The sequence below is a fragment of the Megalops cyprinoides genome, chromosome 12 (assembly GCF_013368585.1).
Source record: "Megalops cyprinoides isolate fMegCyp1 chromosome 12, fMegCyp1.pri, whole genome shotgun sequence".
Lineage (NCBI taxonomy): Eukaryota > Metazoa > Chordata > Actinopteri > Elopiformes > Megalopidae > Megalops > Megalops cyprinoides.
Genome location: NC_050594.1, coordinates 6,398,570 through 6,459,517, shown reverse-complemented (window position 1 = coordinate 6,459,517; position 60,948 = coordinate 6,398,570). Strand labels below are relative to the sequence as shown.

At 44.6% G+C, this 60,948-nt stretch overlaps 3 protein-coding genes across 4 annotated transcripts; 1 reads left to right on the top strand and 2 right to left on the bottom strand.

Annotated features, from left to right (window-relative positions):
• Positions 1–279: 279 nt before the first annotated feature.
• ankef1b (ankyrin repeat and EF-hand domain containing 1b) lies at positions 280–8,292 on the bottom strand. The gene is made up of 9 exons (XM_036542188.1): positions 7,941–8,292; positions 6,606–6,805; positions 5,993–6,142; positions 5,243–5,366; positions 4,116–4,962; positions 3,675–3,901; positions 2,063–2,223; positions 1,007–1,141; positions 280–402 (listed from the first exon to the last, which is right to left on the bottom strand). Exons 1-9 carry the CDS (start codon positions 8,290–8,292, stop codon positions 280–282), a joined length of 2,319 nt encoding a protein of 772 aa, XP_036398081.1.
• A 1,826-nt stretch (positions 8,293–10,118) lies between these two features.
• khk (ketohexokinase) lies at positions 10,119–23,065 on the top strand. 2 transcript variants are annotated; one of them, XM_036542766.1, is made up of 8 exons: positions 10,119–10,338; positions 12,686–12,802; positions 15,819–15,953; positions 19,231–19,303; positions 19,574–19,720; positions 20,123–20,211; positions 20,660–20,817; positions 22,025–23,065. In XM_036542766.1, the coding sequence occupies exons 1-8, from the start codon at positions 10,247–10,249 to the stop codon at positions 22,120–22,122; spliced, it is 909 nt and encodes a 302-aa protein (XP_036398659.1). In that variant the 5' UTR covers positions 10,119–10,246; the 3' UTR covers positions 22,123–23,065. The 2 variants fall into 2 exon arrangements, with proteins under 2 accessions (XP_036398659.1, XP_036398660.1); XM_036542767.1 differs by lacking the exon at positions 15,819–15,953 and adding an exon at positions 14,112–14,246.
• A 2,146-nt stretch (positions 23,066–25,211) lies between these two features.
• On the bottom strand, positions 25,212–51,590 carry LOC118787238 (EMILIN-1-like). Its single transcript, XM_036542725.1, has 8 exons — positions 50,963–51,590; positions 33,139–33,264; positions 31,824–32,017; positions 29,297–31,420; positions 28,784–28,909; positions 28,521–28,538; positions 28,005–28,139; positions 25,212–27,529 (listed from the first exon to the last, which is right to left on the bottom strand). The coding sequence occupies exons 1-8, from the start codon at positions 51,112–51,114 to the stop codon at positions 27,207–27,209; spliced, it is 3,198 nt and encodes a 1,065-aa protein (XP_036398618.1). The 5' UTR covers positions 51,115–51,590; the 3' UTR covers positions 25,212–27,206.
• Between the last annotated feature and the right edge of the window lie 9,358 nt (positions 51,591–60,948).

The following is a 60,948-nucleotide window of genomic DNA, read 5'->3' as shown; positions in this document are numbered from 1 at the left end:
GCAAGAACCAGAATGGCAGTGTAGAGAAATGGCAAAGTTAATGAGAGAAACACTTGAGTCAGTGGCCGTGAGAGCAGCTTATTTCCAGTCAGTACGTAATAGCAATATCCAGACAAGCTTCCAGCGCTGTCTGCAGCTTGGGCTTTTTAGAGCTTGCCACCTTCATTAAGTCTAAAGACAGACACAAGGTCTTGAATGTGAGTGACAGGTACTGTACTCTGCAGTCTTGACACTGTTATGTTTTGTCTGGTGGTGAGCTGCCCCGCCCGGTCCCCGGCACTACTCGTCCAGGCTGTCCGCAGGCACTGTGACGTCCTCCGTGTCCACGCTGTCAGAGACTCTCACCCTCGGCTCCTCTGTCTTTGGAATGAGAGGACCTCTGGTTGGCTGTGTGCTCCAGATCTATGACACATAGAGAGAGGTTTGAGAGAGGTTTGAGGAGTTGCCTGGGGAGGCAGCGTAGCATAGTGGTAGAGGAGCAGGACTTGTGACCGAAAGGTTGCTGGTTTGATTCCCCCGCTGGGGCACTACTGCTGTGCACCTGGGCAAGGTACTTAACCTGTAATTAACTCAGTAAATATCTAGCTGTATAAACAGGTAATACGTAAAAACTGTAACCTATGTAAGTTGACCAATGTGAGCTCTGGATAAGAGCATTTGTTAAATGACAATAATGTAGCATAGTGGCAAGGGAACATGGTTTGTAACCAAAAGGTTGGTTTGATTTTCTATTGTACCCCTGGGGCAAGGTATTTAACCTGCAATTGCCTCAATAAATAGCCAGCTGTATCAATGGATAACACTGTAATTATAAAATTCCTGCTTGACCCTCATCAAATTTGCTATAACCACTGGTTATGAACTGTAACCTATGTAAGTTAACCTATATAAGTTGCTCTGGATGAGAGCATTTGTTAAATGACAATAATGTAATGTTATGTGATGCACCAGGAACATCAGGACAGCCATGACCAGCCACGCCAACCCCACCGTGAAAGACACATACGTTTTTCGGAACGTAGGTGATGTTGACTTTGCTGGCGGCACCGCTGTTGATCCGAGAGTTTTGGAATACGACGCTGTCCCTCAGAGGTAGCTTCAGTGGGGGCACGGGGGAGGGGGAAGGGGGTTCCTCTGGAACCTGTGGACATCACATGACACACCCTCATTGAGGGGACCAAAGTCTGATTCCTAAAGGGGGCCCCATCGGCCTATCCCCTACACGGTGTCTCGGGATCCTCATCAAATTGCCACGGCAACCCTGGCAAGCTACAGTAATTCAAAACATCTGGATTACTGTGCTGACAAACTGTTGTGAAATGGTTTTGCCATTTGCCACAGCTATACCTCTCCCTGCTCTTTGCCTCACTAAGTTCAACCAAAACACAAGACGCTACACGTAGGAAAACAATAAAGAATGGAGTGAAGAATCACTGCGCGATGCTGATTCATACAGCGGAGCTGCATGCTGAAGTGAGACAGTGAGACATGAGAAGTGAGACGATGTTTCACAATGAATATATGAATAAAATGGTGGCTGTACTAGCAACTGCCACAGCAGCTACCCTTCTTGAGCTGACTACAAATTCATTATGATTATTTATTCAGACCAGCTTGTTCAAGGTGCTGCTGCAGTTTGTTAAAATAATTGATATGAGCTTGTTTTGCTGTAAGCAAACAAGCACAGCAGAGAAGGGCAATGCTAACATCAGATCTAAAAAATTGAGAGGAGAGGAATACACAAACTTGCATTTACTGGAGCTGCTCTAAACTTTTGATTGATTGTTTTTCTGTAGCCACTTGAAGCAATGACCAAATAATGACCCTTTCTGATTGGGTACTGATCATGTTTCATAGTGGAGGGGTTAGCGGTTTGAGATAGGATGCCCTTGCTGCAGGAAAAAGTAAAAAGCATGAACCAATCAGCAACCAACCACAGAGTGCAGGAACAAAGATGTCCAATCAGAACTCCTCATTGGGAACAAATGGCATATTTTGAGATGAAGCTGGCAATAGCATTTTGTTCAGTGGTACACTTAATACAAACAGCAATGTTGTGTACCTCATCTGTGACCTCATCTTCGGTTTTTGATTGTTCCTGGGGGCTGGAAGACTTTTGTCTCTTGATCTCCTTGCTTTCCACTGGGGAATCAATCATCTCTTGGATCAAGTTAATTATCCTCAAGTCCCCGTAAGCTTTGGCAATGTCCATGCAATTTTGCTCTGCAAAGAAACACAGCCTCTCAACATCCCAACTGAACTGCAATACCTCCCACAGTGGGACGAATTCAAGCACTTAACTTTCTATGACATCATGGCATACCAACATACTGACAAAATGGCATTTCCTGTGATCCATGTTCCTCTTTTTTGTATTGAGTCAACAGTAATTGAAATAGATATTTCTGAAAGTATCTTTGCTTATACATGGCATACAGTATGTCACAGCTGACTTGTCGCCGGTGTATATCACTTCAATTTAATGCATGGAAACACTTGTATGAGTGCCTGGGTGACAGAGACTGGGGAAGCTGATGAATTATGCATCTCAGAGCAGCTGCTGCGGCTCAGATAAGGCCAGACATCTGTCTGTGAGGGGGTCCGACTGTTAGTCTGATCCCTCAGGTGTGACGGAGAGACTGTCGGCGATGACATCCTTCAGCGACTCCACGGGCCACCTCCCCCGCGCCGCACCGGGGGCTTTTATTTATAGAGAAATAACGAAATAACGAATCTCAGAGCTCTGGAAGCAGGAGCTGAAAGGAAACCCCATTCTCCGCTGAATTAAGCTATCAACGTAATGAAAAATGGTTTTCTAGAGTGGGACTGAGAGACAGAATACTGGAACTACAGAGGCCCTTTGTAAGCAGTGTGCTTTGCGTTAGCATGCGGCCAGTTAAAAATATAATAATAGTAAAAACAACAACAATAACTATCAGTAATAATAATTATTAGTATTGAAAAAATAACTGCATGATTAAGTGCTGATGTGACACTGCATGACATATCAGTATGTATGAAAGTATACAGTATGCATATTTTCAAAATGTAAGCCAAAAGCCATATTGAATTTGTGTTAACAAATCTTGCCGAAGGCACATTTTAATGTGCACTACATCCAAATAAAAAATGGGAAATAAAAAAAATAAAATGTGTGAGAAGGGTGCGTGTTTACAAACGGTACATCACCAGCCTTTAATTGAGCAGCATTCATTTCCCATTATTCATGGATTTCTTCAGAGCCAGCAAAAGAGCATACACATTCTGCAACCCCAACTGACTGTTTTATGCAAATACCTTGCTTTCACAACATTAAAATTTGCCTCCAGTAAAGATACTTTATATCATGAATATTTATATATAAGATGTAATTATACATGCTATATTTACAATTTTTCCAAAAAAAAAAAAAATTGAAAGCTTTCATGAAGGTACATTACACTTGTAATGCAATTCAGCGAAGAGAGTGCTGAGATACACATGAGGTAATGGTGCTGCTATATATAAACGTTGCTGGTTCAATTCCAGCATTACAGCACTGCTGCTGTACCCTTGGGCAAGGTACTTAACCCAGAATTGCCTCAGTAAATATCCAGCTGTATAAAGGGATAACATGTAAAAATTGTAAGAACGTCTGCTAAATGACAATAATGTAATGTAATGTAATGTAAGACCTTTCTTATTCATCATGCCCATGTCAGCACCGGCGTTGAGGAGGTGCTCCACACAGCCAAGCCGGCAGCTCTCAATGGCTCTCATGAGCGGGGTGGACCCGTTCATGGCGACCGGGTCCAGCTCTGCCCCTGCCCGCACCAGCAGGTCCACAATGTCCGCCTGGCCTGCCTGACAGGCGTGGTGCAGGGGGGTCCAGCTGAACTGGTCACTGGCGTTCACGTCGGCCCTGCGTCCAAACACACAGATCCAGGTGTTGATAGTTTGGAAGGAACAGTCACAAAGCACTGAAATCATTACACCAGAATCAGACCCTTGGTCAAGGGCACAACAGCAGTGCTCCACCATAGGAATCAAATGGGCAACCTCAGAGCTCCAAGACCTGCGTCTTAACCAGTATGCCACACTGCTTGCCTACATTTCCCATAGCACTGTGCACTCACCCCTGGCCAATGAGGAACTTGGCGACCTCGTAGTTTCCGCTAATGCAGGCGGTCATGAGGGGTGTCTTGTAGTAGCGGTCGGTAACGTCCACGGGCACGCGGTGGCTAAAGGCCAGGCTCAGAGACTCCAGGTCCCCCTTCTTCACGCAGTGGTTGATGTTGATGAAGGCCGTCTCGGGCTCGTCCAGGTACCAGGCCGAGTCATCCTCAATGGGGTGCCCAGGTGGCTGGTCGCGGTCGAAGCGGTTGGTGTCCGTGAAGGGGAGGTGCCGTTCGATCATGTAGTGCGGCGGGCCCCCGTCGTCACGGCGATGGATGTGGTCGGGCGGGACCATACAGATGGGTAGGGGCAGGACGAACTTCCCTTTCTTCTTCCCCTTCCCGCCCTTGCCGGCCTTCTTCTTCTTCTTCGGGAGATAGGACGAGGCCACATAGGCCTTCTGCAGGTACTCCAGGCCCTTGAAGAAGTCGTTGACGTTCATCCGGCCCTCACGCTTTTTGTCGTGGGCAGCGAAGATCTTCTCGAGCTGCTCGGGCTCGGCCGGTGCCCCGTTCTCCTCCAGCACGGACAGGAAGGTGTTCTTGGAGATGAGATCCGAGGAGCACTGGCCCTCGTCGTCCTCGTCGGCCTCCATCGCGAAGGCGGCGCGGAGTTTGGCCTCGTGCTCCACGGACCAGTCATGGAGCGTCAGGGCCCAGGGCTGGTTGGGGTTGGCCTCCCCGGCCTCCAGCTTCGACTGCAGAGTCTCCGCCTTCTTCAGCTCCTTCAGCGCCGCCTTGTGGCCGCAGTTTTTGGCGATCTGCCGCGCGACCAGTCCTTCCGCGTTCTTCAGCTTGGGGTTGCAGCCTGGGGTTAAAGCATCAAGCGCAGAGACAGGGGGCATGACAGTGTGCAACAAGCAGGGGTGAACGGCTAGATCAACTGAGAAACTCAGGCCTGCTGTGTAAAGGGAACAAAACGAACATCTGCTTGTTCATGGAATTAGTAGATGTCCCAGCATGAAAAATGACTCAGGCGATCCAACAATCAAGTAAGTGAAAATTCACGAAACAGAGGTCGTGACCTTGCTATGGTTAATCACCCAGCTGGCCAGCTTTCCAGCAAATGTGTGTCAGCACTGGCCTACCTCTCTGGGCAAGAAACCTGCAGCAGTCAGCAAAGCCTCCCGCTGCCGCATAGTGCAGTGGTGTGCTCCCGTCTGCTGAAACTGTGCCCGGATCAGCTGAATACGCAGACAGCAGCTGGAGCACCTGGAAAAAAAAAAGAATCATTAATTGAACATTAATCTTCCCACATTCAAGCTCATTATTAAAATGAGAGAAAATGCCTAATGATCCTCTTAACAAGGGTTAGAGTACTGTTTTATGTATTCAGTCCCCTGGCAGCGGCAGGACTTTATTCATTTGAACCTCTTATCACTGGCAATTAAAAAATAACTTTTATTTTGAACTTTGAAAGCATTTTTCATTAGAAATTCATATGGCCTTTTGATTAATAATTGATTAAACGGGCAAATGCTAAGCAGTAGTGGAACCTTTTTTCTTATATTTAAAAAGTAGGACAATGAGTCATGAGAGAATGTGGCTTTATGACCCTCAAAATTGGTGGGGCTACCATGTGATATCAACAGTTGACTGAATTGAACCATAGAGAAGGATCATAGTGGTTGATGAAGTCATGTCATTGGTTCATATACGTAAATAGATGACAGCATGTGGTAGCTGTACCCATTGCAGAGTTCATTAAGCATCAGACTGCTATCACCAGGAGCAACCTCCTCCGCCTCTAAATTGGCAACCACAGTCATGTGACGAAGTCAACAGGAAGCGTCCGGTTTCCAGTGCCATTAGCGTGCCGCAAATCCACGCAGCCCCACCTCCAGGAAGCCCCCCTCTGCGGCGAAATGGGTGGCGTGGCACTTGTTGTGGTCGAGATCGTTGACTTTGCCGTAATCCTGGAGGATCTCCCGCACCACGTTCAGGGCCCCTACCCTGGCCGCCTCCATCAGGGCTGTATGGCCTGTCTCCTGAGGCGGACACAAGACAGCTTCTGTGTAAGGCCAGCACTGATAGAAGATTGTGACTCATACCTGTATCGTCTGATTAAAAAAAGATTGGTTTTCAACTTTTTTTTTTTAACTACATATATATAATAACTACATGGATGACTCAAAGTTGCGCTATGACTCAAACTTGTCTCTTTTGTGCTGGACAGCTCATCAATGTCTGTTTGGGGATTGCAATTTTTTCAGAAATGCTATATACCGACTGCCATAAATGTTGTAAAACAGGTTTCATATTCATGCTGTATCTTTTCAATATATATCTTAGTATGGTAACTAACTATTCTGTGGCACTGAATGTTGTGGTTTTAGTCCATAGTGAGCTAAAAAGAATAGTTTCCTCGTCTGTAGACAGGAAGTGAAAGCTCAGTCCGAATCAGAGCGTGCCCTGTAAGTGCAGTGTGCGGGAGAGGGGGAGGAAGGTGACCTCGTCCACGTTGTCGGGGTCGGCCCCTTTCTCCAGGAGGTGAAGGCACATGGTCTCACAGTCATCCGCCTGCTCGCAGGCCTGAACCAGCACGGGCTTCCCTGTGAAGGACGCGTTGTTGGCGTCCGCCCCGTTCCTCAGCGCCACCTCCTGGCAGCGCAGGTGTGCTTCCGTGGGTTGGATGCAGTAGAACAGAACCCCTGCAGGACAAATAGCCTATGAGACATTGCGTTACATTACATTCATTTATCAGACGCTCTTATCCAGAATGACTTCCAGCCAGGGTCGGTGCTACAGGGATGCTTAGGGGTGCATTGCACCCCCAAACGGACCTCAATGCACCCCCAGATGTCTGCTTATATCCTGATGTCTACATAGTATTTATTATGTTTTTTAAGATATGACATTTTATGCCACTTCAGAATGTGAATATCTATCAATCTATGGCTCTGTTTAAGCAGACAGCAGATTATATTGTTCATAGTTGGACAAATGCTCTGTGTTTTGTCCAAATAAAGGTGTGCTGGGGGGAAAAAAAACATGCAAGCTTCCTGGTTATAACTTTTCAGTCTCCTTTTCTGGGGGTGCAGGGTGGGGTGGGGGAGTTGTCTCTTGTCAGAAATGTTGACGTTATCAACAGATACATATTTAGAACTGTCAGTGTGCATGTGAGCAGCCAAGCAGCCAAGCCAGCCAGAGGTCACAGATAAAGGAGCCACAAACGCTGCTGTAATGTCCCCAGATTCGGCAAAGGCTGGTGAGCACTGCAGAAGGTTTTTGACCTACAAGGTGAGGGAGACCGCATAGGTCCAAGTGTTGATTTTTTTCAACATGTAATAAAGGCTTATGTGGACAATGTTAGAGTGTACTTCTAGCAGTCCTTCATCAGTATACAGTACGAGTCAAAACTGTGGACACACCTGATTAAGATAATGGGAAACATGCATTAAAAGACATTCTAAAAACTTATGCTTAAAAGTTTGAAATGTGTTACTTAGTCAAATATAAATAGTAAAGTTGATGCCTTTGTATGAATTTCTTTCCAAAAAAATTTTTTGGCTACTGGCTACTTTTTGGCTATTTTGGCTAGAACCTAAAATATAAGATAGTTTTCAGCACTTTTTGGTCAATGCATGATTCCATTTGGGTTATTTCATAGTTGTGATGTCTTTACTATTATTCTAAAATGTGGGAAACAGTAAAAATAAAGAACAAAAATTGTGCCTCAGCTTTTTACTGGTACTGTACATCGTTTGGATAACTTCTGTTGACCACACAGACCACGCAAAGTTAAAATCATCAACGAGCACATGGTCCCGTGAACTCTGGCCGCACCTCTGCCCTCCGCGTCCACCACCTTCATGTCCGCGCCCTTGCTGGCCAGGAGCTCGACAATGTCGTAGAGACCGAGCTGGGTGGCCAGCATCACCGGGGTTCGCCCTGTCTTGTCCTGCGAGTCGGGGAAGGCGCCCACGGAGAGGAGGAACCGGACCATGTCGCCGTCGTTCGCCATCGACGCCTGGTGCAGGGCAGTGAGTCCCTCCTTGGGCTCGGAGAGGTTGATCAGGTTGGGGACGCCCAGGCGGACCATCTTCTCGATCTGCGGCTTGTCGCGCTCGCGGACGTACTGCAGGAGTTTGTACACCTGCATCGACTCCAGGCGCCCCTCCGCCACCGCGCTCCCCATCCTTTACCTGCAGGGAAAACTTGGTCATGAGGTCTCTATAATGTCACTGTCGCATTTCTTTCTCCTCTTTCCCAGACATACGCGAGTGATTGTCGTTCAGTTGGAGCCAAAATGCACCTCATTCCTACAGTAGCTAAATCTGAGAAGTAATGACTCGGGAAATGCAAAAAACAGCAGTATTTTGTTGTTGTGAATAAAAGTTTAACACACATTATGTAGCTGTAGCTGTCTAGCTAGCAATAATCTATAATGTTCACTAGGGTGGCGAAAACTGTGGTAATGTGAAAGTTTACCTTGGCTCACTTTCTCAGAGAAACTCGGTTTATTTACAAATAGGCTAACAGTTAGCTACTCTGCTATTTGAAATGATAACTTTACGAACAATGTTATGCATTCAGAAACAATATATGGATATGTCCTTACCTAAGTTAGCTAAATGAATTCGTAGCAGCTAAAATCCCATGCACATGTAAATTCCTGAAATTTAGGTAACGCGAATATTTGCATTTTGATTTTACACTGATTGCTGTAGAGGCGAATAACAACTAATGACTTAGCTCAAACTCTTTTAATTCACAACATTAGGCTACTAATTTTTTGACCTGTGTGAAATCAACCGTCATGTCAGGGAACAGGGATGGCTGAAGTAATACATTTTAAAATATTTTTAAAAAACAGCTGTTATAATAATTCCATTCCCTTGGCAACGGCTCAGATCACTGGAAGAGCGTCTGTAGCAACGCCTGGCTATGATCGCTTCCTTAATTAAAAGTCTTTTACGTAATTTCCCCTGATGTCAAAAGTATTTATTCTAGCAACGTTACACCGATAACTGCGTTTTCAAAACTAACCATTAACCATAGCTGTTGCTATGGTAGATCGATGTAGGTGTCGGCAATAGTCATCCCACGGGTATTAATCACTGCTCCTTTCTTTTCTTTTTTTTCATTTTCCAGGTAAAGCATCGCCTTGGCAAACTCTGACTTACAGTACAATGAATATCAGTCAATAATGGAACGTGCTTCCGTGAGAGATTTGGTAGCAGGTTATAGCCAACCCGACAGTAATTTCAAACCACAGCAAATCTCTGGACACCTTCTTACAGTGCAGTCGTCTGATGTTTATTTAACTAGCTTTAATGTTATCAGAGCGGTTCCATCTTCGGTTGTATGTGTAATACGTTAGGTCAGGCGAGGTCTGTTGTTTCAGCTCAGTTTCGACTTAAATAATCAATGCAATTGTCTTTATTATTATTGCCGTATTGTCGATTTTTTTCTCGAAACCATGTTCCTTTGTTCCACTGTTGTGATGTAATATTAGCTATGTTTAACTGTTCAATGTAGGCCTACAGAGTATTGAACATATGCAACCTCACGAGTATTTAACTTCATGTAGCACCTCAGTTTTCCAAACTTGAAATAACAATTTGTAAACCTTTGTTGAGTTGGTAATTGATCAAAAATCTCTCAGATAGGCTCTCAACAACGGTGTTTTTAGTAGACAATGGCACAGTTTATAATTTCAATGTCAAGACCAGAATCTTGGTATTTAGAGAAATTTTGCGTGAAACACAGAGCTCACACTTTGAATGAAGTTGTTTGTTGAAAGATTAGCAAAGCCATTAATTTAGATACTAAGTAAAATGGATAAATCTTTGCATCATTCCTACCATTCATAAGAATTTATTTATCTGTTCTCACCTTGCGCCCTCATCATTAGAAGTGGCTTAGTATAACAGGTCCGTATCTTCGGACTCTTTCGGAAAACTTCGAAATATGTTCGTAGCGCGGCCATATTGAATTACGTCTCCAGCGGCTAGTCGGCTATCGATATGTCACCCATAGACGCGAGCACGCATGGACCCCACGGACTCTGAGTCCAAAGACTAAAAGGCATGGCTTGGTTAACTTGCCATGCAAAGTACAAATAACACTAGTCATAATACGAAGGCAACATGGAGGACAAAAAGATCTTGTGCATCGGATTAGTATGCCTGGACATCATAAATGTTGTGGACAAATACCCGGAAGAGGACACTGACAGCAGGTTGGTCAGATAGCCCGTTGTGAGAATCAACTAGAAATGCACAAACTCAGCAGCAGCTATGATTCCGGAGACGCAATTCTCGCAGATACGCCCGGTCTTGGAAGGTTAGCCTAGGTTACGAGCCATATGGTGATGACAGCTCTGGATATCAACCTATAAAGAGAATAGTGGTGTAATTTTAGAGTCTATCACGAATTGCAGTTGCAGTACACTATTCATGCATAAACCATTGAAGATATGAACGGCTATCTAGTTGTTTTGGCATGCCATCAGAGCAATAAGCGTTGTTGGCAAAGCTCAAAGAACGGTACGTGTCATTTTTTTTCTATGAGCCTCAATGAAGCTAACGTACCAATTTAAAAAGAGACTTTGCAAGGAACTCACACACCAACTATACGATGATGCACTTAGTTACCTAAGGCTCAGTAATTGCTCTATCGTTTTCAATGTAATTATTTTTCTTTTAACTCAATCCAGTGTACATTTCTTGTGCTCTGTTAACATTAAGGAAAACTGTTCCAAAACTGGGTTGATGCTTTACACTATTATAATTTCTTAGAAGCTGTTGTTGCACATTAATTCATTTACGTGATTTATACTTAAGGTGTGAATGGATGCCGCTTTACTATATATACTATATAGGTACACAAAAATGAGTTTGTGATGAAGCACCATGAGCTAAACTCTCACATGAGTTTGTTGTAGTCATTGATAAAGGTGTGATTGATAACTCATACATTTCATGTCAACTAATATAACCGTAATGTAGAGGATTACCATATTAACACATTGTTCATAATTTAACGTTAAGTGGGATCTTACAAATGCTCATCACATTGATTTACCTGTAACACATCAGACCTGTTTTATATTTAAGGAAACCCCCAAAGCTTTACATATATGATAACATATCATGTGTTATGATAGGATCACTCAGACATTTGAGTATTGATAAGTTGGTTTGATTTGCACACACATCAGATATGACAAAAAAGTTGACAGTTCACAGTCTCAAAATCTGTGTTACAGTGTTCTGTGTGATATATAGTGTTGTGATGAACCAGTGTGTAAGACTGTGGTGTATCACAGCAATATGCATGTTGCGTATCAGACCTGCAAAAGTGAGAGTTTTGTGGCAGCAGTCAGGTGTGGTGTAGCAGTAAGGCATGAGGCTTGTAACCCAAAGGTTCCTGGTTGAATTCCCAGGTAGGCCACTGTTATTGTGCGCTCGGGCAAAGCACTTAACCTAAAATGCCTAAGTAAATACCCAGCTGTATAAATGGATTGTATGCAAGCCTAATGTAAATTGCTCCGGAATGAAAGCATCTCAGGATGCAGTACGTTTGTACTATGTAAATGATGTTAGCATACTCACATATTCTCTTCACCATTTATTATTTTCCATGTCTCCTACTTTTTAAAATAGAATTCTGGCTTCGGACATTTTTGAGCAGATTTATTTGAATAGTCAGAATAGAAATCGAAAACCTGCTTATGACCACTGATGTGAGTCAGTGTCTTTTGAAATCGATTGAAAAGCTAGATTGATGAAACAAACCAGTGTAACCTAAGATGACTCATATATCCTTTCAATGGAGCATTGCTTGCTGAAGGAGTAAGGTGTTTTTTTTTGTCATGCACAGAACACACATCAGTACACTCACAAAAAGATTATGTGATGTCGCAAATTCTTGATATCGTAAGTAAACAGAGGGCTATCTGTGGAAGAAGCAGCTTTTTTCCCCACACAGTTTTTACCAGCTTGTTCAGTCATGGAGAGCTCTGGCTGGTGGTATGGCCATTTTACCTTGAATGTAGGGAAGAGGGCTGTACGTTTACTGCAGAGAGTTCTAATGTTCAATCGTGTATCTACTTGACACATATAAAACATAAGGAATTGTAATTTTTGACTGAAGTTCTCATTCAAAACTCCAAATTCAAAATTTTGGCCTTTTGATTTCCCCATTTAGCTGAATGTATAGCCTATAAGTAGGCTATACTAATAATTCTGAATTTAGGAAATAACTGATAATTCTCTCAAAAAATAATCCCTAAAACCTCAGCTGTAATGGCCTGAAAATTTGGGAAGATGTATTCCTAGCTGTTTGTAAAATGTGCTGTGATTTGAGTCTCTAATGTAAGTGATAATTTGGATATTCCTCTGTGTGTGTGTGTGTGTCTGTGTGTGCGTGCGCTCATATGTGTGCGTGTGTGTTTATGTGTGTGTGTGTGTGTGTGTGTGTGCGTGTGTGTTTATGCGTGTGTGTGTGTGTGTGTGTGTGTGTGTGTGTGTGTGTGTGTGCACGCGCACATGTGCACTTGTGTGTGTGTATGTGTGCACACTCAGGTGTTTGTCCCAGAGGTGGCAGCGTGGTGGAAACGCTTCGAACTCCTGCACTGTCCTCTCACTTCTTGGGGCACCCTGTGCATTCATGGGCTCCCTCGCGCCAGGACCAGTGGCAGAGTAAGTATAGTTCTGTACAATGACCACATCCTGTCGCTGTGTTGTTAGTCGACTCTGACTATCAATCCGCGTTGGGGCGCTATTGGCTGTGCTCCACCAGGGTAGGGTCAGGTCACAGTGTGTAGATTTTCTCATAAGAATGTTCATCAGCGCCCTCTAGTGACTTGCTAAGTGTTGGAGGAAGACACAGATCCTCCAGCACCTAGCAAATAGCTGTTTGCTCTGCAGTGCACTCTGGGACTTGTAGTTGCAATAACAGCTTTTGGTCGCACTACAGTGCTCGTGTGTGAAGGGAGCTGCAGTGATATGAGCCCAATGCACAACTGGCGATTCCAAAGCTGGAGTTAAAATGATTATTATACATATTTTGTGGCCTGACTGGCTGCAAATTAGCTCGTGGTGTACTATTTCATGCTTACCGGTTTCATTCTGTGTCTTGTAATCTGTTTACGAGTTAAAGCTTGAGCATTAATGGGGAATGTTTAACTTTTTTTGTTGCGCTTAGTGTAACAATTCATGCCTGAAATTTGTTCCAATCCCAGAAGAAGAGTAGGAATTTAGAGCACTCATTAAGACTCTTTCCTTTGCAGCACAAAGCTGAATGACCACGCCCACTGTATGCACTGTAACTTTTCATAACAGATGGCACTTGTTTTGTCCCCCCCACACACTTTCTTATGTCTCTGCCTGTTTCCCTCTGAATGAATTAAGCCCAGATGGTACTGCAGTTCCCTGTGCAGCACTGCAGTGTTGATAAATGAGCCACATTACAGCAGCCACGGCCTTCTCTTTCTCCATGTCTCTCAGGATTAAGCCCGTCTCCCCGAGGACCCCTGAACCATGAGGCCTCTTTGATTATCAGTTTGCCTCTTGGTCTTCCTCTCTCCCTCTTTTACTCTCATTCTTTCTCTCTTTGTCTTCTCCTCACTCTCACTCCATCTCTCCCCCTCCTTCTTGTACTTTCACTCTACTTCTCTCTCTCCTTCCTTCTCTCACTCTCACTCCATCTCTCTCTCTCTCTCCCTCGCTCTCTTTCTCTCTCTCTCTCCCTCTTTCTCTCTCTCTGTCTCTCCCTCTCTCTCTCTCCCTCTCCCCTCCCTCTCTCTTTCTCTCTCTCCCTCCCTCTCTCACTCTCACTCTCTCTCTCCCTCCCTCCCTCTTTCTCTCCCTCTCCCTCCATCCCCCTCTTTCTCACTCTCTCTCCCTCTCTCACTCTCGCTCTATCCCTCCCTCGCTCCCTTTCTCTCTCCCTCATCCTCCTCTCTCTCTTTCTTTTCTCCCTTCATCTGTGTGGGTATTTCCATCGCAGTTTCGTCCTAGCCGACTTTCACAGGTACGAGATCGACGTCTCTCACCTGGTGGAGCACGCGGAGTGCTCCTTCCCAGCCTCTGTGGTCATCAGCAACGTGACGACCGGCAGCCGCACCATCCTGCACATGAACAGGTCTGTGTGGCTGTGGAAGAGCCCAGCTCTCAGGCCCTGGTTTAGCCGAATCCATTTTGCTTATATCGCGGGGTCATCACAACGTCCTTTCTCTGGTGGTGCGTCTGACTGAGAACATATGCAGAGCAACCTGGAAGAAAAAATTAGACCTCCGTTTATGACACACTAAACCCATTTCCTTTGCCTCATAAAAAAAAAAACAAACCATTAAAATATCAAGTGGAAAGCAAGGCATTATCGCCTTTTTTGAAATGATTATCAGATTTATACCTGCTCAGAATTTACCTCTGAACCAAAAAATGGTCTTCTTATTCTGTCCCACTGCAAAAATATCATATCATATTTTTGGAGGGGTCTGGGGTTCTTCCAAGCGACTCAGCTGGCATGGCATTTTGCTTTGAGCTTGAAGCTGGCTGTGTCATACCAAGTGTGCTTTTTCTCATTACCCGTTTGCGCTATTTAAAAATGAAAACGATACACAAAATACACTGGCGTAATGTTCCTTAGTGTTGCTTTGTAGCAAATGGTGCGCAACTTTTAAAAATAGATACAATGCATAAAACATATTGCCTTATCAGTCTGTGTTGTGTAGCGTTTTAGGGTTGCTTTGCTTTAGGTACACAGTGAGTTGCAGTTAGAAGCTGCTGCTTATTGACTTGTGTAAACAGCTAAATAGATAGTGCTGGAACATTTTTCTTTTCATGCAGCCTTTATTTCTGGCAGGGAGCTATAAAAGTCATTAAGATTCTGGGAGTATTCCAATTTTCTTAATGTCCCTAAATTTGTGTGTACGGTACAATTGGGATATTATACCGGTTATGGTTTTTTAATTGTACATCATAAACCTAACGTTACAAATAAACTTTACTGACTACTGCGCAAACGTGGTACAGTATAGAAGCATTGACGGTATTATAGAACCAGGGTAGGCCATGTTATGTACTGTATGTTAGAGCACAGTTTCAAGGAATGCATGAATAAGAACACTTACATGGCTGACTCTTGCAATATACACAGTTGCCTAGCTCTCATTTCTGAATTCAAGGCTGTATTAATATGCAAAACTGAAATATTGCAAATGAAAAGGGTTCTAAATTTGATTCAGATTTGTATTATAGTTTACAGACCTTCCACACAGAACGCACACACCACCGTTCCCTCACCCCACCCCAGGAAAAACCCCACCCACACAGGCCAGAGCTCCCCTCCTTATTCCTCCCCGGGGATCAGACCTCTCTGCATGTGTCGGCAGTTCTTAAAGCTGTATACTTCTGCACATATACTTCACATGTCTACCTCAAGTGTCTGGGTTTTACTGGGGAAATTGCGGCTGGTTCATTCAGGGCTTTAACCTTCAGGTAAGCTTTCTATCCCTTACCTCGGTCAGGTGAAGCACGTCCGTACTAACTGCCTGGCGTTCCTCTCTCCTTTCGGACAGGTGTGTTTACCAAAGACTGAACTAACTTTCCTTCCTTCCTCCCGACCGGACCAGCATTGTGGCACAGCTATGCACAGGCGCGTTTTTAATAGGCCAGCGGGGGTGTGTTCTGTGTGTGTGTCCCCCCGTGTTAGCTTCATCGTGGGGGATTTCGCGCGGCGAGGGGTGGACATTTCGGCCGTGGCGTGGCAGAGGGAGGGGGAGACCCCGTGCGCCTGCTGCGTGGTCTGTCCCGCCAGCGGCTCTCGCACAGTCGTTCTCTCCGACACGTAAGATGTGTGATCCCGTGGATCCTGCCAAGTGCGGCTTCAGCTCGGGTTGAATTTGCCACTGCAGAGACAGACAAACTCCAGGGGACGAAAGTACAGGATCCTTCGTTTTTCCGTGGTCGGGTCCATGAAATTACGTGCAGCTGGATTGCATCGATGTCTCTCAGGCTGCGTCATTAAGTGACTGTACCATAGATATTCTACATGTTGTCCAGATAGTCAGCTCTGTGTGCTTCACACTGAAAGGTCAGGCTCCGCCATAGATTAAGCTATATGATGTCTGATTTGCTGCCTTGTTATGAAGGGGGCATGGTCTAAAACAGTACATCCATAGCTAATATAGCAACATGGACAGTGCTAGTAGAACCACCTCTTACCAACCAGAACCTCCTAGAGAAGGAAGCACAGAGGACTGAGGTAATGTAGGAGCCGGATATCTGGTCATAATATAGAGTATCTGTGCCAGTTTAGTGCAGGTGATCTGAGGCTGTATTCCACTTCCTAAAAGCTGCCTGCTCGTCAGCTTGGAGTATAGCGGTATTGTCACTGAACTGAGATCGGGTCACGGCATGCATTGTGCATTTAATCTTCAGTGCACAGATTTAGATGGAAGTTAATGGGGTGAGTTAATGAAGTCATATAGGGCAGTTTGACTTGACTCTGGCAGGCTGTACATTTAGCCTGGTCTCTGCAGTGGCATTTGAGCTAATTCAGAATACATTTTGCATGTAATTATAATAACGACTGCTTCTATTAATTCATCATAATTAAAATGTGCGCATCACTGCATGTTTAATTTTCACCATCTAATCAGTTACCACAATGATAGGAGGAGAATTTTAGTGTGAACAGGCAAAAAATATGGTCATAACAAAGTCCATCTGCAGAATATTTTTATTGTTTTTGGTAGAATATTGTGTAATCTTTAAAGAAACTAAAGAGTCTTATTCCTTAATTTATGAGGTGGGGGTAAAGAAAAAAACTGAAGTAGACATTTCCTGTCTGCTGGAATGAAAACATGCTCGAGGCAGCAGTTACTCAGGTATTGACCTGGGATCAGTTTTGCCGTTTAGCTTATAATGCATAAGGTTAGAACTGTGGCTGGAGAAACTGGTCCTAGCACTCACGGGCAGCCTCTGCCTGGAGCTGAGAACACAAGACTTGAAATGGGACTGTCATTACTAACATTCCTCATTATTATTAAAAAATAGATATGGTTTGGTACGTCCAGTAATTTGACCTCTGGGAAAAGTAAGTGTGGTCTTATGATAGTTGGTGGTAAGTTTGTTATCTCAAACAGGAGAATACAGAAATGGGGATCCTGCTGTTAGAGTACCAGTTTAGTTATGTCTTTTAATGAAGATGGAAAATGTAAATATTGTACTTTGATTTAGTGGGGACTGTAAGCTTATTCGTAGTATTGAACATGAACATGCATGTTGACACATTGGAATCTGTTGTCTTGAGCTGTAATTTGATTGATTATCATTGATAATCATCTTGAAATAAATGGCTGCATGAAAAGAGAAAATTTAGTAATTCCGCTCAATTTAAATTGAATCTAGCTGACTTTTTCTGAAGAAATTATATGAATAAGATGATGACATACTGAACGGTCACATTCAATCTGACACCGTCCTTAAACGTGGAAAATCCCAACCCAACCCTGATCGACAGGACACCCTAGAAAGAAATGCTCATGGGTATTGGCCAAGACTTCAGAGACTGCTGCCTTTTGGTGCAGTGTAGCTGTGCCACGCTTTTGAAATAGCTCCACCTAGTGGCTGATTGAAAGCCGTGGCCAAACACAGATGGGAGAGAGCTGATTTCACATAGCTTGTCTTCAGGGAGGCAGGTACAGGGTGTTCAGGTAAATGGGAAACCCGTTACCACACCACAGCGCAGCTCATGCGAAATGCTCGTGTAATGAATTTCACAGAACAACGCGAGTGTGTTTTAGCCACACGCACTGCCCACCGTCCTGTGCTGATGGACTAGTAGCTGAGTCATTATGCCATTCCATTAACTTGAACAACTATTATAGCTGTAGATGAGTGCATTCCCACGGCATTCCATTTTTCATGAACACATTTGAAGTGTATAGCGTTTAAACCCTGGGGACACATGAAATTATTATTTTTTTTAAATGGGTGGATCCGTTCTTTTCTAAAAGACACCTTGAAGTTAATGTTTGCCCATCCATTATGTGCTCATTATGTGCCTGAGTCCATCTCTTTGTTTTTAATAGGCTGGGTAATACTGAACGGTGTTAGCATCAGTCAGAATTATGGCCTCTTGGCAACTTTTTAGCATCAGGGAGAACTCAAAGTGCAGAGCCAGTATCTTTTATAAGCATATAACAAATGCTCCTAGGTGGCTCAGTCTGCACGGGACTCATCTTGACCGCAGGTTGAAACCAGTGGCCTGCCGAAATCTGCCGAAAGTGATCTTGAACCCATAGCCGTGGAGCAGATTGGCTTTGTTATACCAGGGATAGAGGTGGGTAGGTTGGCCAGGGTTTCTTCATCTCACTACCTTCAGGCATACTGTGATCCAACAGGCAACTGTGAGCAGCAATTTTCTAATCGATGGCCATCTCACTGCGGTGCACCGCATGACTAGCGGTGCGAAAAATAGCCACTGGCTGCGTGGGAGTGTGTCGGAGAATTGCATTCCTCTCTGCTCAGCGTACGAGCGCAGAGGTTGGCATGATGAAACAAACCTAAATGCAGCTGCAGATTCCAGAACAGGGCAACACGAAGGTGAAAAAGGCATTTTAAAAAAGTAAAGGAAACCGTAAAGAGACAGTGAGCGCACGAATATCAGAAGAACCCTATAAGTGCTGTTATCTGAGAGTCAAGAAAAGTGGTTACACAGCAGAATGTGGGGGCCCCAGGTTGACTAGCAGCCTGATTGATTGTCCTATAAGAGACAAATATGCCAAAACAGCTGAGACACCCTGCCCATTAGTCATGAGATACGACACGTGAGGAAACGCAGGCGAGAATACAGGCGCACACCCCCCGAGTGAGCAATGCTTTTACGTGCCCTGTTCTTTAAATATGTAACAAAATTAATCTTGTGCTATTTAATCATTTAAAAATTGAAATTAATTCAATCTGCATGCACTGCAATCTGGCAAAATGTGGGGGACAGTCACTGGGAAAACATGAGTAAATGGACCTAAGAATATTAGAATATCTAACTGGATGAATATTCAGCTTTTGATTTCCTCGGCGTGTCTGCCCTGTTTAATTGCTGTTTGTCGTCCAATCAGAAACCTGCCCGACGTTTCCGTAGAGGACTTCTCCAAGGTGGACCTGAGTCAGTATAAGTGGATCCACTGGGAGGTGAGCCCAGAATGTTGCAGATCATGGGGTGTGACAGGGTGAAGTAGTGGTCAGGGCGCTGGTCTGAACCGTCTGGTTATAGGTTTGATTGCCTGATAGGATGGAGAGGTAGTGATTAAACTATCACATATAGGTTAAAGATATCGCCTAAAGAAATACACTCTGTAACATAAAATGATGGGGAAATGAATGATTTAATGTCATGAGGTGCATTGCTGACTGACGTGATGGGTTGATCATGCATGGTGGATGGTGTTGGTTGAATGGCAGGGTCGGAATGCGGAAGAGCAGGTGAAGATGATCCAGCAGGTGGAGCTGTACAACAGCAAGCAGCCGGAACAGAACAGGATCACCATCTCTGTGGAGATCGAGAAGACCAGAGAGCCTCTATACCAGCTGTTTCCTCATGGTGACGTGGTATGAGCCGCAAGCTTCCTCCTTTCCGCTACTCTGCATTATCGGCATGATCGGAGGGAGGGGATTACAGCATAGTGTACTATAGTGGTTAAGGAGCAGGACTTGTAACCAAAAGGTTGCCAGTTCAATTCCCCACTGGGGCACTGCTACTGTAACCTTAGTCAAGGTAACCCACTATTGCTTCAGTAATTATCTGTAAAAAAAAAAAACTGTAACTGATGTAAGTTGCTCTGGGTAGTGTGAGTGTCTGCTAAATGCCAACGCTCAACCAAACGATCAACCCAAACAAGAAGAAAAGTCAGGGCAGCAGGACTGAGAGCAGCTTGAGGAAGTTCAGTTTTCAATGGCTGTGTGTTCCGAAGGCCTCGAGAGTTCCCTCACTCTGTGTGTGTCTCTCCACAGGTGTTCGTCAGCAAGGACGTGGCCAGGCACTTTGGGTTCCACTCGGCTGCGGATGCACTAAGAGGCCTTTACAGCAAGGTGAAGAAGGGGTGAGTGGACAACACACGGCCGAAAATGTCGAAATTTCCCAAAATAGTAATGTGAAGAATCAGACTAAATGTGTGTGTGAGATACCCACATTTTCAATTTGAGTGATGAATACCCTCACCAGTGTGGTCTTGTTGAATGATAAATGGCCAGATGACTAGCCTGATTTCATAACAGAACTAAACAAGAAGAGTAATACCTCAAACGGGAACAATGAGTGCTGATTCGCGCAAATGCCCACTAGGTGTCACCAGTGTACCACAGGTCTCAGAGTTAGCCCTCTCCCATTCGAACGTGAACATGTAAATTAGTCTGCTAGGTTGCTAAATGTATTATTTTTGATTCTTTTATGCACGTGTCCTGTTGTTTTGCAGTTCAGTGCTGACATGTAATGAGCCCAGCTGCATGTGTTCAAGGTGTCATGTGACCAGTGAGTGGCTTGTCTTTCAGGGCGGTGCTGATTTGTGCGTGGGCAGAGAAGGGGGCAGATGCCATGGGTCCCGACGGGGTGGTCGTCCACTCGGACGCCTTTCCCCCCGAGTCACTGGTGGACACGCTCGGCGCGGGTGACACCTTCAATGCGGCGGTCATCCTTTCCCTGTCCAACGGTAAGATGACCACCATCTCCAGTCCTCTCACTCATCTCTCGTCTCTCTGGTTACACGCAAGGTTCCATTGTGTTCCAGCTGTGAGCTTTCGCAAAAGGAAGCTTTTTAACACTACTCACAATTTAAACCAGTGCCAAATTCTTTGGCAAAAAGTGGCAAAAAGGAATAATTCCCGAGTAGACAACCGAAACTTCAGTCTGTCTATGCAGTCTCAGTTGTGTCAACATTTTATTATAATGCCACGGGTAACATCGCCAAGTTTTTTTATGATTTCCATATATATTTTTTGCATGAATAAAATATATGGTCTTAGTCCCTGAGGTCGTAGTGAATGATCCTGGGTCATAAAATCAGATTCATTCCTCCACTGTAAACTCCTGCTAAATTCAGGTCACAAAAGTGCATCTATCTCTGCTTCTGCTTCGACTGACTGAGCTACCCCCGAAGGCTTAGTCACCGGAAAGGCGTTGGTGTTAGCATCCTGGTTTTTCTGTCTCGTTTCTAACTTTCCATTTGGGTAAGCCACAATAAAGGCGTGTTAAACCATAGCTCTTTCTTCCCATGAACAAGAGTTCCCTGAACTCTGGATAAGTAATCCCCGTTTCTACACAGTAATAATTTTCATGCACATTTGAGGAGAATTTTTCCTAGGTTTGGTTCCCTTGTTTTTTGGTCTCTACATAGGTACAAATATGCTCCATGGCTTCAAATGTTTGCACAGATGTGTCATCAGAGGCTGCACTTCCATTATCAGTAACTGCACATAAAGACACGTTAACGTGCGTGCGCATAGTCTTCAGCTCTTCAGCTCTCCCACCTCTGTTGGCGAGCAGAATTTAGGACTAGGGAATTGACTCTGTCAGAGTTTATTGCGAACCACACCTGTTTCCTTTCAGCTTGTTTTTGCACATTGACTATTGAGAGTGAAGTCTGGTACCTCAAGGAGAAACAAAATAAATATTCAGGTGATTTCTTAAAAAAAACAACATTTTTTGCACCTGCTGTTCCTTGTAAATATGTACAGGTCAGCCTGCTAACATTGTTTTTTGGCCTTGCAACACGTGGAACTCTTATTCAGCATGGACAATTGTGGTCCAGTGGCAGTGCGGGGGTTATGTAATTTACATTTTTGCAAACATGAAATATGAGGTAGTGTGTATCCATCTGAACATGGAGCGTCTTTGGTCCTTCTTCCCTGTCAAAACAGGAAAAAGCCTGCAGGAGGCGCTGACTTTCGGCTGCCAGGTCGCTGGGAGGAAGTGTGGTGTCCATGGATACGACGACATCGTGCCTCTGAATAAGTGAAGGCCACACGCTAATGAGCAAAGTCAGTCACACTGGAAACATTCCCTCTAACAACACACACTTGTAGCGTACAAAAGCCGGCTGAAATGAAATGACTCAAATGAGACACTGGCCATAGACATCACATTAGTGCCAAATCGCATGGACGAGGGCTTGGGTCATTTCACAGGGATACGTTTGCTCTGTGGATGTGTAAGAAAAAGGAACGATGGGGTTTCATCTTCATGGTAGTGATACAGTGCTGCTAAACTGAAGTGATTTGTAAAATAAACTGACAGTCTGTAATCCTGCACTCAATGGTGTTTGTGTTGGGGTACTGAGAACAAGCATAGTCCGGAGCTGCTGTATCAGTGTTGCGTGGCAAATTGAAGTCGTCAGAGCTTCATACTACTCAGTTAATTCTACTTCACTGCTGCCTCACCATTTGACTGACATGTTTTACCACCAAAAGATTAGCCACTGACACAGGGTAAGATTAGATTAACTAACAGCGATTAACAATCATACTCATCAGTAGAAGAGATGTCAGGTTGAAGGGGACACATTCTAACCTAACACAAGGCTAATTATGATAACCGATTCCTTATATCTGCTCACCTGGCACGTTATAGTTCTGGTTGAAATCCAGGCCTGTGGTTTAACAGCTGCAGTAGCTCTTCAGTGAGGATTCACCCATGTGGTAGTCATCGCTCTTTATGGCAAGTAGATATATTTGATAGTTTGCTCAGCGGTTGACAGTTTCCGCGTTATCGCCGCACTCAGGCTTTCAGCTGGTGTTTGGTTAAGGCCCAGCCAGGGCACCCACCCTTGCTCCTACACAGATGTGCTCATGCTGTTACTCACTGTTATTGAATGGAATGTGTGCAAAGACAGAGATAAACAGGATATCTGTCACTCTCCCTCCCTGCCCTGAGCCAGGCGCAGCTGGCTGGCCACCCCGACCCCGGCAGCGCTGAAAAAAAAAATCCTGATTTTTTCATCAGAAACGGAAAGCTGGGACTCTCCGCTCCCGTTCTGGAGGGCTGTGATCTCACGGGTTTCCCCGGCTCCATTTTAAACAGTAACGCTCAGAAGCGGGGATGGAAGCTAAGCAGGTTCTATCCAGTGTTCTGCGGAATTGTGGAATTGTTCTGTTCCAGCCAGGTTTTGTTCTGGCTGGAATAGAACAGAACAGAAAACACCAAAATTCTACTGCCCTTCAGAACCATGGCTAAATAACAACATCATAAAGGCCAACCGAAAGGCATCAAGTGAGGTTGTATTACAAAGTCAAACCCTGGTTTGGTTGGCCAAACAGTATTGGTACCATTACAGTGCAGCACAAACCTGCCTGGGATTGGTTGAGCTGGTGTTTGCTTACCGTATTAAATCTAGGGTTAATCTTTGAACACTTGGAACAGAAGCACATGATAAATAAACAGCTCTGAGAAAACTACTGATACAGCTTTTCAATGTCAGGTACAGCTTTTCCACAGGGAACCGTGAACTGGATCCAAATTCCCTATGCACAAGGGCACATATCAGGACATGCCACCCCTTTCAATACAGTACTCTCCTGTTATATCCATCAAAAACTTCAAATTCTGTGTGAGATACACTGAGCCTGTTGTGTGCTTTAAATACTAAGGTATGAAATCTGTACGTGTTGCGCTAAGGTTTTCTATTAAATAATTAAGGAATTAATGTGGGTAAAAATGTTTTTTTTTTTTCGGTGATACTCTATGACCTTCCCCCTTTAGTCTTTTGAGAGGAACCTAGTGTTTACATGCCCCAGAGCATGTTTTGCTCAGACAGCCCCGGTGGAACAGCTGCTAGGGAGCACTCTGTTTCTGTTACAATCTCAGCCATCAAATATAACATCACTTAAGGTCTTTCCAGCCCAGCAGCCGTAACTCTTCCAGCTCTACGACTAGCTGGAATGACTGCAGAGACCCAGACCTGTTTAACAGATAAGGAAAGCCAAACTTGTGGGCCTTTAGGAAAAAAAAAAAACATGGAAAAAGAGTGTGTGTGTGTGTGTGTGTGTGTGTGTTCCCTGGAGCTGGACAGATCTGAAAAGGTGGGCAGTTCACTTCCCAGTGTGTTGTCTAGACGCCGCAATCTCTAAATGTCAAACAGCGGTCGCACAGAGAAGTTGGAATAAAGAGAGTGGCACCTCTGAAATTAAATCTTCAGTCACTATTGATGTTGCTCCAGAAATGTCAGTTTTTTTTCCATGCATTCACTCATGGGACGGTGTCTAAAATGACTTTCTTGGCTCACGACCCAGAAAAAATGCCATCGTTTTACAGGCTTCTGACCTCTCTTTCAACCCTATAGTGTATCTGCACACATATAACAGATATGCTAACACGCTCGATTAATTTGTTTAGCATACTCTTCCATTTTAACCACTGCCTTCACATTATAGTCTTGCGAATGCTCCAGAAATGATTATATTTAATGTGCGTTTGTGCATTTTGCAGACTTTGTACCTCAGGATGATGTGCTGAACATAAGAAAATACAGGCAGAATATAATTGCCAATGGGAAAGCACAACATAGTCAGCAAAATAATCTACCATTACAAGCTGTAGTGTTTGGAGGATGCATTTTTCATCTAAAAAGGTAACAGAGCTGTCTGCAGTTTCACATACAAATCCCTGCAGAGAAGTGTAAGCAATCTAATGTGAATCATAAAAACAAACTACCACCTATAAGGTAACAAACTGCCATCTGTAAGGTAAGTCAAGTGATGAAACAGTCCTATATGTGTTTTCAGGAGGAGTCCAGGCAACAGATTTTGAGCTAATCCCAGGTAGGAGGTGAAGGGGTGAGTGTTAGAAGGTGGTGATAGGTCACTAATGGGGTCACTGTCCTGATCAGGTTGGTAATTGTACAGATGAATGATAAAAGATGGAGTCTGCAAATGGTGAGGAAGTAGAAATACCAGACTACCGAATGGCGATAGATGTGTGAGTTGTCGAATATCTCTAGGCCTTCGCGTGTAAATAAATGAGAATATTTGCACCTGATGGAGGGGTAAAGATTGAAAAAGAACCGTCCACAAGAAACAAGCCTCGTTTTTTGTGTGGAAACAAACCCACCAACGCTGTTGATAGCATCACTGCTAGTGTGGGAAACACAATGACATCATTTCCCTGTGGGCAATTTCTCTGTGCCCGTTAACGCCTGCCAAGAATAACTTTACTTTGAGGTTGAGTTTAATCCCACCGGCTCCCCTTGCATTAATCTTATGGGAGATCAAATGACAGGCCACACTGTGTACAAGGAGCTGTGTAAAAATTAAATATCTTTATTTGAACCACACTTGTAGCGACACTCATTCGAGATAACTTTGGTAAACTGTGAGGCATTGTAGAAAAGGAAACTATACAAAAAAATTTACAGCCACTTTGGATTGCATGCTGAACGGGAACACGTTGAGTATGTTTTTATTTTCTTCATTTGCCATTAAAAGCCTGAGCTCTTTCTCAAAGCATGTGTTACATGTGAGCTACAGGACACAGGACTTAAATTAACAGACAGACACGCCGGTTTCGTCAGAAGCGACCAAAGGAAAACCAAATGCAAACATGGTTTAAGTGAAATACAATAAAGGGTTAACACATGACATCAGTGTCAAGTGCTGGTGAAATCCAAGATGGATGCGGTCAGTAGCTTTAAATATTTGTTAGTTTGGCACACGTTAGCATGTGCATACTGCTATGTTTTGTGTTTTTCAGATATTTTTAATTCGTTATCTTGTGAAAAACAAGGCAAAGGTTTGATATGGGCTATAAACGGGCCCCTTCTCAAACACAGCATGTTCTTTGGCATGTGTTTACACTCGTGGCCTAGGCCAACACAAACCAATACATCAAAATGTGTGGTTTTCTCATTTGCAGTCTTTCCCCGGCTGTTTACATAAATATTTTTGCAGGGAGAAACACCCCGGTTTGGGTCCCCCGATGTCACCAAGGGTCACCCTGTCCTAGCACAAGACTTTGGCACATGCATTTTTTTTTGGAGGCCATTTGATTTTCCTCCTCTTTTTGTTGTAAAGAGGATGTGCAAAAAAAAGGCCTTAACTGTATTCTCTGGGGGGGGAGAGTTGGGGTGGGGGGTGGGTTTTGTTGTTTTCTGTAAAAACTTTAAGCCACTCTTCCATTAATGATGGCAATTTGTCCTTTTTAATAAAGTGAAAAGGCTATGTTTACAATAAGCTCCCTTTCTTGTAATCTTTGGCTGTCCTTCAAGAAACCGTGCGCCGCTGGGCCCTTATCACAACATAACCAAACTGCACATCCTCCGCTGCTGGGTTTTTCTTGTCTGTTTTTTCCGAGTTGTTATACTGTTAAAACGCTCTGTATGAAAGTTTAATTGAAATCTACTGCGCTTTCCACCAATGAACTGACATTGGAAAAATCTCCCTCAGAAGTAACAGTAGGCTTGGCCCTTACAGGCCATTTACATGGATTATGGTGCAATAGCTGCATAGTGTTCCTCTGTATGGCTGAACTCTATCGCATTCAGAGTTGAAAAGTCACAAGGCAAACATACAGAGACCAAGAGGTGCACAGATATACCATTGTTTTGTGAATAATTTTTTAAATTAACCTCAGCGACAAATCTGAAGAAGTCCTGGCCCCTGGCCATGAGTTGAGAGTCGCGTGTCTTCCACTTTCCTTGGGTAAAAAAATGCAGCAAGATTCAAAAAGTCAACAAGGCCTCAAAGGTCAGCTAAGGTGCACAAACCAATATCCATAACTCCTTTCTGTAGTGAACCATAACAATGGAAGGTGAATAAAAAAAAACTGCAGTAACGTCTGTTAGAATGTTCATCCGACGGAGAGGCACGTTACAACATCACAGGCGAAGTCTTTGCTCCATATAATGTCATATCCTGTCTTCAAGAAGTCCATCAAGTCTTTCAACAGTGTCAAGGTGGGAAAAAAATGAAACCAAATCTGTTCTGCTCCGTCGTCTTCCTTTTTTGTAGTCAAAGTGGATGTGTTTTTTCTTTTCTTGTCAGTTCTTTTTAATGTCCACAGCCTGTGAAGCCTTCCTTCCTGTTCTCAGGAGCCCAACCTCATGCACACCCTCTACATGTCCTCGTACAGCAGCATCCCGCTAAAGATGGTCAGCGGCTCCACGGAGTGGGCCAGCTTGCCCATGACCAGGTCGACGCAGATGGTGTCCCCCACCTGCAGGGGGAGTATGATGTTGAAGACGGCCAGAGAGCCGGGTGTAGGCTTGGCCTCCGCCATCGGCTTGTTCTCCAAGCCCTCTGGTTGGTAGCCAGCCGAGTCCGCCCGGGCCATGCCATAGTTGGACTTGGACAGCACCGCCTCAATCTTCTCGTTCTTGCGGCCCGTCAGGATGGCGCTGAAGAAGTACCGCCCATCCAGCGGGGCGGTGAAAATCCCTGAGCGGAGCAGAGGAGCAGCAATGCATGATGGTCATCCCGCACAGCAAGAGTAACAGTTTGCTGCAGTTGCTAGGCAACCGTGCGAGTGCAGCAGAAATTCCGCAAGGCAAAGATTTAAAAGTCAGCAGATTTTCATCTAGGATAAGTAAGTATGAGGTAACAAATATTATTTTATTGTTAGTTTTCTTTGCAGATTAATTTACAATGTGCACTTTCATGATAACTTGTAACACAATGGAAAAAAAAAAATCTTGCCAACATTGCCCCACCTGGAATTAAACCCACCAAACTTTAAATCTAGTTTCCAAAGTGCTATATCATTAACTACTACTATGCTATACGCCTACCACTCGATCAGAGTGAAAACAAAGCAAAAGTAAGGCATCATACTCAAACAACTGAAAAAGCCTTCAGTATCATAGCTTCAGTATCAAACCGGTGACTTCTTATACGGCATGTGGAGACTACTTACCATTTTGGGGATTATAGAAGTCTCCCTCATTGACGAAGACCTTGTTGAAGACGATGGTTCCTGGGTTGGTCTGGGGATACGTGAGGGCGGCCGAGAAGGACAGGCGAGGCACGTGGGCGTCAGCTCCAGGCATTCCTGAGCAGGCCATGAAAGAGGAAGAGGCACCTTTGTCTTAGCTTAAACCGCCCTTAGCAGAACGATGAAACTAAACGACACCCTACTATGATCACACCACCACCGTCTTAATGACTAAAGAAAACACTTTGTTATATCCAAATGGAACTCTCGTTACCTTACCACTGACTACAGCCTCATACTCTCACACCAGACTAACACCAACTCATGCCTTCAGTGACCCCCTGCTGATCCCTGTTCTCTCTGACCCTGTGTTGACCCCACGTTAACCTCCACCACTGATCCTTATGCTGATTTGACATTTATGACCCTTGTCCACACACTGCTAATACAGCATGGAGCAGCTGTTAAGGGGAAATATATTAGAAAATGAAAACTTACCTTTTTCACCCTTAAGTCCTAAAAGAAAAGACAAAAAAGACAACGTTTAATGTTTTGATAATATGTTTAAACCTAATGAACTATAAACCCACCTTATTTCCTGAAGAACTCCATTCAAGCTAAGTGGTGTTGTGTTACCTTTGTTTTCCACTGCGAGTATATACACATGTTCTGAAACAAGGTCTGACAGACATAACTTAGCCAGCATGCTACAGTCACAATTATTCATGGCCTGTAAAAGACTGTTTTTTTAATTCTTTTACCTGGGGGTCCCCTTGATCCATCTGCTCCTGGATTACCTGGAGGCCCTTCTCTGCCTGGTGGGCCCATTGGCCCTGGAGGCCCTAAATACCCTCTCTCTCCCGGCAGGCCCTGGGGACCAGGGGGCCCTATAGAAGAACATAAGAACAATTAAAGTCCATTAAGGACACAGTGTTTCTGACATAACATAGAATCTTCCTCATCAACATGACTTTCTCCTGAGCTAAGAACAGGTATTAGTTTATATTCCTGAGTTGTATACTGTTCATTTACAGCAGAGTTACCCAAACCTCTCCTGGAGGGCCCCCTGCCCTACATGTTTCAGATCTCTCCCTGCTCCAACACAGCTGATTCAAATGATCAACTCGTTATGAACTCCTGAAGCTGCTTAATAACAAACTGATCATTTGAATCAGCTGTGTTGGAGCAGGGAGAGATCTGAAACATGCAGGGCAGGGGGCCCTCAAGGAGAGGGTTGAGAAACACTGATTTACAGAATGCATGTGTATACTGACCAGCAAAGTCCTGGTTGGAGAAGCGCTGAAACTCATTCAGGATGTGGAGCACAGAGGAGTTGAGGGTCTTGATCTTGCCGTGAATGTTGTCCATCTGTGTGCCCTGGATGTTCTCGATGACTCCGCTGTGCGAGGTGACGGTGGCGTTGAGCCCATTGACGCAGTTCCAGAGACCCGACACGTGTTTGTTCAGGCCCTCCTTGATCTTCTGGAGGCTGTCGGAGACCGAGTCCAGCCGGCCGCAGACGCCCTCCATCTTGGCGAGCCTCTTCTCGAGGCCGTCCCCGGACCTCTTGCAGTCGCCCACCTCCACCATGAAGTTGTTGCCGAAGCGGCGGATCTCACGGTCCACATGCTCCAGGCGCCGCCGGCTGTCCTCCACGTGCTCGCCCACCTCCTCCTGGATCTTGTCGATCTCGGAGAACATCTTGTCCTTGGTGTTGCTGAGGTCGGCGATGACGCTGTCGTGCTTCTGCACCATGTGCTCCAGCTCCTTCAAGGTGTCATTGATGGAGCTGAAGGTGAGGATGACTCCGGAGAGCTCTCCCTGGATCGACTTCAGCATCCCATCCGACGCTGTGCCGACGACGCTGTGGCCATCCAGGGGCTTCTGAGCGTCGAGGTCACCCGCCCCGCCGGGCCGGTCCAAGTCCATCTTGCAGCTCGCGCTGCACTTCTCCACCTCCTCCTTCAGCCTCCCCACCTCCTCCTGCAGATTGGAGCACACCTGCGAGCACGCGGTCCCGTCTGAGCTAACTTTGTCGCGCATTTTGTTGATTTCCGCCTGCATCCTGTCCAGGTTGTTGCTGGTGCTGTTCCTCAGCGTGCTCAGCTCGTCCTCCAGCGAGCTGCAGATGTCACAGTCGTTCACTTGCCTGCCCAAGTCCTCGATCTCGGAAACAATGCGATTGAAGTGCTCGCCGTTCTCCCCGGTCAGGGACTTGATTTTGCGCATGTCGTGGCCGAGATCCACCAGTTTGTCCATCAAAGAGTCGCCGGACATGGACAGGCCCTTCAGTCGGGTGTCGAATCTCCGGATCTCGTCCTCGTTAGCGATGACCCTCCACTCCAGGGTCTTCACTGCGTCATCAGCGCTGTCCCCTCTCCCAGGAGCGCGTTCAGACCCGCATGACTCCTTGCAGGCGGCCTCTGTCGCCATCAGCTTGCGGTCGATGTGGGACGTTGCATTCTCCAGACGGGCCAGCCGTTTTCCGTGGTCAGCAACGGTGTCTTTGAGAATGGCCGTGTCCTCCTCCAGATTGGTTATTTGGTAACGCTGGTTGTTGAAACGATCCACGACCTCTTTGCGCAGGTCGCCGAGCTCCGTGTGAAAGTAGTCCTTGACGTCGCTCTCTACGTACCCACAGTTCTCCTCCGCCCTCCGCACCGTTTCGTTCACCCGCCTCTCTAGCTCCCTTAGGTTTCTGTCAAACCTGTCCTCCGTCACCACCCTGCCGCCTCCGGCCCCGCCCACCCCAAGTAGCCCGTTATCCAGACGGTCTCGCAGGGTGTTGTAACCCTCAGACGCCACGCTGGCCTTCCTCTCGGTGTCGCTGAGCCGCCGGCTGAGCTCGTTAACCGAGGCACAGCAGCTCTGAGCCCGCTCTATGTCCCTGCGCAGGACGTCCAGCACGGCACGGTGCCGCTGGTCCATGGCGTTGATCAGCTTCTCCAGGGCGCGGATCCTCTCGCGGTCCTCCCGCTGCTGCCGCCGCAGGTCCTCTACACCTGACTGGCAGGAGGAGCAGGACAGGCTCACCCTGTGCTCCAGTTCCCTAAGGATGTCCTCCTTCATGGCATTCAGCCGGCCACTGTCCATGCCCCCGGCACCATCCACGTTGTTACCGCCGCCACCGTTGCCATTGACCAGGTGGTTGTTGATGCTGACTAGCGTCCTGTCGTGCGCCCGCGTGCGGTTGTCCAGCTGGTCCAGCTTGGTCTGGATGCTGTGAATGGTCTCCTTCATCTCCGGCTGGGCGGCGTCTGCAGGCGTCCGGCTGCCGAACCCTGGCTTACGCATCTCTTCCTGGAACTTCCGCAGGGTGGACTGAAGGTCATGGAGGTCTTTGGTCAGGCTCTGCATCTTGTCCTCCAGCTGCTTCACCTTGTCGCTGTCACCTCTCCCTGGAGGATATTGCATCGTTATTAAATGTGTAAAGGAAGACATTTATGAACATAATGCCATGACTATTGTTCTAAAAACAATAAGATATACCTGTAAAGCCTACTTAAACCGTGATTACATTCTTTTATTAAATGTGAAAAGAAAGGCTTTTCAAATTGGTTACATATTAAACACTGTGTGCTCCTGAGAACAGTCTAGCAACGCACAGTAATCAACAACAGTTCATTCCAAGAGGGATCTTTTGTCCCGTTTTAGCAATTCCGAGCAAACTTTTTCCAACGAAGGTTTTCCCAATTCCTGGTAAACATTTTGATCCAAGTAGGAATTTTGCCCTCCTCAACTATCTGTAGCTTTTAAACCTCAGTTGTAGTATTAGTTACATAATGATGCTGATCAACTGACCATTTCCTCCACCACGTTCTGTGCCTCCACCAGAGGGATTAGGCCTGGGTCTGGCGGTGGAGATTTGGGTGACGGACCCCCCGCTTGGCCCCTCATTGCAGTCGTCTCCACTGTAGCCATGACAACACTTCCACTCCATCTCCGTCACCATCTTGTAGGCCACCTTGTACTTCGGCCTCATGTAGGTCCGATACCTACGACAAAGGCAAACAAGGGAAGCAGCTGAGCGGGAACCGGGACGAGAACTGATCTAACTGCACTGCAGCTCATTTCCCGCTCATGGTTTGCCCGTTTTGCTTTTTTTTAACCGAGCCCTTCAAGAAAACACGAGGAAACGTTCAATGATTTTTGAGTCATACAAAGTACTCTCTCCTGCGAACCTCAGTAATAGGAATTTTTACTTTCCTAGGTTTTACGTTTCACTTGTGGTCATCGAGTCACCGATGTGGCATGAGGGCATGAAAACAAGTCTTAAGGAGCAGCTAAGTTTCTTTTCCTAGGGGCAGTTCATGACAATTCAAGTTGAGTCCCCATGGTACAGCATACCAGAAAATCAAACCAATTAACGGCACTTCTGAAGCCCATGGTAAGTGATATTAATTCACCAGTTCCTTCATATGAAAGAACCTTTACACACAATTTTGAACATGGCTGCCTGCAGCACCACTTTTTTATTTGTAATCACACAAAACTGAGGTGCAATTGTGCAAACAAAACTGCTGCAATTAAAGATATGAGGAAAAAGTGCCACAGCTTGAAAAATGTTGCACTCTGCCAAGAAATTCCAGGCAAAAAACCTCAGATCGTTTCAAGCCCAAATCTCCGGTCATATCTCCCAATCTATCCCTCCCAAGACTTAATGTCCACTAAACACACTGTGTGTTGCAATGGGGCGTCCGCGCCAAACACCAAATTAGCTCCCGAGGCGCTGTTAAGCTATCAGCATACCAGCGCGCTTGATACAGGAGTCCTCCGGGCCAGACTCGGGCTGTGTTTTGTTTCAGAGAGTTTCCTTTCTTTTTCTAGAGGAGAAAAGTAAACGTTGCACAATTCATTCAGTGCGCATGGAGAAGCCGTGTACCCTCTGACGCGGTGACGGAAACGGGGACCACATCTGCTGTCCAGCTGTGTTACAGTGCAACTCCTTCAGTCAAGACCAGACAAACACGCTGGTCCAAAGACTTCAGACAGCACTTCACGGCTTCAAACGCCCTGGTCACATCTGTGTTGGGCCTGACATATTCATTCATAGACTGGCACGCTCAGACAACGTGACTTCTTTACGCATGCGCACAGGCGGACGCATTCTACTCACGTCACTACACGGGGGCACTGTATCTGCCCCCAGGAGCAAGGCTGGTAGTCGGGCTTCACGTAGGTCTCTACCCCATCCTCCACCACGCAGCTCACAGTCCGTGTCACCACGTACGCACACCAGTTTCTACAGAAAGGGGGGACAGAGTTCACAGGTCAGCATGTTCACGCACTGGTCACATACACACATATAAGAACATATGATGACGAGAACAGGCCATTCGGCCCAACTAAGCTCGCCATTTCTAATTAAAGAGTATCCAAGTCTAGACGTGAACACAGCAAGGGTCTCTGCCTCAACTACATGACCTGGCAACCTATTCCATGTATTGATAACTCTTTGTGTAAAATAATATTTCCTTATATCAGTGCGGAACTTACTCTTAACTAGTTTCCATTTATGTCCTCTTGTTTTACAGACTGAACTCACCCTAAAGAATCTATTATAGTTAACCTTATTGATTCCTTTTAAAAATTTAAATACATCAATTAAATCACCCCTAAGCCTCCTCTCACTTAGTCTAAATAGGTTAAGTAACTTGAGTCTTTCCTCATAGCTTTTATATTTTTTATACACAGGGTGATCATAAAGTCCCAGTCTGTTTGGTTACACATTCTTTCAAAGTTACATTCAAGTGTTAATACTCTAATACTAACACTTATTTCATGTTACTCAAGAGGCACAAAAATGGTTTGAGTTCACTCTAAGACACTTGAAATTAATATCACATGTTTTCATAGGAATAGAGTGGGACGTATAACCACCCTGTATGTATGTACACTATGTATAATTGTTTATATGTATATGTGTATATTTATGTATGATGTATGCGTATGCATATAGAGTGTCCTTCACATTTATTCATACTCCTGATTGAATTGAGACAAACATGAAACATGAAACATGAAAAAGCATGACATAACAAAACATGTACAGTACACATTATACACAAAATGTAGCACTGTGTAGAGAGCAAAACCATAGTATTGACAAATAAAAAGGAATTTCATTGCCTCAGACACATTCCCACCTTCAATCTTTTAGATAAAACCCAGCAAAACCAAATCTGAACAAACATTCTGCTTTTGGAAGTTCAGTGGAAGCTTCTGGAACTATGAAAAGGCATCCAAAGGCTTCCGGACTTTGAGGGGGTTATTCACACTATCAGGAGATGTTTTAGAGATCTGGAGGTGCAGAAGAATCTGGCTGATAAAGTTTGCCACCCTAAGCTTTATTTTCTGTATAAGCAGGTAGAATGAAAGTATGCCATTTCTGATTCACTGCTGTGCACTTCAGTCCTTTAACTGGTGCAAGACCAAAGCGAAGGTGGACTCATTATTCCAAACCAAAAGAAAATCACAGAGACTTTATGATTTGGGAAGTCTTCTTATGTTCAGGTGAGACAAAAACAAAAACCGGGCCCATTGAAATTCACAGAGTCAGAGTCGTTGAGCAACAGACTTGCCTGATATTCATCTGTCATTTAGCAACCATAGCCTCCTGAATACATTTCTGCTGTCAGCCTGTCTTTTTCTCCCATCTCCTTCCCTGTGTTCTGTTAATATTCTCTGACATATAGAAACAGACATCACCGAATCGCCTCTGTTTGACAGAAGAGAATCTTATGTTTCACACCAGGCTGGTTTTAGCCCATTGACAAGATCAACAAATGGATGGTAGCACACGTGGGTGTCATCTGGTCTGATGTGGCCATGGTCTTTCCACATTTGCACCATGGACGTCATGTTATTTAAAAGTTTCATATCCACACAGTCATTTACATGCCATGCTTTATGAACATGAATGCATTTTTTCAAAGTTCTGCATGGGTTTCCAAAGAAGGGCTTGGTGTCTCTGTGTAACAGAACTCCCTTTGGAAAATGTTCAAGTTCAGTGACTTTACCCCTTCGGAATGAGCCCTGGCAGTAAACATAGTGGTTCACCTCCCCATAAAGCTTCTCCACGTGTTTCTCTTGTGCACATTTCAGAAATGATGGCACTTTCAACGCTTGTAACCAAGCACTGTGACATGTAAGGCCCTGCTGGTTGCCACCCTCACATCTCCATGTTGTACGCGGTTCAGTTTGTCCCAATGTGTGACCCTTAGTTGTGGTGGCCTGTAAGGGGGGGCCGTCTTTTATCCAGCTCGAACAGGGTTTGTTCCAAACTCTGCTACCGCTTAATAAAAGACACAAGACTGAACATGGAATTGATTGTATGAGGGTTGGTATGGCAGTAAACCCACTGTGATAATTCAGTCAAGGTGTCCTGCTTCCCACTGTAAAGCTTGCTAAGAATATGGATGCAGGAAACTAATGAAACTCAGACAAGGCAGAAATGCTAAGCCCTCATGTACAGCCTGGAACATGATTTAATGAGTCCTGAGGCTCTGATATAAAATATTTATACATATATTTATACATTTTTTATATATCTTGGAGCAGGAATTACCATGGGATCTCTCAGATCATATCTCACTTGCATACTATCACTTTATCCACAGTAAGAGGTGGGTGTGGGTGACAGACCTCTCTCTGGCGCGGCTTTGCCGTTAGCTTAGCGCTTCATACCGAGGGGCGCGTGCTGCGTGTGGACCGTGCTGAGTCAGAGGGGAGAGTGCGGAGCGATCCGGCCGCAGGCCGCACTGACGGCATCCTCGCACCGCACCGGATCCCGCGGGAGCTGCAGCGCCTGGGCCCCGCTTTGTTCTCCCTCTTATTGGGCATTACATCAGTCCTGAGACGATGATTATTTCCACATTGCACTCTGGGAATGCACCAGGACACTGTGGGGGAGCTCTGTGGAGGCATTGTGCTGCGTTTAGGGTCATTCGCTGAGAAAACACCCTTACACACTGCACTCTGCAGTGTAGATGTAATACTGATATGGGGCGCCTGAGTAGCACAGTGATTCAGGGGCTTGCCTACAGTGCAAGCAGACCTCTATGGCCCAGGTTTGATTCCAACCATGTTATCAGTTAACAATAACAAGGGAACTGAAAATTAATGTTTCAGTTTAGTTAAAAACACTGACACTACAGATCACACCGGACGGATGTGATTATTATGAGTAGAGTGCACTCTACAACTTGCATAGGTTATATCCATTTTTAAAGCCGGGTATTTACTGAATCAGTTCTGCTCAAGTGTCTTGCTTTAGGGTACAACAGCCGTGCATCACCTGTAAATGACCTGACCTTTGGGTTACGACACCTGACCCACGCTCAACACCTCATTCATTCAGAGGACCCATAAATCAAACTGATTGAGGTAGAGCGCATAAGCATAGGGGTGCATTTGTGTTACCACAAAATGTCCTCTGGCCCTTCACTCCTGGCCCTCCGATGATCCCCAGCTTCATCTACACGCTTCCACATTTTGTGCCCACCAGCTGGGGCTGCCCTAATTCTGACAGACACAGCACCCACAGACAAAACCGGCAGCTCTCGGTTCATCTAGCCCTTCCTCACCTATATGCACCTTTTCCCAGATGCTGTACGTCTCAGCAGTTTTAACTTCGCCACAGTGAGCAGCCAATGGGAGGAAGGGATTGCATTTGTGGGGCACAAGGCTCATGCGGGTAGACAGCCAATCAACAGGTTTTCGTCTCCGTGCTCCGGGATTTTTGGTCTCTTCCCTTTTTATTGAGGTTGGGAGCAAGACTGTACAAGGACTCAGAGCCAGGAGTGGGTTACTTGCATTCCTGAAACATTTGTCACACAGGATTCACACCTCACAGATGCTTTCCGGTTAGGTCAGTGTGTGCTTTCTTCTCATCTTCTAATCCTCAATGTGATTCAGCCCAGTAGATTGAAAAATAAGAGAAAGAAAGAAACAGAGAGGAGAGGAAAAGACTATTTTTATATTTTGTTTTATTCTATCATTCTTATCTTAAAGTCTATTTAAAATCAGTTTTTGTTGCACATGCTAGTTTTTGTATTGTATTTATGCAGTACTTCTTATTCCATAAGAGAAAGAGGTGGGTTGAGCTTATATGTTCATGTCCAATCCTTTGAATCCTTCAGGAGAGAATGAGAGAAAGGGTGCACTTTCCTCGGACAAAGCCCAGCTTACATGCTCATCTCTCTCATTTCCCAGAGTTCGGGACTTTCATTCACTTACAAATGTGCCATTTTTTTTGTGTGCCAGATTTCTTTCATGAGGTCCTCTCCCTCTGCAGTTCAGAGCCCTGTTCTTTTCACAATCATATTCCACAGATTCCACCCACAAGCACGGCTCTGTAATTAGCGTAATTTCTTACTGCCTGAAGTGACGGGGTCTGGTGAAAGGGGCAGCGAGAGGGACGCGTTTTGCCATGTGTAAATGACACGGTCTACAGCGGCGTGATTCACAGGCCCGGCTTTGCGTGACACAAGCCAAGGCGGCGGTAACGAACAATTACCCAGAGCATGAAAACCGCTTTCACACTCAGACAGGAGCTATCAAGAGGCCGTCTGAAGCAAATCGAGCGGACAGGGCTCTCTTGGTCCTGTTTCTTGGCTTTCATTTTCCATTTGTGTTCACAGGAAGTCAGCTTTGGCTGCCAGGAAGTGCTGGGGACACATAAATGGGATTTGGTAAGCCAGCCATACATTAGGTAGATGACGCTGCTTCTTTAGGTCTGCTCTTGCCTTCAGTTAGCTATATCTCACAATATGTCTTTTGCAAAAGAAAAACAAGTCATTCAGCACATCATCAGTACGCTACAGTTAGGAGTTCATCATTGGCAATGTGGTCAGCTATACACAGCAATTCAGTTAATGCTAGTAAATTACTTTTGAATAGCTGTCTGTACCATCCCAGTTTATCTCATACTTCTAACTTGCTTTAACAGACTATCTCATTGGTATAAAGATAAAAAAATGCATACAGTATTCACACAGAGGCCATGTAATTAATTCCAACAGTAAGGCATAAGGAATACAGCCTGCTTTAAAGGCTTAAATTATTACCTGGGGGGGGAGGTTTATAAAATCTGCCCATGCAAAGGCTCAGTCATCGTAAAGAAGAGAAAAAGACTACTGTATTTTATTGAACACACTCCAAGTAAGTGATCACATTGACGCAATAGGACCATAGCCATAATCGTGACTGGAAGTGCTACGGTACAGTCTGCAGAGAAATGCTGTCCGAGAACACAGGCTGTCTTTCTCCATATCCAGTCTCTTTCTCTTTCTCTCTCTCTCACATACACACACACACGCACACACACACACGCACGCACGCACGCACGCACGCACGCACGCACACACACGCACACACTAGAGCACAAAACAGAGCATAGTGCTGCCATTCTCCGCGTTCCTGCCACTCTTCCTCTCTGATCATTTTTGATGAGAAGCAGCTGATTTAAAGACACAGTAGCCCTTTTGTGTTTTCTTGGAAACAGTCGTTTCCCATCATTTTCTTAATAAAACCCCCTGGCCCAACCCACCCAAACCTTGACGGTAATTACCTCCAATAAATGCACTTTAAATACAGTGTGGTGAGAACCTGGCGTAGGAACTTGGATCTAAGAGTGAGTGTATTTGAGGCACAAGCTCTCCACCTCAGTGTCGAATCAGTCCGAACTGTTTCCTCTGCTGAGTCGGTATGTTTGTGACCTCTGACCTAAGCACTTCCTGTGTCTGACCAAACGACTTCCTGTTCTCGCCCCTATACCAAGCGCGCGTGTGAATCCGCGCACCTCCCAGATGACAGCACCCTCCGGAAACGCAGCATGTTTACCCATGTGCTTATCTCAGCGTACGCGGGGCAAAAGGATCTGACCGCGCTCCGATCCAAACAGCGGCTTCCTGTGGTCCTGCGGCGTTCAAGCACTGACCCAAAACCACACAGTTCCACTGTCTGCTTCACTATGTTGACTTGGCAAAGACAGACAAAGCATGTTGCATCAGACTCGTCAGAATTCTGCGTCAGGCATTTTGCACCAAGCTATTCTGCAATACGGTTTAATGAAAGTAACATCTACCGTATATGTAAAAAGTACGATTCAGCAAGTGACATTTTAAAGCCACTAAATTGCAGTGCAGACATGCAACTCAAAATGAACATGATCTCGGGGATGAGAAACTCAGAAATTCAGTTGTTATCTGGAATATTTCCATATCCTTCAACGGTGCAGACATGCAACTTAATTATTTTCAAAATGAACATAATCTCAGGGATGAGAAACAAATTCAGTTGTTATCTGGAATATTTCCATATCCTTCAAAGACACTATACAAAAACACCAAACAACTGCTGAGCAGCCATTGTGCTGTATATAGGTTTGAAAATGTGTTACATCAATACTTAATTACACCTGATGCTGTCAGCAGGGTTACACCAATGAGTGGTGCAAAAATACAAAAAGGTGACTGTTACCAAAATCCCTTTCAGGTGATACTCTCAATGCTTCCTATCTGCATTATTAAATTAAAACAATCGAAGCAATATCTACCCAAAACCCAAAATATACTATCATAGTTGACATCCCCTCGTACAACAACACTGTGATGACATAATGACAGTTTGAGAAGGTCTGCACTGTGACACACCATCTTAGAATGCAGCGGAACAAGAGGAACAAACCTGCATTGTTAGATATGAGTGCTGTCGGAATGCACCGACATCAGGCAACAGCAAGCCTCACGCCTCCCTCGTATTTACACGACAACAGATATTCACAATTCGTGTCGTTTAGATGATACATTGAGTTCAGTGTTGTGTTTAGTGGAGGAGGAAAGGCTCTGAGAGGCCATTGTTATTTTGGCAGGGTTCCTGTATTGCCAGCGTCATGGGCCATTGTTTTGTTTATGTTTGGAGGAAATGTGATTGTAGCTCCCATTGAAAGCTTGTGATTGTGACTGGAATTTTTGATAATGCTGTTTTTTTTTTTTTTTTTTTTTTTACTAAAACACAGGTGCAAAGGTGCTATAATTTTGTAAGGGTCAGGTAAATGTGAAGCCGGAACAATCAAACCTGCTCTGATAACATTAAAGGCAATAAACAGTAGAGACAATATTCCATAAAGCTAACACATTCTGATGCCTGTTCCCATTGAGTTTTCAAAATGAGTGTCGATATAGGAGTGTGATTTTTAATACTTACGTAAATGTGTAGCTGAAAAAAAATTAATTTCCATTTGACATTCTTCGAGATATCAATTAGCACACAATGCGTGTACCGCGAGTCACATCTGAAATGTGCTGCACAGAACGACAGTGCTGTTGCACAGCTTAGGAATGCGAAGAGTGTCCTCGTGTTCACGCCGACTAACAATAAAATAATAAAACTATCACTGCCTTGGGGCGGAGTCATACAAATTAGATGCCTGCCCTGATGGGCTTGTATTTAAGTATTCTGACACGTGAGGATCTCAGAATCAGCATGGTATCACAGCGGCTAGGAGACTCTAACTGGAAAGTCACGAGTTCCGGTCACCAGTGAGAAACTGCTGTTGTTCCCTGTAAGTGAATTACAGTGCTCAACCTTGCATCACTAAAGTATCCAGCTGTATGTGCACTGTGTGAAAAGTAAGCTCTGTAAGCTGCCCTGGACAAGGGTCCTAATTTAAGACTCTTAAACAATGAAGCTAACAAAGTGTCAATGCACACAGTCAGAGATTTGAGCTTTGAAATGTCACCATACGACATTCTAATACCACAACAACTATGTTTATTAAAAACATAGAGGTTGCGGTCACATTGCGATGAATCACAGAGTCCCTCTGTGAGTGAACTCACTGCTTTGTCCTGCTGTTTCCCCCCATGCTCTCTCTCAATACTTCCTACAGCACTTCATTTCCATTGGTTTCCACCCTAAAACAGTCCCAGCCTTCTCACGTCTTCAGACCCCAGCAGCAGAGAGACTGAAGCATGGCTTACCAGGCATGATGTAAGCCAGGTCAGAGATACTGTATCTCAGCTACTTTGATATCACATCGTGTGTGTAGGTGTGCGAGTGTGTGTCTGTGTGCCACTAACCCGATAATGTGTATGAAATTAAATACCCTTAATAAAATTTTGGTGCAAAAAGTGTTCCGATTAGATTGAACAGAATCACTGAAGACTGATTTTTGTTCCAATCATTTCATTCTCATTCCTGTTTTTATCCTTCTTCTCTTCGTATTTTTTTTATTAGACTGAATAGAATTACTTCATTCTCATCCTCTGCTCAGGGACCCCAACATCTCTGATATTGCCTGCTGGATGTCCAACAATGCAACCCACATCCTTTATATGCCAAAATGAGATTTGGCAGACTTCTTCAAATCTGAAGAGTAATGCCGATGAGCTTACAGGAACAGGGAACAGCCCTCAGGGAGCATTTGAAATAAACATGCGCAACAGTGACCAGATTCTCACGGCATTTAGTCCTATTTTGTCACTCTCTTGCATGACCCTTTTTGCGCATTCAAGCAATTGTGACATCACACAGAACACCAGCCCTGATGACAACACTTGGAACACCAGCGCAATGATGACATCACATGGAACGCCAGCCAGGAGAGCTGACACACTGAAACATGACCCTTTCTGCTTCCAATTGACCTCATGCTTTGAGCAATACTTCAAAATGCATTACTCTTGTTCATCTTATCAGGAGATCAGCGATGACCCAGTTCTATGGAATCACATTAACTGTGATTCCATAGAACCTCCACGGCAGATTTTCTCCTGTTTATTTTATCCTTTCCAGTCAGCCTTGAACATTGGTACTTGACAGCAGATCTAAGGTCGGCATGCTCATCCCCAGCCTTAACCCCAAACATTTAATGCAAGATTTTGATTCTGATCCAGGATCAGTTGTTAGTGGGAAAGAGTATGGATCCCACACCCATACCTCTGCAGTGGTAACAGAGCAGGGCTGATTAATCACCCTGTTTTGTTGTGTAACGGGCAGGGCCTGAGGCTGGTCCCTGCAGGTCCCTATGTGTCCCCAGGGTCTGTGACACAGAGTGATGAATGGGGACAGGGTTGGAATGTTTCCACCCCAGAATTCCAACAACTGAAACCTGAGGGCAACTAACAGTAAGGCCTAAAAAGGTCTCATTCACTGAAGAGGACCATAATAAGCCTACCACAAAGAAACTGGCAGTTGCTGGGCGTATTCTGTGCAACCACACTGGAAAACGTCAAAGACAAAAAGAAACCTTATTTGGTCTTTTCGGTCCATAAATATTTTCCCTCATGTTCTTGGGCCCATAAATTCACAATCAAGTACCAAAAGAGCAAATGCATTTGCATTTTTCTTTGTCAGTTTTGCTCCTCGAGCAGAAAACGTCTGTAGATTTTTTTTATTGTCAAAATGTGAAATATTGGTGATAAGTGCTAATCTCTATGATGTAAGGTAGGTTTTCAGTGCATTCAAGATGCTAAAGATAAATTGTATGTGCTGCATACTGCTGCAATGGGACATTGATACCCGCTCTGAGCCCAGGGCTGCAATTCCAAATGAAGCACTCGCATTCCGTTATCCACACGGACATTACTGAAGTTCCAAACCAAAATCTCAGAGGAGAATCTTCAGACAGTCTCTACGCAATTTACCAAACCTAGACAAGCCAGTCCCATCCTCGGCTATAAAAATCCCGCTAACCACTTCCTTGCCACATCAGCTGTTCACGGCATCCCTCCTCCACCCCATCTCCCCCTTTCTTTTCCCTGTTTATGATGTCTGAATGGGGGGGTCAACGACTGCGACCTATGGCCAGGTGTGCTCCCTTTGTTGGACTCCTGGCCAAATTTACAGCACTGCAATACCAACATCAAAAAAAAGTTTACATTTTGATTTTAATAGAAATTCATATCTACTGAATGCATGTTAGCATGCATTATGAACCACGTTCAGCTGACAATTAAGAAGAATTAGGAAGTTCCTATTCATTAAAAGATAATACATTTCTTTGACCGCCTGGTAAACAGACTAAAATTTCCACTGTAAGCTTCACAGTTGTGACATTAAACAACCAGGATTTGATGTTGCAACAGATCATCCTAAAATAACCTCAGACTAATGTTGACTGTCTCCAGCATGAGGGAACATGAAGGTGGTTATACAGTAAAACACTCTCAGCCTCTCAGTCAGTCTGAAACAGTTTAAACCCATTTGCAAAGCACCCGCTCACAATGCGGACTCCACAGATAGCTCAACTGACCCTGCAGCCATCACCACAGAAATCAGTACAATGACTCAGACATCTCTTTTTGTAAGTGGCAGGGAATCTGCTATGAAAAATCGGTATGAAATGTACGATCAGCTAGAAGGCTTAGAGTTAGCTTTAGCAGGGGCAGCTTGTTGAAGTGTGTTTGCTAATGAGAGTATAGGTTACTGCTGCACCATCTCCCGCTGGCTGTTCCTGTGGCCAGCGGCCAGGACCACAGCGCAATTTTCACTGTCGGCTGCTCCGTTGACAATGAGGCGCATCCAGAAAAAAGCGCTCAGCTCAGCACTGGCAGAGCCGCAAGCCTCCCCGCCCACCTCGTTAGTCTTCGTTGTACCTTAATTTAAGCTCAGGAATGGCCACGCGCCAGGCCGCCACACCGTGGGGAAACGAGGTCTTGTGGGGAGCGGGGAGGGGCATGGGTTTGACAAAAAAGGAACAGGGCCGGTCTGTCCTGCCACAGGCCCGACGGCGTGACCGCAGAGTGACTCCTTGACCCGGTCACCTCGGCCGAGCGCAAACTTAGCGCCGCTGCCGCTAACGGACACCGCTGCTCGACAGTGTAGCCAACCACGACAAACAGTGAAGTCACGTTTTGACATATGAATGTATGACATCAGCATCAGTACCCCAATCTGCATGGAGAAATGAAATGAAAATGACCAGAACTAAGATGTGTGTCAAAGGTGAGCCTATGCTGCAACCCAGGTTGCTGCACAAAGATCTGCACTCTCACATTCTTACATTCACACAAAATTACAATTGGATAACGCTGGACCCAGTGTAGGTGGGACATGGATCAATACAACACAAATGAATGCCTCTGTAAGAGGTGAGAGTGCGTGGGCCATGACTAGGATGCAAACAGTTGCATAATTTCTTGGTTCCAATTAGTATATTCTAGAGAACATTGCCATCTGCTGTCTGCCGTTAATTCTTAATGAGGTATGGACTATATGCTTTAGTCATATCCTAGCCGTATTTGTTTCCTAGACCAATATCAGCACAGATGTTTAAAAAGGACGCACAAGACTGAAAACCTCTGACTGTAACATCAACATACAAAACTCTTGAGACGAATCTTTCATACGCATGTTGAAATCATCCAGTCTTATCTGTTTAACTCCCAGATCTATGATAATGTTTTTAGCTGAAGCTCCCGGCTCTTGCCTTTGTGAAACCGATTACTGCGTTTGAATGGAAAAGGCCTCTACAATGGAAAAGAGTGTGGCAGGTTCCCAAGGCCTTGCCTCCATAAGCATCTGAACCATTTCAACCACAGAGAGGTCTGGGGGAGAGGGCCGAAAGACACGCAGATGTGTTCCTGACGTGAAGACCGAGCCCTGTGTTAACTGCTATTGTCCACATCCAAAACTGTAGCCATTTACATGCCTCAGCTATACTCTTGGCAGGCCTTTCCCATAATTCCTCACGACTTCCTCCACACAGTAAAATGCAGTCGGCTGGATACAGGACTGAACGACTCCACAGAGACGGCTTTATAATAGAGATGTTCATGTATTTTTGTTCTGACCGTTAATCATGAGTAAAAAGCCTTATGTTATGAACAGTGACAGATATCCCTCTTTCAAATTCCCCCCCCCCCCCCCCCCCCCCATTGATCAAGCTCACTCTGTGTTTTGAAAGATTACGCTCCTATTTATAGATGGATCTTTATGCATGCTTGAATAACGTCAACGTTCAGCACGACTGCAATGAATTACTGGTAATGCTTCACTCACAGGGGTTCCAAGAATAACGGTGTTCGCTGAGCAATGTCCTTTCAGCATGCTTACCAAATCAAATTATATGATTAATATTTAACATCTTTTGCAAACCTGTGTACTGAGGGGTAGGCAGAGAGTGGCCAATTCAAAAAGTCTTTTGATGGGCACACGATAGGTTACACACATACGTCTGAAATAATCTGTTGCCAAACATATTTGTAAAGTTACTGTCTGCCCACAGAAGAGGTATTACCCTTTAAGCTATACTTTTATTAAATTCTTTCTTAGTTCATCTCTTCTGATAAAGATAATTGTGTTATAGCATATGATGGAGAGAGATAGCGTTTTTAATTCATTTCATATATTATCAAACCTCATGGTAACTTCTGTTGGTATTAAGACCACTTTATTAAAATGTAGAAGTACACATAAACTCCTATTAAATGAAGTAATTTGAAGCCATTCATAATGTAGCATGCATATGTTCCAAATGAATGTTATTTTACTATTATAAATATTTTTCACAATGAAAATAAACAGACAATGAGATTCAATGCTAAAGGATCATTCATTCCTAAAGTGTAAAAACAGTTATTAAGAAAAAACCCCTAACTTTAACAAAGCAATTCATCTCTCCAGAAAAATCCACCAATTTATTGGTGATCTCTGAAAATCAAAAGGGTTTCTCCTTGGCTAAACGAACCTGTTGAACCCAGGCCCCCAACACTGCCCCTCCCCCCCGTTCCCCTGATAGTGGTCCACACAGGAAGTTCCCCCAAGCACTGAGGGGCTCCTTTGTGAAGGTGAATTTCCTGCCCATGTCAGAGGTGTGGGGTGGTGTTGATCAGGGCGGGTTGGCAGGCGATAATGACCGCAGCTGTGGGTACTTAAAACCCCCTTTGGGCCACTCCCACTTCCACTGGTGACGATGAATGAGCCGTCCCACGAGTGGGGATAGAAACAGCTGGGGTGGACACGGACACTGCAGACATGCAGATAAGTTTTATTGTCTGTTTTTTTTTTTTAAATAATAAGCATCTAAAAACTAAAAGCATCATTTTAGAGTATTAACGATTATTCATCTGTAATAAAGCATTTGACCTGCTAGATATGATAGCTGGCAAAATATAGATAAACTATGAATGGGGTTGCATTTCTGTCTACCGCCCACAGCTTTTGCCTTTGGAAAGCTTAAACCATATTTCTTAAATGAGGGCCACGCAGTGCAAAAAGAATTGCTTTATTCCTTTCAGGATCACAACTGGATAGACTCTAGGGCAAGAGTAACAGGTCCAAAAAAGGCATTTATTCCAACTAAAATAACTTTCTTCAAATGACAGGATAAAATGAACGATTAAAAATGGTTGTGTACACAACTCTAAATAAATAGCGATCAAGTTCACTACTTTTGGCCAGAGAACTAGTCCATTAGCAGTTAGCATTTATCACAAGGGCAACTTGATACATTCAATCACTGTCTGTGCACATCTTTCTTGCGTGCACTCATAACAAGAACACTGGTACAACAGACATTCCTTAAACTTAAAGGTGGACTGTGTCTTTGTAAAAAATGGTGTTGAAACCAGTATTTTTACTGCCCCCTCTGGTCAGACATTGCAACTGCATAGACAACAGTCTTGGCTGATCCAAATCCACCATGCAAATACAAATCTCGGATAATTACCAAATTATTAGTTTTAGGCAGCATTATGGGCATTTTCTATTGGGCACACACAAAAAAGCCCTCAAGCGTGCCACCTGGCTTTGAGACAAGCAGAGAAACTCCTCACAGAGGCCGTAGACCATACAGTAGACAGCTGCCAAAAATATTTGTTTCCAAATTACGTCGCACTTTCAAAAGAGAGTGGTTTAATGGGGTCAGGAACATTCTACTGATGGGATTAAAATGCTGGATTAGGCATTTTAAATCATTTCAAAGACATTTTTCTGCTAAACTGTTACTTAATTTTTGGACTTTCTGTTTATTTGCCTCTGCTTTAAAAGAAAGACACTGAGGGAATTGCTGTGCTTGATTTCATCAAGTGAAGGAACTCAACAAGGCCAACACTAATTTCCCCTTCTTACCCTTCCTGCTGAAACAACATTAAACCCAGTTTACATGGATGGTAATTTAATTCTGGAAGATGTTTCATTCATACCTCTTCCAGAAATCCTTGATGTACACTGCATTATTGAACACAAGGTGTGGGAGCAACACATAAATATACATGCTATGCTTCCAACTTTTTTGCAAAACAGTTTGGGGAAGGCCCTTTTCTGTTCCAACATGTGCCCCAGTGCACAAAGCAAGGACTATAAAGACATGGTTTGATGAGTTGGGTGTGGAAGAACTTGACTGGCCCACACAGAGCCCTGACCTCAACCCCATCGAGCACCTTTGGGATGAACTGGAATGGAGATTGCGAGCCAGGCCTTCTCGTCCAACATCAGTGCCTGACCTCATAAATGCAAACATTTGTTTGATACATACATGTAAGATACGTATAAATGGGAAATCAGCCGTGCTTAAACAGGGCCCCACTCTGTACTGTCTGTGAGAAACAACAGGTCTCACCCACCAGCAGGATACAATCCATTCAGCTCTGAATACAACTGGCAGATACAGCGTGAGGCTGCTCCCTTGTCATCATTACCAGTCTGACAGAAACACAGGCCAGCTATATGCAACCAGTCAGACACTTCAGTGTGTGCGTAACACTCAAAAACCCCACGCCCAGGGGTGTGATAAGGCCAGACGGCCCTGTTCCCTGTACCCTGGGTGTGTGGTTATTCAAAATGACACACACCCTTTGAGTGCCTTACTGCGCTCGGAAAACAAGAAATTATCATTTATTGTTATTTTTTTCAGATATAAATATGCATGCTGATTACTTAAAATACTTGAAATAATACTTTTAAAGAATGTAAACTTTACCGCACCAGAGGAAACAATTCTGTATTTGTTATTGTTTGTGATGCTAAGAGATGATGGGTAGCTTATGTGTTTACTCTGTGTTTTGGTCTCAAATATATAATTTTTTCTGCCATACTGAAATAATGTGCTTGCAAGAAATGTTTACTTTTTTCACCTCGGGGTTATGCTGTATCCCACAACAGAACTCCCAATCAGCCAATCAGAGAAGAGGGATTTCTCAACCCTTTTTATAATTAGGAACAAGATCTCCATGGCTCAGAAGGCATTCCACGGCGAAAACCACTCAAATCCTTCAAGAAGGAGCGTTATAAGAACTCGCTGGTGTTGCAACAGGGTTTGCTTTGATGAGTGCTTGGAATCCTGCCTCGCGAAAAACAAACAGAAAATAATCACACGGCAAAACAAATCCCTCCAGTGTGTGTTTTCCCCAGCCCTCCGGATAATCGACACTATCGAATTTGTTAATATGGCCTCAAACTTACGTAGCCCTATAGAATACGGGATCATCTTATTCTGTTAAGCAAAACCCACCCCTCCTAATGTCTTCACAGAGTAATCAGATTGGAATGACCACTACATCATTTAATTTGTTGCTGTGAATAAAAGACAATTGCCTCCCACGTTCTGCAACAAATCTGAGTCAGAAGAGAGCTGTTATTCTTTGAAGTGAGTCCACAGGCATTTAAACAGGGCTGTGCAATTGGCTCAATCCGAATTTCTGCCCAGCAGTTCCCTCATTAACTTAGATGTTCTTGCACGTGACTATCTACAACACAGAGATCCATATTCCTGGAGTGCAAAAGTAATAAATAAATACACAAAATTATGACATATTTAGATGAGACTTTCTGAGTAATTCAAGAACATGGTCATTTGCATTAATTTAGCCAAATAAAAGGTCCAGTCAAGCACAGTGATTAAGGGTTAGGTATGCAACTTTCCTTTAAAGTGTGTAGTTGATGCCTTTTGTCAATAGGCAAAAGCTGCTGCCTCATTTTGCAGAGAGTGAACAATATCCGGAACAGTGATTATAGACTCCATGAAAGTACAGAAAGAAACTTCTCTCTCTCTCTGTCTCTGTCTCTCTCACACACTCTACTTGCGGAATACTTTTAACATCTGTTAAAACACAAAGAGTTCAAACAGATGACCAAGAGCCTCTGCCAAGACCTAACCGCTTCCAAAATGTGGCTCGATTCTGTGCCTGGCTGGATTCTGCAGGGACGCAATGCGGGACTGTATTACTGATATAATTCATAAACAACACAGGCTGACCCTCAGACAGACATCATCATCAAACCAGGCTCTCTTCAACTCACTACACTAAGCGCTCAGAGAGGCACTGAGTACATTACTGTGGAGTACATTATTCTTTCATTTTCCCTCCTGGGGAGCGAGGTTGCCCCACCCCCTCAACACACACACACACACACACACACAAGTCTCCTGCTGCTACTGCGCACTCACACCACACGTGTGAAACGACACTATCACAAACACTGTCTGACTCAAGTGGACATTCACACAGCTAACTTGCACATTCTGAGATCTTACAATTTGCACAGCCACAGTGTTCATCAGAGCCACTCTTTCTCTCCTAAGAAGCCTTCATTCAGTCAGGCTCCACTTAACAAAGCAGGACAGCACAAAAGATGCAGGCATGGCCAGTGGGTATCTTGGGGGGGGGGGGGGGGGGGGCACGTGGGTGCCACTTCAGAAAAGACAGCTTTTTGAATGAAACTGGGCGGGTCCTGAGACACCAGAGGGTTCCGCGTGCCGACTCTGGTTTTCCGTCACACTGAACACAGAGCACAGAGCCCACGTGCGTTTCTACAGGTGAGCTCAGGTCAGCACTGGCTGACGCTGATTTTTTGTATGTGAACTTTGCATTACTTGTTTGTTCCAAGAGAGCATGTGCGCGGGGTATTATTGCCTGACAACCTGAAACCTTGCAGGAATGTGGGTCTCACGGCTGGCCACAACTGGCCTGAATCAACCCGATGAGAGCCCTGCACTGATGCAGAAGGCAGAAGGACTCACCCCTATCACACATCCATCCTTGGTATCCCTTCTCCTGTTCGCACCCACATATCTACAAAGGGAGGCGTATGAGCAAGTCTCCTGGATTGATCACCCCTGTTAACACCTGTCTTGGCAAATTTTCAGCTCATGAGACCTCTTTCCCAGATATATCTCTACGCCTTTGGCACAAGTGCGTCTGCTCTTCATGTGACTTTCCAGACTGACAAATAATAATGACGATAATAATGACGATAGCAATCGTCGTCTTCATCATCATCGTCATCATCGTATCTCATGGGAAGTCATATTTAAAAAAAATAATAATAACAATAATAGTAGTGAATAGTGTCTGCATTGCTGCGGAGTGAAATACTCCTAAAAATCTGTTCTTTTTAAACAATACACCTGCACCGTAATTTATGGACGGCGACAGGCACACTTCAGACACATCTCGACATAATTGTATACGGCTTTGAATGTCTGTAATTAAATCCGTAATTGTTACTCACCGCCCCCATAGTAGTAAGGCCCAGGAATAAAAAAAAAAGAGGTGTAACCCACACAACCTGAGACCGAGGTTGCGCTCCAACAAATTTGTATGTCTAGATTATGGCCAAAGGGTGAGGGTAGGGTGTCCGACTTTTGATCATTTTACATGAAAAATATCTAATTTGGACTCATTTTCGTCACATCCAGCGTTACGTTGCAACATCTGGACTCTGTAATTGTGCAATGCTGTTGACAATAGTTGCCCGTCTCAGGCAGCTAAAGTCGCGTTTACTCAATGCCCCGCTCCGCTTCGCCTTTTTAACGCGGACGCATTGCTTATTCTTTATTTGTGATCTGTCCATCGGAACAAATATCACGTCTCCTGCAGGACCTGCTTTGACGTTTGCCAAAACGAATCAACAGGTGCCCCCCTTCAGGCGCCCCAAATCGTTATCCTAAAAAAGTGCACAAAAGTAACGAAGCAGAAGGTAAGAAGCGCTATTACCTGTGTCGGCTGGCCGCTCGCGCCCCGTTCTGCGCCTGGAGCTGATTCTGCCCCGCGTAGAGATTATATCGCTGTGGGAAAGACACGCTCAAACCCTCTCCCCACAGCGTCAAAACATACAGCAGCAGAAATGAGATAGTCATTCCTGCCATTCCTGAACGAACTCTCACTAAATTTCAAAAAAAAAAAAAAAAAACGCAGCCAAAAGGGGGCAAAAGGCGTACTTGGACTAAGGCAGATCGTTGTTGAACTCCCCCAAAACTGATGCGCTTCTTTTATTCCGCAAAGTATGCTAGTGAAGGGAGTTGTGAAAAGAGGTGACGCACTCAACCCCCTTCAAGCAGGGGAAGTTCTCATTATCGCTCCATGGTAATATCTGCAGCTGTTCTTCTTTTAATATTTGCACATTTCACAAAAACACGTCTGGTGTGAGCGTATGTGCCCCGTTTTCACTTAAAAGCAGTAAACTCTTGTCATATCTAACGGATGGCTGATGCGTCAGGCGGCATATCCAGGCGAGGTTGATTCAAGACTCCCTCGAGTTCAGTCGCGGAAAAGAAGTTTTCTTAAGTCTGCAGAATTTTCATGAGGGAGATGGTGTTCCTAGTGCGGCGGCACGCATCTGAACTCCCTGTTCTCTCGCTGCGCTGTCCCTTTCCCCCTCTCTTTCTCCCTCCCTCCTCGCGTTCCTCAATCCCTCCCTCCGGTACCCACCCAGCCCCCTTTCAAATGACATCTTTCCAAAAAAATTACACCCTCCACCATTTCGGAGAACATACGCACGTTGTGGAGGTTATCGGGCCGATATGTCCCGAGAAGGAAAACCCCAATTATCTGAGCTGAGGCAAATGGAATTCCGCTCCCAGTAAGCTCAGACCGCGCGAGCGTGTATGTTTATGAGGCTGTCAAACTTTTCTTTGAAAGGGGTCTGGAACAGTAAAGCGTGATTAGCTGGAGTGGTTTTAGAAATCGCCCGCTCTGTTTCTCCATCCTTGGTTTCTAAGCAAACTTTTATTTTCTCATATCCGGGGCATTTTTTTTTTATTTGGCGAGAACCCCGGTTTTATCAGTACCGGACCTTGGAACCAAATTATGTTTCTCCATCTGCTCTTGGTTAAACTTAATGCGTAAGTTTTAGTGACGTTTTGGCTCGTTGACAACACTTTATTTATTTCACAAGACAATTACAGTTACCTTTCGGCACAAAGTTTTTTTTTTTTTCTTTTTAAAAACATACCACCCTTCTTCTTCCTTTTCTTCTTGTTGTTATTATAATTATTACGTAATGGGCTGTGAATTATTAACGTTTGGGTATATCCATCCTGAGTGTTTCTCAGGATTTCTGTCAGAGGATTATTTGGGCCTGGAATAGATTTTATTTTGGGTCTGGGCTAGACCCAACCTATCTGCTCTGCCTAAACCTGCTGGAAGTTTTAAAGACTTTTATGGAACGCAACAATGTACAAGGACATTTAAAGGGCTATGTAACCCTTGGGCTATGTAAATAATAACTAAGGAGACCTAGCAGGCAGGTGTTCTGTAGCGGAAAAAGGGTGAGGTCTACAGGCTCAGATTGAGGACAGTGAGTCGCATGTAGAATTTTTTCTGTCCCTCCGGAGTGTCTGATGTGAAATAGGTTGAGGATTTTCGCTGCTGTGTGACAGCATTCTCCTCCCCCGACTTCCCCCAGTTTTACGTCCTCACCTGACAGGTGTGCAGCAGGGGCTCCGCCCAAGCCTCTGGGGAGGTGCATGTTAAGCACCGGTGTGTCCTCTGGGGTTACAAGACGCCACGGTGGACACATTAAAAAGAGTGACCCACAACTGTGAAAAGTAGCGCTTACAGGAATTTTACCACACACAGCACAGATCCATAGTAGGATATTAAGATATAACTTTTTAATTGTTATTTTTGTGGTGCTTATAGTGATGGAGGTCTACATTGATGTATATTTCTTGAAATTGTATGTTTTAAGCATAATTTGTTACTTAAAGACAAAGTGCCATTGTTGTCCCTCTTAATCTGGCTTTCAACCAACCTTTTCATGAATCAGGCCAAAATAAACATACATTTGAATGGTAGAAAGTGTTTGGCTTTCCTCACTGCTCTTCATTATGTGTTAACCAGCTGCTCCACAGTTTATTAACTGCCGAGCCCTGAAAATTTGAAAATGCACGAAATCAAGGCTGTTCTGTTGACCAGCAGCAGACAGAGATGGCAGAAGCCTACACGCATACCTGGCTTTCTAAATCTCTGATCCATTCGCACTGATGATGATGTCAGATGATTGGCTGACTGTTCCCAGATCATCTCTTACGATGTGGAAACTGCGACAAGGGGTACAATGCAACCATTTTGTTTAAAAGTGGAATGAAAGGTGATATTCAGCTTAACTGCGAAAATAAACGTACTGTATGTCACATTTGGCACCACATGAAAAGGACCCATAATGAAAAAAAAAAATCCCCATCATCCAGGGAGGCATTAGCACTGTAAAACCTCTTCAGACTCTACCTGGACTGACCCAGCACACAATTGCTGCCCCCCCCCCCCGCCCACCAGTGCTGTAAATTGCTGTGCTTTTTAAAAATTGCTGTGCTTTTTAAATTGTGCTTTTAAATTTTGTCTCTTGTTGCCGCCTTAACCCTGACGCTCATTGCGCCGTTTTGAAGTTGTTGAAGTTTGCCGTTCGAAAGTATATCGTACTAGTTGCCCTTTAGGCTGTAATTGTAAAAATCTGATAGTACTGCGTCCTCAAACAGACCTTGCTCTCAGCTGAGAACTGTCTCATTGTGGAACTGTACACATCCTGTCCCCGTACTGTCGCTGTACCTACTGTATGCACTTTTGTAAGTCGCTTTGGATAAAAGCGTCTGCTAAATAAATAAATAAATGTAAATGTAAAACAGAGGGATACTCAAAAAGAGCCATCACAGTAGATCATTTTCACTTTTCCCTTTTAAACACAAATCTCTTGATGTCCAAGTTCCTTTTGGGAACTCAGACGGCACCGGAACTTTCCGTTATAAACCAGAACCTCGTAGGAGAAGGATGGACAGAATGCAGAAATGCAGAATATCGGCATATATGAATCTCAGATATCGGAATATAATATATAATGTTCACATCACAGCGTTTAGCAACCCAAAAGCCTGGCCTGAAGACCTTCACCAGAGACAAGATGAACCATCTTAAACCAGCTGCTGGCTGCATTCTTGCACAGAAGGTCAAAGGTCAAAGGTCGGCGGCAGGGCCGGGCAGTGCGCGTGTGCGGAGGAGGGCGTGAGGGTCTTTTTAAGGATGTCACACCACACCGCATATGTCTTCTGCCCATGAACGTTGCCCTGAGCCGACCTTTCCCCTGCCGTGGACAGGAGTAACATGCAGAATCACTTTCCCTGCCTTCACAGGACACCCCCGAGCGCACGCCTGGGGCTAAGGGAGGCACCCTAGCACCTGACCCACCAATCCTTCAGCCAGCTACTCCTAATTCACAGGAGATGGCTATAGAGAACAGCAGGGGGGTTTATTAGATCTTTCTGGGGGTGGCCCCATCCATGAACTGCACATAGTCCTCAAAGGACCCGGAGCAATGTGTTAATTGTCTCATATGTGCAACTGTTATCAACAGCCGCTCACTTAAACGGAAGAATCACTCACCTGCAATTATGACAACCCACGCAGTTTATTATAATAACTGATTGCATCCGCACAGGATTTAAAATAAATACAATAGGTTTCATAAGGTTTATCCGACGCCATGTCAGCCTCCAGGCCTCTTCAGCCCCGTCTGCCGTGCTTGCTCTGTGTCCTGGGAGCGCATGCTAAAACCGTGCCGGAGTGATTGGACAAGCTTCACACCACATGAAAGACCGGTGGCTTCGGGTTACCGAGACGCCGCCTGACAGATGGCAGCGTTAATGGTGAGAAGCGCTCTGGATTTTGGGGACAGACACGTCGAACACCCTCCTGCTTAATTTAGTGGCGGTAGAGAAGGAGTGAGTGCGTGCGTGTGTGACCGTTTGCGAGGCGCATTTTAAATATGTCTAAAATTGTATTAACGCGTTCCTCGCTTTCTCCCTGTGATTCTGAAGACGACTGTTTAAGATGACAAAGCAGGTGTTAAGGGGCTTGTCACAGACCGGTGAGGTGACTGCCAGGCCTGACTGATTGACGGTCGTTTTGCACCGAAAAGCTGTCCATTCAATTAACAATCATCGTTTTTTTAATTGTATGATTGCACGTAGATGCCCGCATTATGCAAAATAAGTTAACCCACCGAAGCAGTTCTGGGTTTCATCACAGTGCAGCCTTGGGTTGCTCCGAGTATTTTCATGTTGTTTTATACAGATTTAACGAGGCTTCCTGTTCCTGTGTACAGACCCCAAAATACAAAAACAAATCAATTCCACTGTCATCATCAGGCGGCCGCGTTGAACTGCTACCCTTGCAACTGTCGTCAGGGAGATTGGTAAATAAAAAACACTAAAGAAGACGCCATAAAACCCGGAAATCCAGCATGTTCTTATCCCATTAAGAATATTTTTGGTAAGGTCCGCTCGCGCAGACAATGGGAACACTGTAAAGACAACCACGGGCTCTTGCATCTAGCAATTAAGAACGTGGGATATGCGATCACTAAGGCTTCATTTGGCATTGAGAAACTCTCGCGGTAATCATCCATCAGACCTTCCTCCAGCTGCAAGTCAAACGAAGGCTGTGAGAGCTTCACTCTTACAATCGAGCTGAGCGTACGATTCCGATCACTGTCTTTCAGTGCTTAACCCCACGTCCATTTATCCACGGATGAGTCATCGCAACACTTGGTACGTACGGACATGATTTACACCGCGGTGAAGGGACGCTGGCGTTGTGTAATGTTTATACTCCAAAATATATATTTAAAGATGAGTCACAAGGCGGACCATCCGAGTGAGTAAACCGAGGCAAAATGTCCAACCTAGAACAAAAATGACAAATGTCCATTCGCACTCAAAAAATGCACACAGTGGTCCAGCGTCGCTGTGGGAATTGTAGAACAACTGCGGATGAACGCTCCAAGGCCTAAATCAGTGCCAGAGAACTTCCACCGCTGTACCTCTGAGAGCCTAACTACACAAATCAGCTGAACGCGCTCCGTCGGCATCAGGTGGGGGTGCAAGGCCGTAATTTTAGGTCACCGATAACCCCGCGCGCTGCCAGCGTGCATATGCTGCTCTCCGTCCGTTGTTGCTGCTTAACTGGAATTGAGAGACCACCCAGACATTGCAGGTAATGTCACCACTGTTTTGCAACCATTTATTTAAATCTTGTATGTTTTATAGCGTGCAACTGTTACTGCCAAGTATCCAGTGTTTTTGGTTGATTGAATATAGGTAGCGGGGAAGATGAACTGAACCCTGTTTTTTCTGGCTGTTCTGTCGTGGGTGATTCCGTGTTCAAGTGGATCCCACAACACAAATCTAATACTGCAACACTCATGCATTTTCAGTCAGTCTCCTCTCTGATTGGAGAAAACAGACATTGCCACAAAGAAAAGCCATGACAGACCTCCTACACCTTTTCATTAGGGACTTCCTTTAAAAACAGGAGGATTACCCAGAATCCTCTGAAATCCATCTGTGCTTGACCTCTCAGTAAATTAGCTTGTCTGGTAAGACTTTTTTTTCATAATGCAATGCAAAGCAGCAGATTCAAGCCAGACCTGACTTTAAAAAGTCTCAACATGGTCTTACCTTTGCTTCATAAATACTACAGGTTGAGACCGGCAATAAACAAGGGCTGCTTTTATGACTTTGGACCAGAGGGTAGGGCAATGTTTGTGAATTTTGGATGGCTGTAATATTCAGTTTCATATACAAATATAGGCCTATGTAGATACATTGGATTCCAATACATTTCAGACATTTAATTCAATTCTGCTTTCAGCCATGCAGCAGTTTTATTCAGTTAATCTTAAAGCTATATAAGATGACCATAAAATCTATCTTTCAGTAAGAGATGCACTATTGTAAAACTTTCAGTTTGGGAGCGCTAGGCTGTATTTCTATTCAGGGCCATGCACAGACTTTCTTTTTTTGCCCAAATTTAACAAAGAGCATGGCTTATAAATGGACAGTCTGGCTCCCAGCCCCCCAACCCCAAGTGCACATTCCTGTTTCTACTTGTGTAGCTCTAGATAGCTAATGTGGTTGGGTATCTATAGAATCAGGATGCATGAACTGCACATTACACCTCCTGGTGAGATTCCAAATCTGGTTCATTTGTATGACACAGAGAATCCAATGTTGCTACTTCACCTTGAGTCAAAGGCAGCTTTGTCCAGCTGTGTTTCACATTACTTTTTTTTTTTTCATCTTTGGCTTTTGTGTTGCAGACACTTCTGTTTGATTGTGTGCTTGCAGTCCCCCTTACTTTTGGAGTTTTACAAGGCCCTAAACAGTGGCACTATAACTTTAGTGTCCTGCTCAAGGCTACTTCACCAATACCTCTTGAGGGGTTTGACCTGATGACCCTCTGGTCACAGGTCATTGATCTCTTGTCCATAACCAGGAAACTGCATTACTTTGTGTGGTCTTGGCAGCAGTTACAGAATTGAGTATGCTGTTTTGGTCTGCAGTGATATCTTTATTTCTTTACTCTGATAGTGTCATTAGTCGATAACATTTTTGGCACAACTTTTCATCAGAATATATATTACTGATTTTTTAAAAATTTATTAGTCATGAATGGAACTGAATGTTCAGCAAGCCCATCCTGAGGTTCAGTTTAACTGCTGCCCCCTGTGGTGATCAAACTCAAAATTCAATTTCAGTAATTGCACCATAATTTTGTAGCTGGTAATTCTGTACAAATTGCATTTACCCCAGAGTGAACTGATTCAGCAGAAATGTGGAGGTTACTTAAGTGACAGTAATGAGACAGTACTTAGTCATGGGAAGAAATTCCCCCTGTATTCACAGTCAGAAGCTTATGGTTTAGACTTGGGGCTGTATGTTAAAGATAGGTTGCCCAGATTTACACACAATGTGTTGTGTTCTTATTTTCAAGGAACACATTTAAGAAAGAGAGAGTATTTTATTCTCTTCAGCAAAATGTGTCTGTTCATTTCAATGCAAGGGACGCTCACAACACTTTGCAAGACACACACAAAAAAATATTGAACACAATTGAACAAGACCAAACACATACTGCAGTAAAATCGAACATAGGCCTATGCCTGTAATTTTCACAAAGGTGGGGGTATCTGGAAGTATAATGTTGTTGGGAGTATAAAGTCTTTTTAGGTACCACGGCTTGTTTGAACACAATTTTTTTGCAGTTGAAGCCCAGAAAAGAGAAATCACTTGTTTCACTGAGATCATTTGAGGTATTTCAGTCCCTCCAAACATTTTTTTTTTAGTTTGGGATTGGGTGTTTTTACACACGCAAGCCATCATGTTTTGTTTAGATTCTGCAGTAGTTTCAGTGTTATTTTAGACTCCAGTGAGAACCATAAAAGGGTTGTGCCTCCATGGTAGGTTGAGCTATTTCAAGATTTAATTTAGTAGAGTTATTAATACGTTCAGTGCAGCAATTAAGGTATCGTAATGACAAAATGCAAAACTGTAACACAACTTAAAGTCAGTGTAGGGAAAACATGACAAGGGGACCTAATCAGGCCACTACTCCCAATCCAAGACCTAAAATAAAAGGTTATAATCTAACCAGAACGAAAGAGCGTTCCCTGGTGAAGCAGTTCTGCGATTTACAGTTCATGGGAATGGAGTCATTGCCAAGATCAATCTGTCTCTTTGAGATTGCTTGAAATATTTGGATCTGATTTTAGCAGACTTTGAAGCCAATGTTGTGTACTGCGATACTTGTGCTCATAAAGCTGCTGGAAAGCTTGAGAAAACCATGAAGGTCCCATATTATGGGCAAGCATTGAACCTTTTCATCTTTGGAGTCTACAGGACATTGCAAAAATTCCTTTCTAGCTGTTTTTATCACTCTTTTTTTCTTTTTTTTTTTTTTGTTTGTAGTTATATACAAAATGGCCTGCATTTTTATGGTGGTGCTCTTCTCATTGGTTTCCAGCCGCTGACCTGAGGCCAGTCCAGGTGTCCAGCTCCCGGCGAAAGTCAACGGGGCCTTCCTGCTTCCTGAGGTACCAGGAACCAGCAGCTACACAGCATTCAAAACAGGTGGGACCCCTCCCCTCCTCCAGGCCTCAGAACCACGTTGTGTGGTCGCCGGGCGTGTACCCTCGCCTCTCCCAGCTCTAACTGAGTGAGTGACCCTGCCTTAATCGAGAGCTAATGCGCAAGGGAACTGTGGTGTTCTCAGTCTACAGAGTCCTCTGAAGGAGACGGTGAAAAAGAACAACCCAGCCATTGTGAGGGGATGATTTCGATACATAATCATGAGTTTGGTAAAGATGGAGATTTTGGCTGCGCAGCCCGACCAGGTTTCAGCAGCTGTTACGCTTGACCGAAAATTCCCCCCAGCCCCACCAGTAATGCTTTTAAATGCGTTTTGCTGCTGAAAACGGGCTCTACTTGGATGCACTAGTGACCCCGGCATTAAACGTTTTATTCCCCACTAAATATAGCTTTGGGTTAATGTCGCTGTTTAGATAGGCAGAGACAGTGATGGGACACAGTAGGGAGGCGGTGTCTCCCTACAGCGGTCGGGAAGAGTTGGGGGGCGGGGGGGGGGGGGGGGGGGGGGGGGGGGGGCGGCTCATTTGCTGCTGTGGCCAGATAGGGGAGAGGCAGCAAATGGACCATCCCCTGGACAAAGCACAGACCCTTTTCGTCAGGACCGAAATCTGTCCTCCCACTGCTGACCAGAGCCCTGTCTCCCAGAACGGCGCCTGTGTGTGTAAGATACATGAAAAAATATTTCAGCCCCAGACGTAAATGCTCTTGACCAAGGAGCATCCTTAAATAAGATTCAAGGGTGCATGCTGTGACCCTTAACATTTACATTAGATTTACATTTATTCGTTTGACAGATGCTTTTATCCAAAGCGGCTTACAAGTGAGGCAGACTACAACACAAGCGATGACACACACAGACACTCACACACACGCTGAGAAACAAACCACACATATAAATATTACGCATGCAGTCGTGCACTTATGTTCATATGTATTTTGCCTCTACAAATATGGTCCTCTGAACACTGTGACTTGTTTTAAAACTGATAGTTGAGAAGCTCTGGAGTGATCTTTATGAATGGTTCTTTTAAAAAAGACAATGGCCAATGATTACAGCCTGTTGTTAAAGAAGTTGAGTACACCAACCATTAAATCCAAACTTCTGAGCGGTTCAGTGACTTTCTCATCACTTCACTGCTTGTTTGAGAAAAAACAAAAGTATCTGTTGTAAAGCCGTGCTAACACAACCTGAGCCGCGCACTCGTTTCCTCAGTGAAAATATTTTTCCGTCTGTCTCTTCCGTCGCGACACCTGGGAAAGGAGAATTGGATCAATAAACACACTGGCCTGTATCTCTTGCCCTGTTTCACCGCTGTCTGGCAAACAGCTGTCAAGATGTGACCTGTACCAGGGTAAATATACAAGGCCATCTCGTCTGGAGCCCGGGGACTTCAGGCTGGATCAACGGCCCTTTTTATGTGGCTTTTAAAAATGACCGCAGCCGGAAGACGGGCTGGTGCGGGTTTTATTTGACCGTCTCCCTAGGGATGTTAAAGTTCAAGAACCTGTGCTCTGCAAACCTGCAGGGCTGATATTTACTGCATTGCGGACCTCTACAACAGCACCGGCTCCTGTCGGCTCCCGTTTCCAGCACGAGGCGTCCCGCGGCACATTCTCTCACATCGTCTGTTTTTAACGACACTTTCTGACCGATTTCCGTGCTGTCGGTGGTCTGGTTAACTACAGGCCTGTAAGGCCTTGTGGTGGCGGAGCGGTACGAGCTGGAAATGCAGTACATGCCCACACGTGTAATTATCTCGCATATGTAACGTAGCATTGTGT

Coding starts and splice junctions, on each gene's coding strand:
- ankef1b (XM_036542188.1), bottom strand. CDS start 8,292: ATGGGGAGCGCGGTGGCGGAGGGGCGCCTGGAGTCGATGCAGGTGTAC. Junction 5,367..5,992: donor CAGAGGGGGGCTTCCTGGAG/GTGGGGCTGCGT, acceptor TTTTTTTTCCAG/GTGCTCCAGCTGCTGTCTGC. Junction 2,224..3,674: donor GGGCATGATGAATAAGAAAG/GTCTTACATTAC, acceptor GTTTCTTTGCAG/AGCAAAATTGCATGGACATT.
- khk (XM_036542766.1), top strand. CDS start 10,247: ATGGAGGACAAAAAGATCTTGTGCATCGGATTAGTATGCCTGGACATC. Junction 19,304..19,573: donor ATAAGTGGATCCACTGGGAG/GTGAGCCCAGAA, acceptor GTTGAATGGCAG/GGTCGGAATGCGGAAGAGCA. Junction 20,818..22,024: donor CATCCTTTCCCTGTCCAACG/GTAAGATGACCA, acceptor CTGTCAAAACAG/GAAAAAGCCTGCAGGAGGCG.
- LOC118787238 (XM_036542725.1), bottom strand. CDS start 51,114: ATGGCAGGAATGACTATCTCATTTCTGCTGCTGTATGTTTTGACGCTG. Junction 31,421..31,823: donor AGAACGTGGTGGAGGAAATG/GTCAGTTGATCA, acceptor AATATCCTCCAG/GGAGAGGTGACAGCGACAAG. Junction 28,910..29,296: donor CTCCAACCAGGACTTTGCTG/GTCAGTATACAC, acceptor GTTCTTCTATAG/GGCCCCCTGGTCCCCAGGGC.